At 55.4% G+C, this 69,255-nt stretch overlaps 3 protein-coding genes across 4 annotated transcripts; 1 reads left to right on the top strand and 2 right to left on the bottom strand.

Moving 5' to 3' along the window:
• Window positions 1-27,590: 27,590 nt before the first annotated feature.
• Window positions 27,591-39,896, top strand: CCND1 (cyclin D1). 2 transcript variants are annotated; one of them, XR_005059400.2, is made up of 6 exons: window positions 27,591-27,981; window positions 29,500-29,715; window positions 30,193-30,352; window positions 33,952-34,100; window positions 36,770-37,726; window positions 38,949-39,896. XR_005059400.2 is itself a non-coding variant. In XM_037011400.2 (5 exons), exons 1-5 carry the CDS (start codon window positions 27,784-27,786, stop codon window positions 36,926-36,928), a joined length of 882 nt encoding a protein of 293 aa, XP_036867295.1. In that variant the 5' UTR covers window positions 27,591-27,783; the 3' UTR covers window positions 36,929-39,896. The 2 variants fall into 2 exon arrangements, 1 of the variants encoding a protein (XP_036867295.1); XM_037011400.2 differs by having other exon boundaries at window positions 36,770-39,896.
• Window positions 39,897-47,710: 7,814 nt separating this feature from the next.
• On the bottom strand, window positions 47,711-53,929 carry LTO1 (LTO1 maturation factor of ABCE1). Its single transcript, XM_037011402.2, has 5 exons — window positions 53,747-53,929; window positions 52,332-52,437; window positions 51,209-51,279; window positions 48,163-48,280; window positions 47,711-47,866 (listed from the first exon to the last, which is right to left on the bottom strand). The coding sequence occupies exons 1-5, from the start codon at window positions 53,794-53,796 to the stop codon at window positions 47,798-47,800; spliced, it is 414 nt and encodes a 137-aa protein (XP_036867297.1). The 5' UTR covers window positions 53,797-53,929; the 3' UTR covers window positions 47,711-47,797.
• A 9,032-nt stretch (window positions 53,930-62,961) lies between these two features.
• FGF19 (fibroblast growth factor 19) lies at window positions 62,962-68,011 on the bottom strand. The gene is made up of 3 exons (XM_037011401.2): window positions 67,605-68,011; window positions 67,087-67,190; window positions 62,962-64,470 (listed from the first exon to the last, which is right to left on the bottom strand). The coding sequence occupies exons 1-3, from the start codon at window positions 67,843-67,845 to the stop codon at window positions 64,156-64,158; spliced, it is 660 nt and encodes a 219-aa protein (XP_036867296.2). The 5' UTR covers window positions 67,846-68,011; the 3' UTR covers window positions 62,962-64,155.
• Window positions 68,012-69,255: the final 1,244 nt, after the last annotated feature.

The raw sequence follows: 69,255 nt of genomic DNA on the forward strand, positions 1-69,255 counted from the left end.
TCTAGGCGAAGGGATGTCTGTCCCCTGTTAAGGGCACAGAGACAGCTTTTCTGACCTGGAGGGTCTGGGGAACCTGGGGTGCAGCGTTTGCAGGCCGCCCTACCTAAGCATCCCCCTCCCACACGTCACTTCCAGGACACTGACCTGGACGAACCACACCTGTCACGCCGTGCATCCCACCTTCTCTGCAGCCCTGCCGCTCCTACAGCCAGATCCTGCCCTACCAGCCGACCTCCAGGAGGCAGGCATCTCTAGATGCTGCCAGACGCCTCTGGCTTCCACAGTGTGACTTGGGTTGACAGGTGACCACTCCATACTGAGTGTTTCCTTCCTTGGGGCTCCAGGGCCTGTACCAAGAGGCAGCCCACCCCCCACCCCAACCCTGTTTACTCAAGTGCCACAGCCTGCATGGCCCGATGCCTCCCTCGTCGCGCATCTGTCCCAGGTAACCACTGTGAGCACTGTTCTGGGAGCATCGGCAGGGGGCCCACCTCCGGGGAATGGGGGCTCACCACTGTCTGGCTGGTGAGTGGTCTGGCACCAGAATCCCACCCTGTGGCTCTGCCCTTGGAGCTGAGCCACTCTCTGCAAAGCCTGAAACGAGGGCCCACCGGCAGTCCTTTCCTGGGAAGCGAGGACCAGTGACAAGGGCGAGGGAGGCGGGAGGAGGAGGCAAAGCCCACCAAAGCCCTTTCAAGCTGATAGACTCCTCCTGGCCGGATGGACCACCAGGGGTGGTGGCCACACCTTCATCGTGAAGCAGTGGACTAAGGCAATTGCCTGGGTTTTAAATTCAGGGACCTGCGTTTAGGTAGGTTAATGATGAAGAGAGTGGGGTCAGAGCCATTCTCACTCCTGCCTCGATTTCCTGGCTTTGGGGGGGAGAAGTGGGAGCCATGTGTGAGAGGGACCTGACTGCAGACGCGATTCCATACCCGGCCAGCCCTGCGGAACACTGAGCACTTGGCTTTCTGTGCAAGGAAGGCTGGGAAATGAACGCGCTCAGGTACACGCTACCCATATTATAAATAAAAACACTGAGATCTAAAGACATACTGGCATCCTGTGGAAGTTCTGAAATTCACACTGGAGTCTACCTAATTCCAAACCTCTCTCTCCGCTTACTAGACCATGCCCCAGTGTTTGGTTCTGAGGATCTGGGACCGTAGCCCAAATAGACCTCAATCACCTAAAGAATAATTCAGAATAACAGTAAGTGCGGTTTGCCGTGGTGTGAGGGGAACTGCCCACTGAGTCGGTGGGTTCCTGTGCCTGAAATCACATGTGTGCATCAGGCTGCCCTTAGCCTCCATGGCTAGGAAAGTTGCTTTTTCCAAGTGGTTATTTTCTAGAATGTAAACACAGCTTTTCTTCTTCCTCTTCTGCATTCTGTGGGATTTTCCTCTTTGCACAATTTGCTGAAAATGAACATTTTGATAAGAGAAATATTTGGACATCCGGGCCAGGAAGGAAGCTGAGAACGCTCTGCCTGCTGTCCTAGGACGGAGCAGGGAGAGGGCGGGGCCGGCTGCATCTTTCCTGCACCAGGAGCAGAGCGGCTCCGCTGGGCTGTGGACCTTCCCAACCATGCCAGGGTCCTCAGTCTTTGCCTGGAGGAGGCTGCTGGTGTCCACGGGCCACCAGCCTGGCTGGAGAGCCCTCACGGCAGACGGGCAGAGAACTGGGCGTCCTGAGGCCCACCCTTGAGGCTCCCAGCCTGCACAGTCACCGGCTTTAGGCCACTTCCTTGGTGAAGCAGTGAAGCTCAGAGAGGTGGCGTGGCCCAGCTCAGAAGGGCCAAGGGTTGAGCACAGAGCCAGTTCTTTGGACCCCAGATCGCTTGTGCCATTTCTGCTGTGCACTGGCCCAGAAGGAAGGCGGGCCTCAGGTGGCATGGCTGAGGCAGAGAAAAAGACTCCTTTGGTCACAGACACCCTTGACTGTGGGGTTCATGGGTGGAGTGGAGCCCTCGGCCAGGTGGCCCCTAACAACCTGCCCAGGCACGGGGTCTGGGGGACCATGAGGGGCTGGGGAATGACAGCGGGTTCAGGGGGCTTATTCCCTGGATTTGGTTCACAGTGGGATGTCCCATGCTTGCCCCAAACCACACGCACTTTGCACTCAGACAGAAACAGCAGCATGACCAGCTGGGGAGGGTGAGCAAGGCCCAGGCACATGGTGGCAGTGCAAGCCGAGAGCATCCCTCTCTAATGTCTGCAGAGCGGTTACCTGCCCCCTGGGCCCTCAGGGTCCCCAGACTCTCCAGAGTTAGAAACAAATGGCTGCAGCGCAGGACGCTTCCGGGCTCTGCACCCTGATGACCAACAGTCATTTTCCGAATGAATCCCCGAGGTGCACCTGCATCCTGCCAGCAGGGGTGGGCACTGGGACCCCCGGGCAGAGCCCCTTCCTCCAGGGTTCCCTGGAGCCTGTGGGGGAATCTGCCACTTCGGGATGGCCATGTGGCTTCAAAAGAACTGGTAACAGAGTCCAGGCAGCCTGTTTAGGAGATCGGGGCTGTGGCATTGCTCACCACGGGAATATGGGCCTGGCAGGCAGGGTGGCTGCCGTGGCCTCCTGGACGAGGTGAGGCCTGGTAGGGCTTTGAGACATACGAAACTTGTGGATGGGCAGGAGAGGGTGAGTTAGTGCCATGGGCAAGGCACGGGGCTGAGGAGGCCCAGGGGAGCCTGCCCGGTCAGCCATGAACAGATAGCGTGGGGCATGTTCCTGGACGCATGAGCTGCCCACAATTTCTCTTGATTTTTAAAGTTTGTGTTCATTCCAGTGACTGTGTCCTCCACACATCACACCCACACAGAATCATCTGGAATGCTTGTGATTTCAGGGTGCAGGTTTGCATATCTCGTTCCTCGGGAGGGAACACATAAGCAGGGCGGAGGCCCGGAGGCTTTTCTGCAATGTGGACTTCTGGCGGACTGTCAGATTCTGTGGAAACCTCACAACAATATGGGTAAATGCAAAACATAAACGTGTATAAGATTACAAAGGAAACAAATTGCCCAAAATCAGTTAACTGAATATATTTTTAAATTAACTTGTGACACAGAAGCAGCTCTGCTTAACTGACACATTAAAAAGAAAAAAACCCATCAGCAGGTCTAGCAACTTCCATGATATTGGAGGGTAGATAAGCAAAACAACATTTCAATATATTTGCAAAAGCCGTGATGTAATTTGAAAACATGGGTGATTTCTAGTGGTGACAAAGCCACTCGCCCTGCCGCTGACACGCTGAGTCGCTGTCTGTCTTACGAGCTTACTTGCAGTCGGAGGTCAGTGAGAATAAAGATGGGACTTTTTCCCTCCAAGTTCGTGGACCGCAGGTAGTTGTCCCTGACCGAGAGGGGCTGTGCGGCTCTCCACTGTCAGGAAACAGAGGTCTGGCTGCCGTCATGTTAGCGGGCGGCGGTGCCAAAATGCCAGCACGGGCCGCAGGGTGAACTCCGTGCCCCAGAGGGGTCCCCAGGCGCGGCAGGAGGAGCAAGCTGGAAGACACCCTGCAGCGGGAAGCTGCGTCATGAGAACGGCCCGGCGCGTTGGGGTGTGGGGTCCCCTAGGAGGACAGCAGCTGACAGAGGACGTCTGCCCCGAGAAAAGGACACAAATGAACGGGACACCTGCCTCCTTACAAAGGTTCTCGCTTTACTGTTTAAGGGGCACCATCCTCCCAGGGCCTGGAGAGGCGGTGCCCCAGCGGGAAGCCTGGCCTTTCCGTTGCTGTCAGAATGCCCCCCCGCCCCCACGGGCGCTACTGCCTTCAGCCCCGGCGCACCCCCAGCGTGAGCAGGTTGCCCCACGCGGGAGCCTTGTGCATCCCTAACATCAACCCCAAGTCCAGGGCCTGGAGCCCCGCCTCCTCGACTATGGCCCCGCCCACTCCCCCGCCGCGCCACCCTCCCACCTTCCCCTCACCCCCAGAATTCTCACCCCGCTTTGGGTTCCACTGCGCTCTCAGGGATGTCCCCACGCCCCAAGCCCCTTCTGCCCTTCCCTCTGTGCCCTGTCTGTCTCTTGATCGCTTCCCGCTATTTCGTGATGGTTCGTAGAGTCTGGTCCCCACCTGGTTGGAAGCCCTCAACAGGAGCAGGGGGTGGTGCCCACTCCTCACAGGACGCAGGGTGCAGGGGGTGCTCAGCAGCTCCAGGGGAGCACCTGAACCAGGCTGCTGGGAACTGTGGCAGAGGGCACAGGGGAGGCAGGTGGCCCCAGGGGAATCCCCAAGCGAGGCGGGAAGAGCAGCAGATGCGTCCGTGTATCCCTGAGGTCTCAGGCCCAGGAGCAGGGGGCCCCCAGGGGGGACCTGAAACTCCCGGCAAGCCCTCCCCACCTTGAAACCTTCCAAGCTGTAAAGGCCATCAGATGCGGCAGAGAGCAGCTTGGTGGGTTGGTGCCCCATTCTCCTGCCACACACGCCCTTAGCCAATTTTTAAAAAGCCGTATTTGAATTTTGACTGAACATCTTCCAGAGAGCAGGGTGCGGGCCTGCAGCGGGCAGAGCGAATGCCGCGGTCCGCTGAGCAAAGCAAGCCCGTCTGCACGCGGGCAGGTGGAATTCGCTCCCGGCAGATAAAAGGCTTGATTTGGGAACGTTTGAAAAAGTTGTTTAGATGTTGTTATTGGGTGCGAAAACAGGAGAAGGGAGAGAAATTGATAACATTTTACTGAATCAAGTCATAAAGAATGCTCATATTTAATTTTTTTTTTGGATTTTTAAAAAATGTTTTATTAAGGTATGATTGATATATATTCTTATGAAGGTTTCACATGAAAAAACAATGTGGTTACTACATTTACCCATATTATCACCCACACCCCAGTGCAGGCCGTGCCCGTCAGTGCAGCAAGATAACAATGCTCCTATTTTAAAGCAAGGACATCCATTAAGGTTTTTAAAACAGACTTTTATGAGTTTTTTTTCTTCTTGTGTTAAACCTTGCTCGGTGAAAAGCCTTCTAAATTACTGTTAACCACATTGTTTCCAGTTCCTGAACCAGGATTTCTCCCTGCGCCTGGGGGGCTCCATCCCCCAATTTAAAGATGGGCAGTGGAGTTTCCCAAAGCGTGGCTTCTGCAACTGGCCTCTAAAATTCCGTAAGGCACACCTGTCTGCAGAAGACATTAGCGGTGACCCAATTCCCTGGGGATGTGCGGGGCTCTTACTTTGTAACTACTCAGTGGCTCACCTCCACACCTCTCTCCCACCCTTAAGCCAAAAATGAGAGGGAACAAGGAAAAACCTCATGGGCAGCAGTCAGCCTCACGAGACTGCGAGGGCGCGTCCCTCGGGATCCTCGTCGGAGACACCAGAGCCCTTCCTACCGCGCGAGAACACAGCCAGGAAGAGGGTCCTCGCCAGAACCCGACCTGCCGACACCTCCATCTTGGACTCGCAGCCCCTAGATTTGGAAACACAGCCCTTGGTTTTCTGCTCTGGCCGCTGAGTCGACTGAGCCGCCGCTGTGGGTCCCGCCCCGCGAGTGCCCGCTCACACTCCCAGCGCCAGCAGGACAGTGGACGAGCCGCAAAGGGGTTACGAATAGCAGGGAAGGCTGTCAGCCCTGGGGGTGTCCTCAGACCTCAGGCTGACACCTGCTGTCCCCCTTGGTTTTACCAGGCAACAAGCCAAGGGCACTGGAAAGGTGACGCTTTGCACCAAAGTCCCCCTCAGGCTGTCCTCCCAGGGGCGGCCCCACGAGAGGCAGAGCCTTCACCACAGCTCCTGCCCCTGGCGAGGGCCAGTGCTAACAGAAGCCCGTGGGTGCGGGAGGGTCCTGGGACTGTGGGCCGCCTCATTCCTCCTCCTCTCAGCCACCACAGGACACAGACGAGCAGAGAGGCTGGTGTCCTCGCTCCCACAGAACTGACACTGATGGGGTCTGTTCCCTCCCGGAGCCTTTGGCACAGACCACAACCTCTCCCAGGCCTAAAATACCTCTCGAAGTGCAGCCGCTGGCCGTGCCTTCCTGCTCCCATTGAGCCGCCCTCCAACCTGCCCCCCGCTGTTGGTCCTTCTAGCAAAGCCACCCCGCTGCTCACTCCAGAACCTTAAGATCTCGGTCTGTCGTGATGACCACGATCTTTTCAAGGCCCAGACACAGCGCTGACCCCAGTTCCCCAGCAGCCTGGCCAACCACACCCGCCAGGACTCCAGCCACTCCTGGCAATCGCACCCAGGCCACACACTCTTTCCAGGTAGAGTTAACACCAGCGTAGAACCCATAGAGATAAGAAATTCAGTCTCAGGAATAATATTTGAGGCAGAGGCTCCTCTTGAAAATACATGTAAAATGCAACACTTGATACACCTGATGCATTGTGAGTGCTCCGTACATTCGCCCACTTGACAGCAGGCGGAGGGCGCTGCCGGGGCTGAGCCGGGTGCTGTCGGGGGTGCAGAGGCAGACAAGGTGGGCCCCGCTTGTGGCGCTCACAGCTGAGTGGAGGATCTCGATGATAAATACCATACACGCATGGACTGCTGACATGTCAGACAGCAACATGTACTGTGGAGAAGAGAAAATCCCAGGGGCGCATGCTAGACAGAAGGGGGTGCGTGGCAGCATCACACTGGGTGGGTGGGAAGGTTGCACTGAGTGCATCGTATTTGAAGGGTTAGAGACCATGAGAGAGCCAGCTGTGCTGACAGCTGGCGGGGCAGCCGGTGCAAAGGTCCTGATGTGTCAGATGATGGCCAGTAAGTCCAGTGGGGCCACAGGACGTTGTCAGGGAGGAGGGCAGAGAGAGCAGGGGGGCCGAGCGGTGCTGGGCCTGGGGCACTGGGAGGACACGGGCCCCCTCCAAGTGAAATGGGAGACCACCTGAAGGGGCCGGAGGGGTCCGACCCAGCCGCAGGTGCTCCAGCTCTGTCTCCTTCCAGCCCGCGATGGGATCGCACCGTCCCCCCACTGCAGGCCAGTGAAAGGTCAGCAAACATACCGCCCTCCTGCTTGGCCGCTTGCGGAGACCAGCACGGCCCTGCTGCGGGGCGAGCCCCTTGCTGATTCACGGCGGGGCCAGGCGGACGGGGAAGAAGCCTTCCTCCTTTCCAACGCTGAGGCTGGTGCTCCTGTTTGCACGGACGAGCCAACCTGGCTCAGCGATGGGAGGGCCGGCAAGGCGGGCCTCGGCATGACCAGGAGAGAGGGTGGCGGCCAAGGTGAGGGCGTCAGAGGGGAGGTGCTGAGGCCGCCGGGGCCTAGACGTTTGCAAGGCCCAGTGGGAAGGATGTGCCGATGGGTGAATGTCAGGTGTGGGGAATCATAGGCCGAGGTGAGGTTTTCGGCTTTAACGGAATAGAACCTCGGCCCCTCCCACCCCACCAGACTGGGGGGTTGGGGGCTGCAGGTGAGGAGGTGGGGACATGTTTGAGATGTTTCTGGAATGTTAAGTCTGGAACTCATATTAAGTGACCAGGGCAGACATCAATAGCAGCCCCATAAATGAACGTGGGGTCCCAGGATGTGGCCTGGCAGGGCAACCCACCTGGGGCGGCCAGCATCGAGATAGAAGCCCTGAGCCTGGGTGAATCACCAAGGGGAAGGGCATCTCCCGAAGAAAGAAGATCCGAGGCCAATCCTGGGAAATGTGCGTTAGCAAAGCATGTGAGGTTTACACACCTCCCGGGAGGGCGAGGTGCCACTAGTCTTTGGACCATCCGGGTCATTAGTGAGCTGCCCTCATTAGCCACTTGAAGAGAGAGGCCATTCTGCCAGCCAGGTGTGGGCCCAGGGACCCCCAACACCCCCCTCTACCATCCCCACCCTGGCATTCAGGTGTCACCCTTCGGAGGTCCTGCTCCTTTGCTGAGTGCTGTGGGGGAGTAAGGCAGGGGTCTTTCTGACTCTCAGAATGCCCCCCTTTCAATAAAGCCCCCACCTTGCCTACCAGGTCCAACCACCTGCAGCCCTGGCCACCGCTTCCAGGCCCAGATGCAAATCCTGAGCCTTCCCTGGCCCTTGAACCATTTCGATCCATTCCCCAGAGGGAATACCCCTCCCCGAGAGCCGGAGAAGCCCCCCTCTCCCCATCTCAAGGGTGTGCTGGCTCTCTGGAAGGGGAGGTAGAAAAGGGAAAGACAGCTCTCGCCCCTTTGGATTGTTCTAGAGCAGAAAGAACGGACAATTATCACGTGTTAGCCTTCAGCAGGTATTTTCCCAGCTGTCTGAGTCACAGAAGATTCTTATCCTTCAAGGAATAGCTGATCTTCCATTCAACAAACTATGATAAAAATATATCTATATAAAGGTGGTGTGTCCTACGGAAGTACCACTTAAAGTTCTGAATCCAGCCGAAAAGAACGTGGCGATGTGGAGGCGAGCCCCAGTCACACGCAGTCAGGGATCCAAACACACAGGAAGACGGGCAGAGGCCGCCGGGGCCCGGGGCTCAGTCAGCAGTGAAGGGTGGACGTGCTCACCGGCTCTGACCAGAGGGCCATGGCTGGGCAAGATGTCCAGCAGCGGGGACTGAGTGGGGAGTACACGGGAGCTCTCTGGTACGATTTTGAAAATTATTCCTAAATGAAAAAATATTTTTTCAGTTGAAGTTTAGTTGATATAAAATATTAGTTTTGGATGTACAACATAGAAATTCAACGTTTATATACATTACAAAATGCTCACCAGGTAAGTCTAGTTACCCTCTGTCACCATATAGAGTCATTCCGGTCTTACTGTTTCCCTCTGTTATACACTTCATCCCCATGACTTGTTTGTTTCATGACTGAAAGTTCATGCGTCTTTATCCCCTTCAACTATCTTGCCCATCCTCCCCACCTCAGAAAGTTTATTTTAAAATGTCTTTTAAAATAAAGCAGAGATCTTATCCCAAGAAGAAGTTGGTGGCAATAAAGTAATAAAATGATTTATCTTATTATTGTGAAAAATAGTAAAAGGTCAATTAATTATCTCAATAGATATCAAGGAGCCATTAGAAAAAGGCAGTATTACTTCAGTAGTAAGTCGTAACCAATAACAATCAGAATCATCCCATCCAGCGACCAACCCTATTTTAATATAAAACTAGAAATGCTGGTGAAAGCTATCTAATAAGAAAAAGAAATAACACGTCTATTGTAGCAATAGAAGACGTAAGGAATACCTGTTTTGTTGTAGTCCTGAGTATAAAACTAGCAAAGCAATTAAAAGTGCCTGTAAATTAATTCTGGAAGCTACAAGACACATAAGAATAAAAGTGTTTCCACTGTGTCTTACGTGACTACCACACAACTAGATGATGCCTATAAAATAAGAGTTATAAGAGCAACTAAAAAGATCAAATAATTGAATATCCATTTACTCGGGGACACAAAACTCTCATTCAAAAGCCATCATAAGACGCTAATAGGACAAAAACCAGAGCTTTGCCCTCCTCCTGCCAGGAAGAGGGAACGTCCCTGCCAGCAGCCCAGAGCTGCCGCTGAATACTCGGAAAATGCACAAGCTACTCATTAAATCGCGGGAGGGCCTGAACTCAGCCACAGTGGGAGTACTGGCACCGTCGAAATCATCAAAAGCCACAAAAAGTGCTGGTTCTCCTGAACACCATCAAATTTAGTAAAGGCCAAAAGCTTTTTTGTAGGTACCTTTAGAAATATGATAAATTAATGGTAAAATTCCAAAATCCTCTTGAAGAAGTGAGAAGGAAGCATGATAGGAAATGACAGCCTCTCCAACAGCTGGTGTTGGCAAACCTGACAGCTACGCGCAGGAGAATGCAACTGGATCACTGTCTAACCCCGTACACAAAAGTAAACTCGAAATGGACCAAAGACCTGAATGTAAGTCATGAAACCATAAAACTCTTAGAAAAAAACATAGGCAAAAATCTCTTGGACATAAACATGAGTGACTTCTTCATGAACATATCTCCCTGGGCAAGGGAAACGAAGGCAAAAATGAACAAGTGGGACTAAATCAAGCTGAAAAGCTTCTGTACAGGAAAGGACATCATCAGTAGAACAAAAAGGCATCCTACAGTATGGGAGAATATATCCATAAATGACAGATCCGATAAAGGGTTGACATCCAAAATATATAAAGAGCTCACACACCTCAACAAACAAAAAGCAAATAATCCAATTAAAAAATGGGCAGAGGATCTGAATAGACAGTGCTCCAAAGAAGAAATTCAGATGGCCAACAGACACATGAAAAGATGCTCCACATCAATAATCAGAGAAATGCTAATTAAAACCACAATGAGGTATCACCTCACACCAGTTAGGATGGCCACCATCCAAAAGACAAACAACAACAAATGCTGGCGGGGATGTGGGGAAAGGGGAACCCTCCTACACTGCGGGTGGGAATGTAAATTAGCTCAACCATTGTGGAAAGTAGTATGGAGATTCCTCAAAATGCTCAGAATAGAGGTACCATTTGACCCAGGAATCCCACTTCTAGGAATTTACCCTAAGAATGCAGCAGCCCAGTTTGAAAAAGACAGATGCACCCCTATGTTTATTGCAGCACTATTTACAATAGCCAAGAATTGGAAGCAACCTAAGTGTCCATCAGTAGATGAATGGATAAAGAAGATGTGGTGCATATACACAATGGAATATTATTCAGCCATAAGAAGAAAACAAATCCTACCATTTACAGCAACATGGATGGAGCTAGAGGGTATTATGCTCAGTGAAATAAGCCAGGCGGAGAAAGACAAGTACCAAATGATTTCCCTCATCTGTGGAGTATAACAACTAAGAAGGGACGAGACAGCAGCAGACTCACAGAACCCACAAATGGACTAACAGTTACCAAAGGGAAAGGGACCTGGGAGGATGGGTGGGAAAGGAGGGATAAGGGGGAAAAAGGGGCATTATGATTAGCAGACATAATGTAGGGGGAGGGGGCATGGGGAGGGCAGTACAACAGAGAGAAGACAAGTAGTGATTCTGTAGTATCTTACTGCGCTGATGGACAGTGACTGTAATGGGGTGTGTGGTGGGGACTTGATGATGGGGGGAGTCTAGTAACTATAATGTTGCTCATGTAATTGTTTATTAATGATACCAAAATAAAAAATAAAAAATAAAAGAAGAAGGAAGTACCATAGAAGGAGAAAGGTGTGTGTGCATGCCCAGTGCACATGCATGCATGTATGTACATGGGTGTGCATGGGTATGCACACTTTTACAAAATTAAAGTCTAAAAACATTTTAAACTTGTATAGAACCACTGAGAAAAGTTCAAAAAGATCTTTTACTTTGAAAAATATTGCTAATCTATCTGGATGGTGAAACTGAAAATGCTTTTTTCTTATCTTATTCTTGCTTATTTTTATTTTCCATAATAAACATGTATTACTTGTATTATGGGAAAACACAGTTTATTTTTTTCAGATTTATTTTAACAAGCTAGAAGAAAATAGAACAGCATTTTTCCCATCCATGTAAAGGAGACAAATACTGAGTACAGAAAGAGAAACATCTCAGTGGATACAAGATGGGTTTGAATATGTAAACAAAAAAAAAAGTTACCCTATTACATGATCCTATGAGTGATTATGCAAAAAGAGCACCAGCATTTGGAATATGTGTAATACACATGAATAAAAAGTTAACTACCCATGTGTATGAAGGACGTATCACTATAAAACATACAAGATCAGTATCAAATCACTATGTTGGACATCTGGAACTAATATAATATTTATATCAATTGTACTTCAATCGAAAAAAAGAAAAGGAATCCTAGAAATAAAGTAAAATATACAAGATCAATATCCAGTTTCAACTTGATAAGTGATCAGAGAAGAAGAAAATACAATTTCTACACCAGAAAGTTCAGATAACAAATAGTCCCATGGAAAAATGCAAAACTTCTTCACTAGCAATTAAGAAAATCAAATTCTAAACCAAATGAAAGTATCATCGCACCCCCGTTAACCCAACTGAAAGACAAAATGCGGAGACCCTGCGTGGGGGCAGCTGAGGGAAGACCGTGCCTGCCTCCCCGCGGTGCGGGAGGTGTCTGCCATCATCTGGCTCTGGCTGGCAAGTCTTGTGACCCTTTTGGTCTTACTGAGAACAAAAGACAAGCTGTCTATGCTTTTTTATAATATTTTGGTAAGTGCGTTCTGAGGTGTGTTTCAAGTAAAATGTTTGGAACTTGGCCAAAGGATGTTGATAGATGTGACGTGAAAACGTTCTGGTCACAAACAAGCAGGTCTCTATAATGCATGACTTGTCAGTGCCTTTACATGCAAATATGCACTGTGCACCTCCAAAAGCATACGGCCTTTACCAAATTTCACCTCAGAGTCTCTTTTTATGGTAACTTTATTAACATCCCACAGAGTATGAGGCTGCTGGGCATCAGATTGAGACTAAGAGAAGTATTTTGTATAAAGACATTATTTTAGGAAGTGAAAAATTGAATTTATAAACCCGAATTTATCCCAGCACAGGAAAGTTTATACCCAGTTCAGCTGGATTTAGTAAGAATCCTTCGAGGGAAAGTTCCCTCCTGTTGGCCCAGTAGACAGAAGGCGACTTTTTGACCTCCCATCCAAGCCATTGTGCAGAGCCAAACAGGAATGGAGTCCTGCGGCTCGCCATCGGAGTCCTGTCTCCTCAGTCGCCATTGCTCAGGGCCCCTGTTTATTTGGGAAAATCAACCAGACTCCATTATCATCTAGTCCAGAGATGTTATCACCAGTCACACGCCCTGTTGGGGTCAAACCCGAAAGTATACTTAGTTCTAGATGTTTGCATATCTCTGCTAACCTTTAGAAAGGGGAAGAACCCGGGCCTGGTTCCCTGCCGGTGGTGCCAGCTCAGCTAACTGAGCCCGATCAGATCTGGCCAAGAGTGAGGATCAGAACTGCGCCTGGATACCCTTGTTCGCGGCTGACTCAGCCTCCGCTGCGGGTCCGCCTGCAGGCTCCTGCGAAGCAATCACATCTGAAAATTTCCAGTCTTCTCCCAGCCACACAAAGGGAAAGAGGGAATTCACCCAACTCTGGTCATATTGAAGGGTGGGGGCGGGGGTGCAGTTGAATCAAAGAAATTTAAATATGAAACCAGAGTATCAAAGACTAGATAGATGCCAATGTGTAATATATGTTCAATGGGGCGATGGTGGTGAATGCAGACCAGGGGACCCCGCAGGGACGGAGAGGCTGCAGGCAGTGATTCCTCCGCACCTGCCCCGCCCCTCATCCAGCTCCCCACCCACCCACCCCTCCTTCACCCCACTGACCACTTCCACCTCGTCCACCCAGCTTCCCACAACATATAACACACACACACACACACACACACACACTTGGAGTTTGTTTTCTCAGGAGCCTGATCGTGGTGATTTAGGAAGCAAGAGAAATATACTAAAGTGGCCACGAGCCAAAAAGAACCCGTGTGTTCCCGGCAATACTCCAAAGACCTGGCCATTAGGAAGATCCCTTAGGGCAAGCACCTGACCACGATGGCCTGTGTTCCACCACTTTTCAAGCCAAAACCACATCTTTTGACCCTTCATTCTTTCATTCCTTGGTCCGACATAACCGTGCAAAGCCACTACAGTGTGTAAGACCCCAACACAGGATGAGTTCCCCTTGCCTCAAAAAACGCACAGTCTAGGACGTGGACGATCTCAAACGCCAGTGTCTAACAGAAACAAGACTTGATAGCAATGTGCATTTAGAAGTAGATGGTCAACAAGACCAGTGACATGTATTTCCAAATTTTCAAAACCAACACATCTCAACAGCCCTTAGAGGCTCAGCCTTCCTGGCCTGTGCCCAGCCTCAGGAGTCTAGCATTTGCAATGCCAGCTCTGATGGCCACATGTAGGGGCCATATTCCACGTCTGATCACAAGCAGAGGTTTGTGAGTTTATCGCATTAACTGTGCCTGATCCCCCAAGTCCAAATTATAGGATGAAGCCACAAAATTGTCTCCCAGTCAGAGGCCTCTTGCTGAATACCCCCACAAACACCAGTTCCCCTTAATCAGGGGCCAGGGGATGGGCCAATGCATTCAGTTACAGGGAACACACTTATTTTTCCAATTTTAAGAAGTTCCTCGGCAGTCTCCCTCTAATTTTCCTGTTCATTTTCTTTTGAGGAGGTTTTGTGCATTGCAAGTCAGAGCTCTTCGGCACACAGAATGGCACCAGCAGAACACACAGGCCCCCGGCACCCGAGGCCCGGCCGGCCGAGCTCCCACCTCACCACATGTGCCTGTGAACGTGGTTTCCGAGAGTCCCTCATGCCCCAGCCCAGGGCAGCGCATCATGAGGAGCCTGAAAGCTGGGTCCTCTGTGTTTTCACTATTTCCAAAGAGCTACATTTACAGACAGAGCCCCCTCCCCGTACCTCCCTGCATCCCACCTCGGCATCAACACACAGAGCTTGTTCTCTACACTCCAAAGACATCCAAAGAGAAGTCTTCCCTGGGAGGCCAGCCACTTGGGATCCCTAGGTCTTCCATGAGCTCCTGGGATGGCTGGGACGGTGGTGTGGGATGGACAGAGCGGTCACTCTATAGGAAACAACTCTAGGCAAAGCAATGTGTGGGGCACCCAGAGCAGAAGGTGCTGTGCGCATCTGACCGCAGAGTGGGCTTTGTGAAGGGCTGGACCATAGTTGGGTCTTGTATTGAAGGCCAAGGTGTTATGCAGTTGGGGGCAGCGGACACCATTGCAAAGGGTGACTGAATTGGCATTCAGTGTGTGAAGTATGAGCAGGAGTTTTATAGGAAGGAGGGGAAGGTAAGGGAGAAATTGACTTGGGTAAAGATGGTCTTGGAATGCCAGGCTTGTGATTCTAGGACATCTTTAGGGAGCCTTGGGGGGGCCACTGAGGATCCTGAGCGTGGAGCGGCATCATGAGATAGCGTCCTCAGGTATGGCAGGCAAGATGGGGGGAAAGGGGTGCAGTTTCACACAGAGCGGTGTGACAATCCCAACTTCAAGAGGGCAATGGTTATAATAACAGCTAACATCTGATTTACAATAGCAGCTCTACAGTGCAGCTTTATAGGAAATCTTGAAGTCGGGTGATGTCAAGCCCTCCAGCTGCGTTGTTCTCCCTCACTACTGTGTTGGCTATTGTGGGTCTTTCGCTTCTCCGTGTAAACTTTAGACTCAGTTTGCCAATATCCACAAAATAACTTGCCAGGATTTTGGTCAGGATGGTATTGAATCTACAGATCAAGTTAGAAAGAACTGACATCTCGATAATACTGTCTTCCTATCCATGAACATGGACTATCTCTCCATTTATTTAGTTATTTGATTTCATTTTGTAGTTTTCCTCGTATAGATCTTGGACATACATATTTTGTTTGATTTATGCCTAAGTGTTTCATTTTGGAGGATGCTAATAGAAATGGTCATGTGTTTTAGATTTCAAATTACACTTTTTCAATCCTGGCAATACAGGAAAGTGACTAACTTTTGCCTATTAACCATGTATGCTGCAATGTGTCTATATGCCCCTGCCTTGGAATACCGCAACCTACAAGTTTCACTCATAGTCCATCGTCTAGGACTTAGTCACTGGCCACTCTCAGCCCCAAGGGAGGCTGGGAAATATAGTCTTTAGCACTTAATAGTAAGTGCTTAGTTAAAAATTCTATTTCTGTGTAAGAAGGGAAATGGATGTCAGAGGATACTGAGTGATACCTGCCACACAAACTTCCTCCCCATTTCTCTCTCCCCATTTGTTTCTGTCTACATAATGTCCCTCCTGGGAGTCCAGGGGTAGGAGACTCTCCAGGACTATCCTCCTTCTTCAAAGGTCTTCTTATTTGTCCTGGGAGACAGCAGTGACCACAGACCAAGCATGCACACGTGTCTCCCAAAGACTGTGTGAATTCCCAAAGATAATGTCAAAGTCTGTCTTAATGAAAAGACAGTTGTGCCGACTGCTCCTTACTCAGCACCAGCCCAGCTGGCCGCACGGGGGAGAGCATTTTACATTTTAGGCTGTATCTGTTGATTCCTTTTTGCATTTCCTCCTGCTTGCAGGTCAAGCTCTGGGTCTTAGGAGGCAGAATCTGGGCCTTTTCTGCTCCTAAGTGTCACCACCCAGTGATATGAAAGCCTGGCTTTGCGTTTACAAGCAGTGTCCACTCTGGGACCAATTAAAGTCTCCCTAAAATATCAGCCTCCTACCCCTTTATCTGCTGGAAGGGAGGGAGGTTGTGTGGGAATTAGGACCCTCCTGAGCTGGCAACTGGGGCTGGGGCCAGGCTGCTCCTCCACACCAGGGAGAACCCCATGTGGCTACTGCCCGACAAAACACAAAGGGTCTGGTCCAGGTGCTCCAAGGCCGGCCAGGGGAGCTGGGGGTCTGGGAGATACCCAGGTATCTTTAGAGTTGTTTCTGGTTGGATACTTTTTTCTGGTCATAATATTTGTCTGGAAGAGAATACAGTATGTGGAAGGCAGCACAGAATACAGAAGGGACAAAAGTGTCATTGCTGTCACCCCAGAGGTCTTGGCCCTGTGTACGTCCTTCGGAGCACCTACAGTTGAGCTGATAGCGTACATGTGCATCTGTGTATTGCTTTCCTCACTCAATGTTCTTCTGCCCTCTGAACGTGCCATAATCTATGGTTTTCAACTTACAGGATCTGAGACTGTTTCTAGTCTCAAGTGTAATAGCTGGGAGTGACGCAAGTTGCGACCATGCTCAGTCCTGGTGCCCTCCTCGTCCTGATTAAAGTCGCAAGCCATGAAGACCAACACTGGCGGATTTGTGCAGGAAAGGCGATCCAGATGGAGAGAAGGAGCAGCAGAAACAAGGCAGGGAAGGCAGCACAAGGCACAGCCCAGTCGCGCTCCGGGTCCCGCCTTCCCGGGAGACCAAACGCTCCGCCACCAGACCCTGCAGCAGGACTGCCTTGGTCTGGACCCTGTCACCAGACCCGTGACCTCAGCCACTGCTGGCCCTCAGCCTGGACACCCTGCCAGTCCTACACCACACAGGATTTTCTACCTTCTCAGATTCTGTCCACCCCTGGCTCCCAATTCAAACTCACAGGTTAAAAAAACAGAGGCAGTGTATACATGATACTATTTATAATGGCATCAAAAAGTCAAATAGGAAGAAATCGAATGAAAGATGCATAAGACTCACACACACAAATTAAAGAAGACCTAAGTAAGTGGTGGTATACATCCTGCTCATGGATGGGAAGCTTGAATGATCGATTTGTAGTCACGAAGGTGCCAGGTGTCCCCAGGTCGATCTATAGATTCAGAGCGATGCCAATGAACAGGCCTGCGCCTGCGTGCCCACCTGAGCTGGGACTGAGCGACCGCCATCACGTGCAGAGGACGGACACTGTTCCGTGAGTGGTGCCGGTCCTACCGGATATCCACGTGGGGAGCAACAGGCTTTGAGTCTTCACCCCAGACCAGACACATCTCAACTCCAGGTAGACTCTGAACCTACGAGGAGATGAGGCAACGGGCCCTGCCCTTGGCTCTCACCCGCACCACCACGCGCACCCCGCTGTGCCCACCTTCCTCGGCCCAGAAGCCCCACTGGTTCCGTGAGCCCCGGGGACGGCCCCCAGCGGCCATGGCCTCTCACGTTCGCTGATGGCGCCCCCACTGGTCTAGGACTGGTCTGTGCGGACAGGAGCATGTGACAGGGTGGGGCTATAGGGACTGCAGCCTGCCTGGGCGCTCTGTCTCCCTCTCTGAGAGCCAGCTGTCATGTGTGTGAGCACCAGAGCCTGAGACCGAGTCTCCAGCCTGCAGACAACTGCCCAAAGCTTCGTGGGACACCTGGAGCCAGGCGGCTGGACCAGGCTTCTCCCAGATTCCTGACCCTCAGAAACTGCATGAGATAAATGCTGGCCGTTCTATGTTGCCAAGTGTCCCAGTGATTCGTTACACAGCAGTAGGTAACTAATACACCCAAAACACCCTTGGCTAAGCTCCCAGAAGGTTTCCTGGTCCTGTGGGACGACATCCGAGGTGTCTTCCTTCCTGTTCCTCAGCCATCAGCCGTGGCCCCGTGACAGGCCTTTGTCAGTGGGCATGTCCACTCATCCTGCTAGAGGCTCCGGAGAGCAGGGAGCGCGCCGCTCCACACAGAAGCCCAGAAGCTCGGACACAGAGGCAGATGGCAGGTTTATACCCCTAGTGACCCTGTGAGGGGCAGTCTGCTCTGACTGCCTCCCTTGACAAAAGGGGAGACTGAGGTCCCCAGCTGGGTGAGGGACGCTGGAAGAGACAAAGGACACTGAGCTCCTAAACCAACCGAGGTGAGAATCTCTGTAGCTTTCTGGGCTGTGGTTCCAGCTCAGTATTGCCTGCTTGGGGCAGCTCATGGCTCGGATGCAAAGGACAAATCAGGCCAACTGCCACCCCACCCCGACACACAAACACACATATGGCAAGGGGTACGCTGCAATAAGCCCTCTGTTCCAGGGAGATTAGACCACCCTGGGGGCTCTGCAGGCCTGGATGGGGAGACTTGGGAGAGGGGAAACGGAGAAGTCAGTAAGCATGTCTAAGATTATTTTCTTTGCAGGCTGAAGCCCCTGGGCTGCTTCTGGGATGCTAAAGGTGGAGGTTGATTTGGCAAAAGTCAGAGCACATGCCCCAGATGCCTGTTTGGAGTTTGCTAGCAATGCCCTCCTCCCCTCCATGATTACAGGGTGTGGCCCTATGCGTGGCTAATGAGGACAACGTGTTGATCCTACGGGGGTTCTCAATGTCACAGCAAAAGCCATTTCTTAAGCATAATTGCTTAGGGTTCCAGCCTTTGTGACCTCCCTGAGGAAGGAACAGGAGAATAGACGAAACAGAAAGAGGACAGGGGAGGGGAAGGAAGGCGAGCTGGGAGGCGGGGAGCGGCGAGAAATCCTCTCTGAAAGCATCTGGCTCTGCCTTAGGTCTCCTGGGTCCCGGAGAGCTGCGCCCCAGGGTCTGCCCCCGGCTGCACTCCGCAGAGGAGCTCTGCTACACAAGGGAGACGGGCACAGGTCCGCACATGACCTTGCACGCCCCGCTCACGCCACCGCTGTCCTAACAGCCCAAACCCAGAAACAATGCAGAGGTCCTTCCCCGACAAAGGTTAAGTAATGCCGGCCCAGCCTTATGGGGGAACACTATTCAGCCAGCAACACGGAGCACTGGTAGGTGGTGCAGACCCAGACATGCCTCGGAACAGTCTGCTAAATGAAAGCAGCCAGACATAAAAGATCCCACAGTGCAGGACTTAAATGAAATGTCCCAAACAGGTAAATGCACAGAGACAGAGGGCAGATGACCGGTTTCCTGGGGTGGGAGGGTGGAGGGAGGGGAGTGACGGCCGAGGGGAACGGGCTCTCTTTGAGACAGATGAAAATGCTCCAAGATCAGATGTTTGCACAGCCATGAATGTCCTGACTTGTACCCTTCAAATGGGTGAACTGTGTTATGTAAATTATATCTCAATAAAGCTGCGCATTTCTTTAAAGTGAGCCCTGTGACTTTGAGCTGCTTTGTAATTCGCCCTTTTCCCCTGGGTTTTAGAGTCAGACAGAGCCAGACGCATTCCAGCTCTGCAACAGCCAATGACCCTGTGGGCCTCACTCTCCTCATCTATAAAATGGGGAGAAAGCAGCTGTCCTCCGAGGCGGCTGTAAAGATGAATCGGTGCAGGCGGAGTGCTCAGGAGGCGACCACCATGCCACGGCTGCTGTCATTGCTGTGCTCTTCATGACTGGGGAGCAGCCTGGGTAGAGGAGAGCGGTGGCTTCCCAGGGTACCCCCACATTTCCTCCCCCCGCCTCCGTGCCTGTCCACCCTCCTGGCTGCCCTAGTTCCTGCTTTTCTCCTGCCCCCTCCTCCGGCCACATGGTGATCATACCTTCCTGGCTACCATGTTTATCTTGCATCGCTTCTCTCCAAACAGCCTCTGTCTGTTACCTTGAGCAGTGCCTGGGAATTGGCCGGTGGGTGGATTCTGAGCTTGGCCTCCTCAGCTAGGAACCAAAGGGCAGGCGGGAGGGGTGGGTGAGGCCCGGCAAGGGTGCAGGGAGGCCACCCCAAGCTCCTGGGGAAAAGCCCAGGTTCACCGTGCCCAGAGCTGCCCCAGTCGCATCCCCCCGCCCCCACCCTGCTCCCTGCCCTCCGTGACCCTCCTGGCTTCACTCTGGCAGTTGTTGATTCGGACCAGGGAAGCTACAAAGGGAATTCCGAGACCTGTTGTTTTTCAACAACCCAAAAAGCACAGAGCAAACAGCACATTCACCCAGGACAAGGCAAGGGAGGAAAACCTGGGCCCCATTCCCCTTCGGCTGGAGGCACGTCATCTCAGCACGGCAACCCTGTTCATCCCATGTTGACCTTGCCGGCAGTTGTATAAGCCTCTGATTTTAAGAAAATGGGGAGATGAGTTGGCTGGGACTTAATGAGGAAGCCCTGTGTAATGCCCACACTTTTCAGAGTGTGGGACTTTTTGTGGGTCTTTGCTAATCATGGTGGGACCAGCCGTGTGCCCAGCTCTACTTACGCTAACTCGTTTAATCTGCGTAAAGTCCCATTTTGCAGATGAGGACACTGATCCCAGGGAGGTGAAGCCCCCACAAACAGGAGGTGGGCAGAGCTGGGCCTGGAACCTGCTGTTTCTGCAGTGCACACTCCCCGCCATTCTGCTTCAAGGCTGGAAAAAGTTCAGAGACTGCTTTTTAGGGAAGCGCACATGTCGGACTTCCTTCTTCCAGGGACTTCCTGTGCTGTTCAGACATCTAGAACATTCTCTCCTCCCTCTCGGCCTGTCAGTTTCTACCCTTCCTGGCTCTTTAGCCCTCCTCAGGATTCTAATGGCCATCGTACTGCTCACAGCTTCCACCTGTCTGCCTCCTGAGAGGGGCGACGAGCTGGGGGCAGGGCTTCCTGCTGCAGGCACCTGTCAGTTTGCCCACGAGCTCTCATTCAAAAACGTGCTCCACGCCTGAGTTGCCAGGCCTCCAGTGGAGAGACCATAACGCAGCCATGCGGGGCCTACCTCCCTGCCTCCCTACCTCCTTGACTCAAGCCAAGTCCTTGGCCAATATGAGGATTTCATGGACTGTTTTAAGCTGCTCCAAAGCATGTTTCATCTTTCTCCCTCTCCCTCCATCTAGTGGGCTGAATGGTGTCCCCCCCAAAAGATACGTCTACCTCCTTAATCATCAGAGCCTGTGAATTTGACCTTATTTGAAAATAGTCTTTGCAGATATCATCAAGTTAAGGGTCTCAAGATAACCTCAACCTAGATTATCCAGGTGGGCCCTAAAGTCAGTAAGTGTCCTAATGAGACACAGAGGAGAAGACACACAGAGAGGGGACAGCCACGTGAGCACGGGGCAGCGGCGGGGGGCACGCAGCCACAAGCCCAGGGCACTGGAGCCCCAGACGCTGGAGGAGGCAGGGAGGCCCTCCTGGAGTCTCCAGGGAGAGCGGGGCCCCACCACACCTTGATTACGGGCTCCGGCTTGCTTGCAGACTGTGAGAGAATGAATATCTGTTATTTTAAGTTCCCCACATTGTGGTCCTTGGTCACCGTGGCCTCAGGAGAGTCGAATTTGCCAAGGCCAAAGACAGGCTGGGGCCCCTGCTGGCACTCCTGCTCTCAGTGAATGTGCTTCCTTTGTTAATCAACATTTTTACTCCCTTTTTGGGGTGAGAAGGAAGAAGGGAAAATTCACGTGGTCACACTTTTTTTTTCAATTTCAAAGTACATTCTGAGACCTAAATCTCATGTCCACAGCTCAGGAGAACTCAGCAAATGAAAGTGAGTTTATAAACTATAAAGCCATTTTTAAAATCATCTTTCTGAATGTAAACTGAAATGTTTAATGAACTCCACACACAGCGCACATCACATGGCCTTCATTCTGCACAAGAGCAAATACACGAATGAATTTAATAGGCCTGATGTATGCCAGACCCTATGCTAATTGCTCCACAGTTACCTTAATTACTCTTGTCCACGCGTTCGGAGGGGTACAATCCTACCCATTTTACAGATTGGACAGGGATTTGCCCAGGGTGAAACAGCTACTGGCACATGTGGGTCTGTGTGTGCCATGCTTGTGCACACTCAAATAGGGCTGCAAACTTCCTAGCATCTTGAAAGAGTGGCTTGATTTTGCATGCATTCTTGAAAAAGTAGATTGTTGCCCTTATCAGCTTCCAAGGACCCTGGAACTGTTCCCACAGTACCCATGACCACAGGGAGGTGCAGCCCAGTGGTTCAGAGTGTGGGTTCTGATGTCAGGCCAGCACAGCTGCTAACAGTGTGACCCTGCACTAGGCGGCTGGGCCTCAGTTTCCTCGCCCATGAAATGTGTTGGTTGGGGGAGGGGGTTGCTTTGAAGATTAAGTGATGGCGGTGACAAACTTCCTGGGGGCAGGAGGATGCCTTGCAGAAGTGAGGACATGAGGGTCGGCACGTGAGTGAAGACTTCTCCAAATCCTACAGTGGACGGGGCTCAGAGCCAAGGGCAGACGTCCCTTAGCCTGGGAACACTGGCCCTGATGGACCACAGGCTGTTTCCAGCAGCCTTTTCTCCGGGACCCCCATCTCGGACTCCACCCACCCACTGATGGAGCGCCCTCTGCCCCAGGGGGCATCAGAGCCCCGACAGGGTCAGGACGGCTTTCGGAATTCCCCCATCCACCCAGGCCTGCGGGACCCCTGCCTGGCCAGGGCCCCACTGGGCCCCAAGAGGCAGAGGCCCGCATCGCATAGGTTACGCCTGCTGCTCAGGATCCAGAGCTGCACTTGATTCTTTGTCTGGAACTAACTGATCCTCAGACACCCTTCAGGACTTCCCGGTGTTTCTATGTGCTAAACACCTCCTGGGTCCTGCTCTCCAATCATGCAGTACATTGGACTGGGCCAGCGACCGATTTAATAAGGAAAAGGAGAACAAAACTCCAGACGGCTGCTGCCCTTCTGCGCGGTCCCGGCTAGGAAGGGATAATGGTCACCGGTTCCTCGGATGGACAGTCACCCTCCTACAGATGCGAGGGGGCCCTGAGCCCTCCTCCTGCTTGTCTTTACAAAAGAATATGCGAAACTCCCATAGTACAACGCTGCTTACTGCACAGACAGCAACCTCGTCTACGGGCGGGGACCCCGCCTGTCCAGCGCGGGAGCTGGACTGCGCGTCCGCGCACCGCACGCTGGGAGGTCCGCGCTCGCTGCGGAGCCTGGTGCGCGCCTCCTCCAAGCCTTACGGTAAGCGCGGCGCGCGGAGCAACCACGTGGCGGCGGAACCGAGGCCGGGTGGGAATGCGCGGAATGCGCGGCGCAGCCCCGCGCTGGGAGCCAGGGCCCAGGTCCGCGGCGCGCTCCCTTGCCCCCCTCCCTCCCCTGCCAGGCCGCACCCCGGACCCCGCCCAGCGCCCAGGACGCGCAGGGGCAGGTCGAGCCCCGCGCAAGCACTCCGGGGGGGAGGGGGTGGCGGCCCAGAACTCTCCAGTAGGTCCCAGTCCGTGACCCGCCACCAGCACCGACGGCGCGAGGCCAAAGAGCCCCAGGGCAGGGGTACAGAGCGTTAGGCACGCAAAGCTCTGCCCGCACCTGGGATCATTTTCCCTTCTCCCTCCACTCCTGACAAGTGTTCCGGAACCCCAGGACTTGGGGGCTCCCATAATAAAGACCCAGCATTCCCTCTGCCCACTCCAGGACCAAGGATAAGACGCCCTCGGGCATTTCAAAGACACAAAGAAGCTGGAAGGCACGAGGAGGCGGGAGTCCTCCCCACAGACAGTGTGCGGGGGCTGGGTGGGGAGGGAGCGCCCAGTCCTGAGGGCGAGGGCAGGGGCGCCGACCCCTCCCCGGGCGGGGCAGGGGCGCCACAAGGGCCGACTAGGGTCTTGGCGCAGCGCCTCCTCCCAGAAGGTCCGGGTTCCGCGGGACGCCGCCCAGGTTCCGAAGCCCCGCGAGGCTCCGCCGCGGCACCCCTAGCCCTCGTCCGGAGGGGGGGGGTCTGCTCGGCCTCGGGCAGGCCGCGGCCCTGCGCACCTACGGAGACGGGGGACGGACTCGGCACCCTCCGTCGCTGCCCCCACCTCCCGCCGACCTCTCTGCCGGGGTTGGAGGTGGTTATCTTCTTTCGACCTGAGCGCCCACTTCGCGACCCTTTGGTCGGAGATGGGTGGCCGGGGGGCAGAGGCGAGAGGCCGGGGAATTCCTAGTGGACGTGCGTTTCGTATTGTTCAGAGCTTCGGGCGATGCGTTTCGAGGGGCGGAGGTCAAGGACTAAGAATCTTCTTTCACCCTTAAAAGTGCACCGTATCCTTTGGGATCCCAAAGGCATTGTGGGAACCAGTCCCCCCCCCCCACCTGTTGGGGTTTGCCCTCTTAACTCCTTCGCACACCTCTCCCGCGGCCTTCAGTGCGGGGTGGGTTGGGGGCATACGGTCCCCGCAGCCCGCCCGACGGAGGACTGGAGCGCCGGGCAGAATAAGTCGGCCACAGGCAGGCGCGGGAGGCGGGAGGCGGGAGGGGCGGCCGTCCCGAGTGGGCGCCAGGGCCAGAGCTCGCCCGGGCGCGCCCCGCACTTTGAAGCGCCTGGGAATGGCACCGCGTAGCCCAGGCGGAGCTACCGCGGCACGCGGACCGCCCTGCGCGCCCCCACAGCGAGCAGTGGGGGAAGGGGACCCCGAGCGCTCCCCGGAACCCTGCGGCTCACATTCGGAAGCATTTTCCAGAGCGACTTAAGGGCTTAACAATGGAAAACTCCCGGAGCGGCAGCCAAGTCCTTTCAAGTCCCCGCCAGGTGTGCGGCTGCAGGTGACCCCACCTGGGCGCGCCCGCCCGCGCCCGGGTCTTCTAGGGGGAGGGCGAGCGCCGGACGCCGAGGCCCGTGGAAGGCCTCCAGTGGGCCCTGCACCGCTCCCCAAACCCCCGCAGGGCGGCGCACAGCCGCGGTGCGTCCCCGGTCGGCGCCGCGGCGCGCCTGTTCCTCAATGAACGTGCTCCCTTCCCCCGCAGTGAATGAAGGTTCCCACAGCCAGGGACGGTGGCAAACGCGCCTGCCGCGGATTCTGCCGTCTCGGGGCCGACGGTCGCCCTGGCCGCGGTCACCTCTGTGGGGGGGGGGGGGGGGCCAGGGGGCGCGGAAAACAGGAAGGTGATTTAAGTTACTTTTGGATTTTCTTTCCAACCAACGTGGTTCCCTCCCGATGGGCCACTGGTCCTTTGTCTCCAAATGGTCGCCAAGAAATAAGTACAGTGCGATTTAAATGAGTCCAGAATTGGCAATTCCTGCTTCATGGTGGGTTTTTAAGGCAGTGCAAATTAAAACGGCAACATAAAAAAATTTTTAAGTTGCTTTTCTCTTTGGGGGAAAAAATTAAAATAAAAACGTGTCCTCTGCTCTGCTAGAAGCAGCCGCCCTTATGGGCCTGGGAGCTGTTGGCTCCCTCTGGGGCTCCAGGGACCGCAGATCTGGGCTCCCCGGGGTGGGGGCTGGTCGGCTGGCGCTCCCTGCCCGGCCCCAAATTCCAGCGCTTCCCCCGCTGGTTCCTGGACGGCTCTTCACGCTCGCCGGCCGGGCTTGCACTTTTGAGCCTGTCCCTGAGCGGAGAAATCAACGAAGTTCCTAGTCGCGATCTGCCCGGTCCGCCTAGTAACAGCGCCGCGCCCCCATTGGCTCATGCTAATTCCAGTTTCCTCTGTTTTTCTCGCGGGTTGGGGGTAGCTCTCTCCTGGACTCGGAGCCGGTTTGCTGGAGTGGGCGAGCCTTCTTATGACCCGCCGCCCCTCGCTGTTGCCGACCCAGCTCCGGCCAGGCCGGGGCGCACGCGGAGCTCGGGTCCCCTCGCCCCCCGGGACCGAAGCCGCCGGTGGTAGCGCGCAGCCCCATAAATCACCCGGGCGGCCGCCCGGTCGGGATTTTATGAATGAAAAGGCAGCCCGGCCGCCCTCGTGCGCGGGCTGATACTCTGAGGCTCTGGCGCGTCCGGGGCCCGGGCGAGCGTGGGTGCCCGGGGCGGGAGGCGCGGCGGTGGGGGCTCCCTGTTCGGGCCACCCACCGCTTCCGAGGCGTGAGCCGGGGGTGATTACCCCTTTGGACCCGGAATATTAGTTACCCTAATCCCGGCTGGGGAGGGGACACTGGAGTAATCAGCCCTGAAGGGGAGGGGAGGGGGCTTGTCCTGCGGTGTGCGCCCTTGAGAAGGGGAGGGGGTCTTTTTTATCCGTTTTCTTTGAGACTGTTCTGTTAGGGGAGATCCGGTGATTTGATGCCGCTAAACTATATCCAAGGGAAATAAACAGTTTTCTTAATTTGGGGCAGATAGTGTAAAAACTGGAAATGTTAAGACTGGGTAAAACGTTCTTTTATTTTAAAGAAAAAGCACCAAAGAAACTGAATCTTTAAAAAAAAAATGCACACCTTATGTATTATTTTATATGTCTCATAAATTTGCGATAATCTTGGGGACCCTCTCAAAACCGTGAGCATGTATAGATTTTGTTTAAAATAATCAGATCAATATAGCCATTTCCTTAACTCAAAATTGTTCTAATTTTGGCCAACCCCTCCCAGCCCCCTAAGGCTCACGAATGCAGCCCCAGGACAAATTCTAAAGGCGAAGAGATGTCCACACCCCCGACAAAACCAATTAGGAAGCTTCCGGTGGTCTTGTCCCAGGCAGAGAGAGATGACTAATATTTCTAGCGATTTAATTTATTATATTAAAAAGTTAGATAGGATAGAGACCATGCTTTGCAGCCTTCATTCGGGGTGTTTCTCTAAACTGTTAAATTACGTGTACAGGGGCGTGGGGGGGATTAGGGACCCCCACAAGGATGGGCTGGCCAAGGTAAGAAGACAGCCGGCAGATCCCCCATGCGAGGACAACAGGACGAAGGAAACGCTGGCCACCATCTTGGGCTGCTGCTGGAATTTGGGGGCATTTATTTTATTTTACTTTTTGAGTGAGCGCGTGCTAAGCTGAAATCCCTTTTAAGTTTAAGGATGCCCCCTCGGTCATTCGCAACATCACCCCTGTGCACCGGAATGAAGCCTCTAGCAGGGTCGCGAGCTCTGCCCTGCGTGCTTGGAGGTTAAATGGTTCCTGAAATTTACACGTGTTGATGAAAATGAAAGAAGATGTAGACGCAGAAGATTCCTTGGCCGCCTCTCCGCCCGTGGGTGCCCTCGTGGCGTTCTCGGAAATGCGCCCATTCTCCCGGCTGGAATACAGGGTGTCGCCGAGCCGCAAAGTGCCCACCCCCCGCCCCCACTCCATGCGGTCTCTCCTGGCTGCGTGTGGCCTGGCCCGCCCTCCTAGTGGACCCCCGGCAGAGCCCTTCCACCCCACCCCCTAAGTCCCGGGGGGACCCAATCGGGGAGGAAGGCCCCCCTGCACCCCTCTTCCCCAGCGGGGAGAAAGGCAACCTCGGGGCGATTTGCATTTCTATGAAAACCTGGACTCGGGGGCAACTCCGCCGTGGGGCAGGCGCGGCGCCTCCGGGATGGCTTTTGGGCTCTGCCCCTCGCCGCTCCCCGGCGCTCGGCGCCCGCGCCCCCTCCCCCTGCGCCCGCAACCCCCCCTTCCCGCTCCCATTCTCTGCCCGGCTTTGATCTCTGCTTAACAACAGTAACGTCACACGGACTACAGGGGAGTTTTGTTGGAAGTTGCAAAGTCCTGGAGCCTCCAGAGGGCTGTCGGCGCAGTAGCAGCAGCAGCAGCAGCAGCAGCAGCAGCAGCGGCGCGCGCTCCGGCCAGGGCAGAGGAGCCAGAGCCGAGCGCGGAGCGAACCCGACCCGCCGCCCTCCCCAGGCCGCCCGGCAGAGCCCCAGCCATGGCACACCAGCTCTTATGCTGCGAGGTGGAGACCATCCGCCGGGCGTACCCCGATGCCAACCTACTCAACGACCGGGTGCTGCGAGCCATGCTCAAGGCGGAGGAGACCTGCGCACCCTCCGTGTCCTACTTCAAGTGCGTGCAGAAGGAGATCCTGCCGTCCATGCGGAAGATCGTGGCCACCTGGATGCTGGAGGTGCGGAGCTTTGGGCGGCTTTCTTAGTACTTTCTGGCAACTTCTTAACCCAAACCCACATTTCTTTGCCACTCATCTCCCTTCTTTCTTTCCCACCCCAACTTTGAAGTTTGCTGGGGTCTTGCTAGGAATCGTATTTTCCAAATATTGTGGGTATTTTCTGAACTAGGAGGGGTTGGAGGTGGGGTCTTTAGAAATTCCTTTTCTTGGAGGGGGTAGCGATCCGGGAGGGGGTTTCCTTCGGGGAAAACCCGTGCCAGGGCACCCCAGTTGGTTGGAGGGTGCGGGCCGGCATGCTTGGCGCCCTTTGTGGCCCCCACCCGGATCGCCACAGCGCAGCCCCTGCCTGCGCGCGAGCCCCGCGGTGCGTCTTCTCCCAGCCGCTCTGCGAGCCGCCAGCTCCAGGGGGAGGGGGGGGGCATAGGTTTGATTTTTAAATTAATATCCATGGACACGTATGCAAGGGCCGCTCGTGCCAGTATTATGCGCCATCTTTGTTCTTTTATTGCAAGGCAAAAGTGTTTATTAATAATTGGGGGCGGGGGGAGCAATGGGAGAGGTGCTGGGGCCGCCGCGAGGAGCCGAGCGGTAGCCGGGAACAGGAGGGAGGTGCGCGGGGACGGAACCCGGACACTTTTGGGGAGACCCCCGCTCGGGAAGGGGGCCCCCTTTGTTCAAGCAGCGAGTCCCGGGGCGCCCCGCACGGCCAGCCTGGGCCGGAGAGCACGCTGGGCTGCAAGGTCGCGTGGCCCTCAAGACGCTGCGGATTGACCCTCGTCTGCAGGGGTCTCAGCTTGGGGGACCTTTCTAGAGAAAGCCAGGAATCCAGGGCACATTTTCAGCCCTTCATTGGGCGCCTAGGGGGCCCGCGAGTATTTTTAAATAATTTTTGAAAGTGCGGCGTGGTGCCCTTGCGAGAGGGAAACGGCGCCCGCGCCCAGAGGGAAGGGGGGGCCTCTGAGTTTGAATTCCTGGGGCTCTCCCCAGAACGTGCAACGAGCTCCCAGCGCCCGACCTGGGTAAAGGACCGCCCGAGGGTCATTTTCAGCGTTTTTTTATATACCTAATTATTTTTTTAATATTTTTAAATATTTTTTGAAAAGATGACGTCTGGGGAAATGCGGCGCGGCGGCCTGGGACGCCACCTTTGTGTCTCGCAGGCACGGCGAGCGCGGCGCCCAGCCTCGCGGCCCGCCCCGCGGCCCTGCACCCCAATTGGTGCGACCCCCAACCAGAAGGGCCCCAGGGCACCCACGCGGGCCGGGGTCCCCAGCACCCGCAGCCTGCGCGGCGCACGCCGCCCGGCCGTGCCCGCTCCTGCCCCCACCGTACCATTCCCGCGGGGACTTTCCCTTTCAGTTTCGGGGTGGGTGGGTACTGAGGACACGCGGGGGAAGGGGTCTTCGGCGGAAGCTTCTGCCGCCCGCTGGCCGACCCCCTGTGTGCTCGGAGTCTCGCAGCCCGGGATCCCCGTGGAGGGCCCCGGCGGCGGCGGTCACGGACCCCCGTGCCCCGCAGGTCTGTGAGGAGCAGAAGTGCGAGGAGGAGGTCTTCCCGCTGGCCATGAACTACCTGGACCGCTTCCTGTCGCTGGAGCCCGTGAAGAAGAGCCGCCTGCAGCTGCTGGGGGCCACCTGCATGTTCGTGGCCTCGAAGATGAAGGAGACCATCCCGCTGACGGCCGAGAAGTTGTGCATCTACACTGACAACTCCATCCGGCCCGACGAGCTGCTGGTAACCCGGGACCCCCATCATCCCGGGGCTCCGCTCGCCACAGCACCCCAGGGGGGATGGGCGCGGGACAGGGGTCCGGCGGCCGCCGACTAGCCTTGTGCCCTGCGGGCGGGCCACCACCCGGCTGGGGCGGCTCTCGAGCGCGTGGGACCCCCGCCACCCCCACCTCGCACTCGCTTCTACTCCCACGGCTCCTGCACCCGCATTTCCGCAGAAAAGTGGGCGGCGCGCGCCCTCTAGCGGCAGAGGCCGGGCCAGTCTCCAGGCCCTGCCTCCCCGGCGTGCAAGGCCCTTGAGCTCTTGCGAAGGTCTCAAGGAGCGGGGCCTTTTCAAATAGCACCTTCTCTTTTTGAATCTGGGGTGGCGCATTGTCCCCCGCTTCCTGGACCCCCGAGCCCGCCCGTCCTTCTCCCCAGGCCCTCTGTCCCACCTGTCCCAGGAGCCAGTCACCCTGTGCTTGTTTTCCCCGTGTCCCAGCAAATGGAGCTGCTCCTGGTGAACAAGCTCAAGTGGAACCTGGCTGCCATGACCCCGCACGACTTCATCGAACACTTCCTTTCCAAAATGCCCGTAGCTGAGGAGAACAGACAGATCATCCGCAAACACGCGCAGACCTTCGTTGCCCTCTGCGCCACAGGTAGGGCCTTGGCCTCCCGGGTGCCGCCCCAGCGGGGCTCCCTACCCTGGCTTCAGTTTCTGCATCGGAGCAGCTGGTCTCCAGGCCCTCCTGCCCTGGGAAGCACTCTTACCCTGCCCTGTAGAGTAGAGGGCCTGGGCTTATGGGGAGGTGATGGGGGTGCTGCCCTCCTGGGGTCAGGCAGCTGAGACCAGGCACTGCCACCGTGCAGTGCCTTGAGGATGGGGGTAGGTGGCTGGCCCGGGCCAGGCTGTGGCCACTCCATGCTAGAAGGAGTTTCCCTTGGCCGCCAGGCCTGCCCTCCCCCCATCCCTGCCTCCCCAGTCCTTCCCTGTGTCCTCAAGGAGCCTGAGCTGCGGGGCCCCTCCTGGCCTCTGCTGGGCTGGGCCACCTGCCAGGAGCGCCTACAAGGGTGGGGAGTGCCTGCCGGCAGTGCCTGCACCACGTGCTCTGGGCAGCCAGCGGCGGCCCTCATGCGGGGGTGGCCAGCAGAGGAGCTGGGCCTCCTGAGGCCCTGCCAGGGGCGCCGCTGGCCAGCTCAGCTGAGCTGAGCCCCGGGAGGGGCTTTGGGGCAGCCTGGGCTTGGTGTGCCGTGGTTGGCGGTAGGGGGCCAGCCTCCCTTCCCTTGGTAGGGCTCTGGACGTTCCCCGGAGGCCCCTCCACAGCACTGCCCTGGCCCCAGCCCCAGGCAGCCAGACTTTGCAAGCCCAGGACAGAGATGCACGTGCATAAACACACATACACATACAGACATACATGGTATTGCCTCATGCTTCTGCCTGGCCCCCTATGACCTCTTCCTTTCTCCCTTCTGATGGCATGAACTGCGCCCATGGGACCTGGAGAGCCTGACTAGGGTACCCAGGCCCCCATCAGGCCCAGCTCTGCAGGGAGCTAGCTCTGCCCCTAGTCAGGCCTCAACTGCCACATCTTCTGGGAACTCACTCTGAGCCTGATGGGCCACAGGGCATCAAAGGGGAAAGCTAGCTGACATGTCCCACCCACCAGCACCCCCAGCAGAAGGCCAGAGCCCGTCGGCCTAGCATTTCATTACAGTCTTCTGATATCCAGGCACTGTGACAGCTGGTAGTTCTAGGTTTGCTGAGAGCTGGGATGATCCTCCTGGCCTCCTGCTCAAGGCATGAACCCCTCCTCTAGGTCTATCCAAGGGAGGCAGGGCGGGGGTGGAGGGGCGGGCAGATGGCGATGCCAAGGACACTGTTGGTCTGGATGGACTTGAGCAGTGGGGCACCCCCTCCCCAGGAGCTCTGGCCCGTGGACGGACGGGGCTCGGAGCCTCCTAGCAGCTGTCCCTCAGCCTCCGGGGGCCAACGGAGCAGGGAGGCATTCTCTGGCTGGGGCGCCTCTGAGGAGAGAGGCCTCCAGAGACTTCCAGGCAGCCTTTTATGGAGCTGAAAGTGGTTCAGAGAAACAGTGAAGTTTCCTGGAGATAATTGGAGCAACAGTTCTCGTACACCCTCCCCCGAGGGTGGCTAGGGCAGCCTGGAGCTCCCCCTCTCCCAGGACCCCTGGGAAGCGGTGTGTCGGGGTACGGGATGCTGGCACTATTGGAAGCACGCCTGGTAGAGAGGCTGCAGACAGACTTCGGTGCTGGCTTTGAAGCTGCTGCAGGTCTAAGGCTGGGCGCAGCAAGCACCCACTGTCCGCGGGCTGTAGCCTGGGCGCAGATACCTGGGTAAACGTGGAGAAACGGCTGGGGCTGGGGTGATCCAGTTTTTCATGTGCATTAACTCCACAGTGGGGCCCTGCAGGGGACAGGCAGCTTAGTGGAGGGGAGCGGCACCCACCCCCCAGGCCCCTTAGAAGATGCGCCACGGTCTGATGTGTGCCTGCACGATCTGAACATAATTGAGACTCGACTGTGTCCTTGGCCACAAGGGGACCTGTCTCCAGATGACAGCAGCGTAACTGCAGCTCAAAAACAGGCCGCATCAGGCAGAGGCATGATGAGCAAAGGTCCCGGAAGGTATCTCTGCCCTCCACACGGGCAGGGGTCCCACCGAACGGTGCCTCGAGAGGGCTGTGCTCCCTGCTCCGCAGCTTGCAGATAGGGGTCCCTGAACGCCTGCACATACGTGTACGCGGGTCACCTGGGGGACTGGCTTGCCTGCTCTTAGCATATGTATACATAGTTGCACAAAAGAACTCTTCCTCCGGCTGCGTGGGTTAGGGGAAGAAATTACAGGGCCATTTGAAGCTGGCACAGAATTGAGCTTAACAAACAGGTCTTAGGGACGGTCAGCAATGCCACACAGCCCCAAGGACCGCTCTCCCTGCAGCCACCAGGTTCCTGACCCACAGAACAGGAACCACTGCTGGAGCTTTAGGGTTGAAATCAGGATTCCTTTATCTAAACATACAAGCCCCCGACCACACTACACGTCGGTGGGGAAGCGGGCCTCAGAAGCAAGCCTACCCGGCTTGCACAGGGTCTCGGGACTGCAGGTGGGAACCTGTGGCTGCCGGGCTCCCGCTCAGTCCTGGATCGCCTCGATGGGAAGCTGCTTCCTCACAGCAGCTCAGCCAGGGGAACTGCTCCCATTTAAAGGGGGAAAGTGGGGGCTCACCTCGTTAGGGATTCCTATTTTGAGTCATCACAAGCCCAGAGGCCAATTTTGTACCACTTCAGGGTAGCAGCCTGATTCTCCGCCCCTCGGCACCTGCTCCCTTTAACAAGACGGGCTGTTGATTCTCCAAGATGAAGTCTTGGGCTGCAAGGCGTGCCCTGTCCCGAGGGGGACCCTTGCCCTTTGTTCACAGCCCCCTCCCACTCAGCTCACTGAGGCCCAGCTCCAGGGCACTCGGAGTGCGACAGGGAGGCCTTCCAGGCACCTGGTTCCAGGCTAGATCCTGATAAAAGCTGCTGAAATCAGTGGCCTCCCTCACCAGTGACTCCTCGGTGGACGCAACAGGAAGGCAGCCCTGGGGTGCCCCTTGAATGTCACGGTCTTTTCCCTTCCCTAAGGAGGGGGAGGGATGGCACATTGACACGCTGAGCTTATTTGAGGTGCCAGGCCTGTGCCACCCTCCCCCCCCCTGTGGGGAGCTTCCTGCACGAGTGGAGAGCGTGCCAGCAGGCAGCTGAAGTGACACAGTGACCACCCCCCCACACACACAGCTGGAGGAACAGGAGGTGGGGATCAGCAGCTGACTCCAGGGGCAGGCGGCGCCCCTGGAGGGTTCTGGGGAGTAGCTTTTCCCTATGGCTGGCAGTGCAGGTGCCCTGGGCGAGCAGGCACACAGGGCAGCACCTTAAGTTCAGCTTGTTGATCGGCTGCGTGGCCCCAAGGCCCGTGGCAACAGCAGGATGGAGGTGCAGCATGTCCCGCCCCAGAGCCGTTTCCTCAGCTTGCTCTCCCCTCATCCTGAAGGCAGCACCCCAAGCTCATGTTGGGGGAGTCCCCAGCCAGCGGTGCCCAGTGGTGACCTGGGGTCAGGGCACAGGGGGCCCCAAATACCTGCGAGGCACTTCGAGCTCAACTTTGCTGGGACAGGCCCTGATGTGTGGCTGGCCTGGGTCATGGGGACGCTGCAGGGTGGCCCTGCTCACCGCCCCTTGCCTCTCTCCCTCTCCACAGATGTGAAGTTCATTTCCAATCCACCCTCCATGGTGGCCGCAGGGAGTGTGGTGGCCGCAGTGCAAGGCTTGCACCTGGGGAGCTCCAGCGGCCTCCTGTCCTACCACCGGCTCACACGGTTCCTCTCCAAAGTGATCAAGTGTGACCCGGTGAGTGACCCCTGCACCTCTGCTGTTTGGCCAGACCTGGCCAGCATCTGGCCCTAGAAGTCCAGTATTCAGGGTGTGAAGCTGTTTGCTGATGGGAAGTGCTGAGGCTCCTGAAGTGGAGAGGGCTGGGGCCCTGGGGACAAGGCAGGTGCTGCGCTCAGGCACAGGACCTGGCCAAAGGCTCACGGGGTGCCAGCTTCACCCCCCACTCCTGAGGGCTCCTTTCGAAAGAGATCCTCCCAGGCTTCTGGCATCCCCTGGGGTCCCCAGGAGCAGGCAGGAGCCATAACCCCTCCCAGCTGAGCTGTCGGGAAGAGGGGCCACAGAGCTAAGCCCCAGTCGGTGACCCGTGCCCTAGCAGTGTGCGGAGTGGGGGCCCAGTCTTGTTTAGTCTGGGCAACAGCGTGGATGGGCAATAAACAGATGCTTCAGAAAGGCTCGGATGTGGCCCTGAGCCCGGGAGAGGCTGCCCTGTGTCCGCAGCCCCCCCTGATGCAGCTGCTGTCAGAGCCAGAGTCTGCTGTATCTTTCTTCGTACAAGTCCATTGGTTTATTCCTGATTCTTTTTTCTCTTCTTAAAGAATCAACTATAAGCACTCGTGGCATTTACCAAATTCAACCTGTGAGGTTGGGGCTGGAAGGTCACCCCTCAGCCAGGCTGCTGTGCCGCGAGGGGCGAGTGACTGCCTTGACCCGGGTCCAGGTTTGGCTTCAGGTGGCTGCCTTCTGGAGGCCCAGCCACGTGCCACCACCAGTATAGTTCAGGGCAGGAAAGCTGGGCTCTGGGACAGACAACTGCCCGCCCCCGACCTACCCATGCTCGCCTCAGGCTGGCGGCACTGCCTGTCACCCAGAGGGCAAGCAGCTTTGGCGGCTGGCCTCCCCGCCCCTCTCAGTCTGGGTGGTGCTTGCGTCACGCTTGGAGTGATGGAGCGTCCTCCCTGGGTGTGGGGGGCACATCGCCGCGCTGCTGCCCCTCAGCTAGAAGGGTGGCAGATTGCCATCCACAGACGACTTTAGAAATGGCTGTGTGGTCCCTTACTTGAATGTAGATTGTTTCAATTAGATCGAAACACTTCACAGCTGATAGATGGGAAGACCGTGAGGCTGAAACTGGGTAGTCTGGTCATCCAGTGACAAATGTAGCTGAGCTCACATAGAAAACCCTTGGCAGCGGACACCCCTTGGGTGCCTTTCTGCCGTGAGCAGTGTCTGCCCTTCTCCAGAACTGGCCTGGCCTGACTTGCCAGTCATTTCTTCCCGGGAAGGGACTATAAGGTGCAAGTGGGCTGCTGGGAAAAGGAAGCAAGGGCGGGGGCTAGAGAACGGGTGGCTGTGGCCCCTAGGGGAGCTCCTTCCCGCACCCCACTCTCCACTGCACCAGCCTTCCCCGGTTACCAGGGAGGGGCAAGGAGACCATGGCCACTGAGAGCCACCCATCAAGAGCCGGCACAGGCTCGGGGGTGGGACTGAGGCTGGACTGGGTGTCTGGGTTCAAGCCTCCAGTGGCCATCAGGAGTCCTGGGCTCCACACCAAACCTTGTAGGCCTCTTGTCTCCTCATCTCCCCTGCCTTCACTTGCCACGGTGAATATTGAAAAGGTGGGGTAGCAAGGCCATCCATGCTGAGGCCTGGTCCCCAGGCCTTCTCAGAGGCCCTTCTGGCCTGAGTATCCTGCTTTTTTGGGGCAAAAAGGCACCTGTTTGCAGCCACATCTAATTAGCAGTTCCACAGCCCTTCCCAGGGTTGGCCCTCGGCTGCACCCCATTCCTCTAAGACGGGCACAGGTCTGTTTTCCAGGCTGAACTGGAGCCTCCACCTGGTCCTAGAAGCCCCAGTGTAGTTTGCCAGGAGCAGGGACAGATGCCCAATACCTGGACCCAGCCTCTCTCCTTGACCCCGGGAGCCATGAGGCTGCCCTGCTGCAAGAGGCACCTTCAAGATAACAGGGAGATTTGCGCCCGGTGTGCTGGGAGGGGCCCCTGAGCACCAGGCTTCCTCCTCCGCACTGATAACTTGGGTCAGTCACTTCAGGAGGAAACCTGTAGCAGTGGGCACTGGTACAGGCCAGTGTGTCTCCCAGGACGTAGGCCAAGCCGAAGGGTCGGGGATAAAGGGTCCAGGTCTCCTGGGCCACCCAGCACTCCTTCTCAGTCATGCATGACCTAACGCTTTTGACGGCCACTGATCATGGAAAGCTGGTACACCGTGAGGGCTGACACGGCAGGGGTCAAGTCCAAAATGCAAGGCTCAGAGGGCCCGTCCTGGGTCAGATGACACTGAGCTTGCCGAAGGCAGCAGCGGGGCTGGTGGGAGCAGCGGGCCAGAGATCAGCCTGGATGAGGAATTCCCGCCAGGGGCCAGGGCCCTGCTGGGGGATTTGGGGGACAGGGCAGGCGAGCAGGGGTGTCTACATGCATGGAAGATGGCCGGGACCTTCAGAGTCGGGTCAGCACTGCCTGGCTAACGTGGGGGCTCCTCGGACCGGGGGCCCGTGGGGGCTAGTCCTGGAGTCTAGGCAGCAGCTCCCACGTCTTCCCCCGGTTTGGGGGAAGCAAAGGCAGCCTTCTAAGCCAGCCTCGCTCTTACCCGGGTGGCCCGGGTCACAGCGTCTGGGGGAGGGCCCGGCGCGGGCCTCCTCCTGAGGACCCTGTCCCCACCCCGCCCAGGACTGCCTGCGGGCCTGCCAGGAGCAGATCGAAGCCCTGCTGGAGTCCAGCCTGCGCCAGGCCCAGCAGCAGCACTTGGACCCCAAGGCCGCGGACGAGGAGGACGAGGAGGCCGGCCTGGCCTGCACGCCCACCGACGTGCGGGACGTGAACGTTTGAGGGCGCCACGGCTGGGGAGGCGCCGCCCCCGGGGCTCCCCCGGGAGAACGGCTCCTCCCGGGATCCGTCGCCACCGGGAGGGGAAAGCTTCCCTCTTACTGTCGGTTTTTTTCCCTTTGCTCTTTCTCCCATCTCTTGACTTAAGCAAAAGAAAAAAGGACCTGAAAAACTGTCTTAAAAAAAAAGGAGAGAAAAAATAGTTACTTGCATAACCCTGAGCTTGGGGGGAGAATCGTGCTACCAAAATAGAGGACCGTGTACCCCATAATCAGCTAGCTTTTGTATGACCGTGTTTGTGTCCCTGTGTTGTGAGGATAGGTGTTAACACAAGGCCCCAGTCTGCAGAGGACGTTTAGATTTGATTCTGTAAGTGTTTAAAGCAAAAAAAAGCATAAAAACATTTTTTTTAAACTAGAGAAAAGCCAACAAACCTTTTTAAAGTAGAAGAGAGGTTTAGATAGAAAACCACATTCTTGGGCTCTTTGTAAGGAGCGCGGCTTTGAGGCGGTTCTAGGCATCCAGTACCCTGCTTGCTCATGCATGTAGTCACTTTATAAGTCATTCGTGTGTGTTTATTTTATTTCATAGGTAGGCGTGTAACCTCTTCGCCTTGTCACTGGCTGATGTCACCTCTCGGGTAGAGTAGCACAGTTTCGGCGCCACCAAGTGCTAACCCTCTTTCTGCCTGTGGACCGACCCCCCCACAGTGTGGCAGGCGCCAGCCAGCGGAACAGTCACAGAAAGCCAGCCCTCCGACGCTTAGTACGCGCTACTATAAAGAGAAACCGCCGTAGCAATGTAATATATTCTATTTTTATAATCTTCCTATTTTTGTAGTTACCTGTTTGTAAGATGCTGGTTTTCCCCCAGCAGACCTGCAGCCTGCTTGCACCCAGGTGACCACCACAAACCCTCACTTCCCTTCTCAATATTCTAAGACCATTCCATTTCAAAGCACTTTCAGTCCAGTGGTCCTAGGGAGTATCTCTGTTCACGTTGTGTGTGGAGGGCAGGGGGGGGGCAATCTCTTAATGGAATGGTTTGGGAATATTCCCGTACTTGTGTGCGGACAGGATTGCAAGGCCAGCGCATGTCACTATGATGTTAGCGAAAAGGGGGTGTTTTTGAAGGCTAGGTTCCAGTCAAGAAGAAAATGTGCGTTCTCACATTGCCTTTTTCTGCAGAGAAGCTGAAGTTTAGGACTCCTTTGGTGCCAACCGGTGTTTGAAAGTAGGGGCCTTAAAGGTTTACCTAGAGAATGCATAGTGTAAGGGTTAGGAAGGTTTTTAAACACTAAAATATATAATTTATAGTTAAGGCTAAAAGAATATTTATTGCAGAGGATGTTCGTAAGGCCAGTATGATTTATAAAGTAATGCAATCTCCCCTTGATTTAAACACACACACACACACACACCCTTTCTGCCTTTGATGTTGCAGGCTTAATACAGTTAATAAAAGTTAGACCCTTTTATAGGAGAGAAAATTAATTCTCGAGGGAAAAAACATGAAGACATTGATTCAGGCCTGTTAGGGGTTTCCCAGAGGGACCCTATCTGAGAGGCGTCAGTCACAAGGAAGACAACAGCGTCCGCCACCAGTAGACAATTTGCACATCTTGATTATATGTACCTTCTTAAAACGATCACATAGGGACCGCGGAAGGTGGCGAGAGGGCCGAGGCTGACGGCCGAAGAGCGGGTGAGGGGGAAGGCGTGGAGGGGTGGGTGGGGACCCTCGAGGACAGGCTGCGGCTGTGCTGGTCCCGTGGATTCGCTGCTACCCATGACTCCCCGGCAGGTTTGGAACACATTCACACCGCTTCTCTGTCATCTCTCACGTTGTTTTGCTGCTATTGGACGATCAGTTGTTTTGTTTGTTTGTTTTACAATGTCATATACTGCCATGTTCTAGTTTTAATTTTCTCATACAAAAATGTATTACGGATGCCTTTTTTTTGTAATTTTTTTTTATGTGATCAATTTTGACTTAATGTGATTTACTGCTCTATTCCAAAAAGGTTCCTGTTTCACGATACCTCACGCCTCACTTAGCCATGTGCAGGCCAGGCGGTCGGGCTCCGTCTGACCCCCAGCCTCCTGCTCCGGCAGACGCGCGGTCCGGATCCCAACACGGGCCTGGCGCCACGGGCTCCGGGCCGCATCCCCACGGACAGCCCGCGGCTCTGAGGACCAGGCTGGGTCTGTCTCCCTTTTCTGCGCCTGTGTGCTGGACTCTCCATCCCACCTGGGATTTACCATCATAGCAGTTTTACAGCTGTGTGGCTCTTTGCATGTAGCTTTGAAAGCTGCATTATTATTACTGTAACAAGTATGTCTTGATGTGCCTCTGTGGTGCCGTGTGGTAGGACTCAGGCGTTGGGGATGATCGGAAGAGCTGGAATTCACTGATGTTCCGGTGTGCTGAGCCCGTCTGCGTACTAGCGTTCGTTGTTCTGTTCATTATAGCATGATGTGACTTAAAAAGACTCCACATCTCGATGAAGCCAGCTAACTGCTGTGTGCCCAAGAGTCACCCACCGCACTGCTGAACCAAAAGGACCTGCAGAATTTTCGCCCCCACCGGCAGGGTCAGCCTGAGTGCTCTGGGGCCAACGGCAGGCCCAGGACCCTGCCACCCGCCCCAGCAGAGACACTGCTGCTCACGGCGGCCATGCTGGCTGTGGCATTCCTCTGTCCGAACCAAACGGGGCCCTTGCAGGACCATCTGTCCTAGCAGGGGTGAACACTGCTGAAAGGCCAAAGGCCAGTGGCGGGTCTGCGAAGCACTGTGGAGTCTGTCCTGTGACCAGCAAGTCTGTGAGGGTCCCTGGTGGGGGGGGCACTTTGGGTCTGTGTTTTCAGTTGCACACCGTGGCGTTTCCCAGCACAGACATGTAACCAGCATGTTTTCAGCAGAAAACAAGACAAAACATGGAAAGTCTAGAAATAAAATTGGTAAAAGTCCAGTGTGGTGCCTACCTGTTCGTTTTCTAGGGCAGGTGACAGCTTCTGGCCCCAGTGAAGTGGTGGCGCCTGTTGATCAGAACTGTCTCCAGCCCACATTCTGCCAGCTCACCCTACCAGGTTATTAGCAGAAAAGAAAAGAAAGCCAGCATTCATTAACCCTCTTCTGGTGCAAATTTGCCATATGCTCTTGGTGAATCACAGTCCTGAGGCACCCCAAGTTAGGGGACAGCAAAGCACACGTTCAGGTTGCATTCTGGTGGCCTTTCCCATGGACCCAGTGGCCCGGGAGGCATAGTGGACACCCATGCTGACGCCCACCTCAGTTTCAGAGGCACACGCCAGCCTCGTTCCCAGCTCCAGCTCCAGATGGGGAGCAAGGGGCCCACAGGGAAGGCTGTCAGTGGCCTTGGTCCCGGCTCCACAGGGCCTGGGCCTCCTCCCAGAGCTGGGGGGTCTCCTGTGTCCACACCCCAGGCTGTCGGAGGACGCAGTGAGTGCGTGGGAGCCACTCGGAAGCCTGAGTCACAGGCGAGGATGTCTGTACTTGGCAGGTCACTTGCCACGGCCTTTAGGAAGTGTCTGCTGTGCACTGGGCCTCTGGGGCTCCCAGTGGGAACCCATGAGCTTGGCTGGGTTGGGTCTCCACAGACACCAGGGCCAGAGCTGGGACGAGGTCAGGTGTGAGAGGGCCAGACGTGCTGCCTTCCCAGAGGTGGCCCCAGGTCGTGTGGGGGGAGGGCATGAGGCAAGGCTCCCAAGGGGCCTGCAGGGCATCTGGAAAGGGGTCCCATGCAGCAGGGACAGCTGGGGCCAGAGGAATTCTGAAAGCCAGGTCCAGGTATGCACCGTCACAGGGGCTCAGCCCTAGTGCCAAGCCAGGTGTGCAAGCACGGGGTACTCAGGGACACAAGCGGTCCCTGTCTCCAGACCACACACATGTAGTAGGCAGCCATGGTGGCTCTGACCCTACAGGGGCTTCGGACTGTCTGGAGAAGCAGCTTCAGGGGAGCAGGAGTAACAATCTGACGGCATCAGATTCAGGCAAGAAGCTGGGGAGATGAGGCAGGCAGCCAGACGCAGGGAGGTGAGCCCCTGGGGGCTAAGTCTGCAGAGCTGTTGGACGGTTTTCAATGTTTCCGAGACAGGGTCCGTCTGGGCGGCAGCAGGTGGACAAGAGTGGAGCAGGAGGCAGTGCCCCATGCAGTGCAGGGGCCGGGAGGCGGCCTGAATGGGCGAGCTGCGCATGCAGAGCGCACGGGGGATGCAGGCCGAGGGAGGGGGTCCGTGAGGCCTTGTGAGCACGAGGCAGGCTCTGTGGGGCGCCTTGCCGAGGGCCCTGAGCTCACGAACCGCTGCCCTGGCTGGGGGCCCTGGCTGCCCTGTGCATGTGGCAAAAATAAAAACCGGACACCGAGGGGTTTCTGAGACAAAGCCTTCCGACACTTCCCCGCTGGCCCTCAGCTAGGGCCTGCCCTTCCTCCCAGCCCCACAACCCTCTGCCCAAACCCTCCATGGGCTTCTAGCTCCTTCCAGCCCCATCCAATCTTGCAACGACCCTTCCAGTCTCGTCCTGGGATCTGCCCCATCTGCCCCCGCCCCAGAACCCCCCAGCCACAGAGTGTCTTCCCACAGGGCTGCTCCACCGACCAGACTCCTTCCTGCCTCCAGTTCTGTGCCTGAAGGGCCCTCTCCTCCATTCTCCCTCAAGGCTCCGGGGACCCTCTAGGGGCACGCCCCACCCAGGCCCAGGCAGGTGGCTCTGGAAGGTCCATCACTGAACTGGTGTTTCCCAGCACTGGCGCTTCTCTGCCCCACTATTCCCAGCCGGGCAAACGGTGCTGAGAATGGGGGCTGGACAGAGGGGCAAGCCAGTTCACATAGGTCAGCCCCAGCCTACAACATGAGCTGCAGAGAGATGGCCAGGCCTGACCCAGCAGAGGGCAAACCTCGTGTTATAAGGAGTCCAGGGCAGGGGGGCCGGAGCAGGGGGAGGTGGTCCCAAGGGCCTGGGCAGCACCCATGGGAAGGCAAGTCAGTTCCATGCCGGACCACAGCAGGAGAGGAGGCCCAGGGCAGGGTGCTGTGGCTGCATGGGCAGCATTAGGCACTGCTGGGCTGCCAGGCGGAGCCTGTCCCGCCTGGGGCCCCCTGGAAGCCTTGCTCGCTGCCTGCACATCTCCGCTCTACATTGGTGGGGGCCGATGCCATACTGCGAGGCCAGTCCCGGCCGCTGGCGCCACATTGTGGCCCGCGAGGGCACCGAGTCCACACACGGGCAGCCTCTGCAGCACACAGGGCTCTGTCATCCCAGGAATGTCTTTGATCAGGAGTTTATGCAGAGGGGGAAGCAAGCCCAGGGACTCTAATCCGTTCCCACAGTCCCCCTGCCCGCTGGCCCCAGCCTGAGCCACACTGCAGGCCAAGCAGACAATAGCCAGCGGACAGTGGGCGGGCAGCGCCGGGGCTGCGGGCCCGGAGGCCCATATCCGGGGGCACTGCTACCGGCACTCACTGGGGCACACGAAGAGGATGGGGAGAGAGATACACAGCCCTCTGCTGAAGGGGCTTCCACGAGCCCTGAGCCTATCAAAGAAAGCAGCACCCATTAATCCTCCCATTCATAGCGAACGGCCCTCTCCTCAAGGGCTGGTGGTCTACGCAGGAGGACCACCCCCCGTCTGGACCCTAAGCCCTCCAAGCATGTCAGGGCCACTGTCCTTCCCCTCCTTCAATCACAGGGTAACAGCTCAAGGTCACCAAGCGCATACCAGGTGCCAGGCGTTGTGCTAAGTGCCAGCTGTAGTTTCACCCTAAATCTTGCAACGACCTCATGGGGTTGGTAACAAGCAAGGGGCACTCTGGTGAGCAGGCACCCCAGAGCTGACGTCCTCAGACGTGATCACCCCCAAGAGAGCCAGTAGACTCTTCCATGGAGGTCCAAAGGGAGGGTCCGAGGCTTTGCTGGCCACGCGGGCTCCACCCAACTCCAGAACTGCACTGCCCAACAGCAGCAGCCACGTCTGCGTGTCCCACTTGCCCAGTGGGCAGTAGACGGGACGTGGGCTAAGTGTGGTGGTTCCCCAGCCCCTGTGGCAGATGAGGAACCCAGGGCCCAAAGAGGTGAAATGCCTGGGCCAAGACTACACAGCCGGGAACTATCAAGCCAGGCCTGGGGGTGGCCCCGTGTCTCTCAGCCTGCCCTCCTGTCGGCTTGGCTGCTGGCAAGGAAAGGCGTGGTCTTGAGAAATAGGCGTGCAAAAAATACACAAAGCCTCCATCCGGTGACTTCCACCCAAGACAGGCCAGTGTCTGCACTTGGGGCCCTGCCTTGCCAGGACGCCCAGGGTGAGGTCAGGCCACCCACATCCAAGGCTTTAAGGCAGCCATCCCTATAGTCAGGGCAGCAACTTGGCTGGCTGGCCTGGAGAAGGGCAGCCAGGCACACAGGCAGTGGACGTCTGCGGTGATCACGATCTTTGTTCAAAAGGAAAGCACACATGCGCACACACAGCATATGTTTTGCAATAAAAGACCCAGGGGCTGGATCTCAGCTCTGTAGCTTGCAGACGTGTGGCTTCACTACACGAGCCCCAATCTTCTCTGTAAAACACGGACAGTCGTGTCCAGGAGAACAGAACCGGGAGGAACAGGGTGTCTCCCCACCCATTACCCTTAGTACTGTGGCACTGCCCAGAACAGAACTGGGTGTGTATGAGGTACACAGAGTTCTTGGAAAGTATCATCACCTACCCCAGTCAGGATAACCACCCTCACCAACCCATGCACCGCCAGGTGAGGACAGAGGCCCCCCAGTGCCAGCGGCGGTCCTCCGGGTGGGGGCCATGGCCGTACCTCCTTCCTCCTTGGTCTTCACACCGGCACCAGTGCTCCCTCCCAGTGCTGACGGCCCCCCGAGACCACCCCTCTCAGGTCTGGCTTGTGTGGAATGACCCCACCCCAGCTCCAGGACAGGCACTAATGGGCTCAGACCAACAGCACTCCCAGCCCCACCTGGGGGTGGAGGGTCAAAGACAGCAGGGTCAAGGGTGAATGAGGAATCTAACAGTGCCAATGAAACACACACAGACACCCTCCCGCGCCTCTGGAATGGGCTGCTCCCCTGCTCTTCAGGACTCGCAGGGACACGGGGCAGGGGCTGAGCACAGGGCCAGGCCCACGGGAGGGCAGGCAGAAGCTGCAGCTCTCCGGACGAGTTGTGGATCAAGCCTCTCCTGAAGTGAGGGTCCCTTCTGTCCTAGAGCCACTCACTTCCCTTTACTGTTGAAGTCAGTTTGGTATGGGCTTCCTGTCATTTGGTTTTCAAAGATTCTTGACTGTAACAGTGTCTGAGTGTTTTCTGTCTTTCCTAGGTTTCATGTGCATCTCCAATGTAAACAGTGGGGGCTGAGCCCTGCAGGGTGGGCCTTGCTGGCAAACCCTCTCAGCCCCTGTACAGAGCCAGGGCAGCAGCCTTCTGGGGCCGGAGACCAGCGGGGTCCTGCGCCGTGACACCAGCATCCTTCTGGGCTGTCGGTCCCACCCCACGGGATTAGCGGGCAATTCAAGGTCATGGGGAAGGTAAAGGTGGCCACCAGAAGCCCTGCAGTAAATAAGACTTTTCATCCTTTCTTCCCAATCTTTGGTGGAGAAAACCAGTGGGGTGCATGTGAAATAAATAGAAAGGAAGGTGAGGCCTTCTTTTGGGACAGCGGCCGGGCCTGCAGTCAGGCACTTCCCTTTGGCCTCCCTGGCGCCTCTGGGTGTAGATCCAAAATGGCGAGCTTAGATGGAGGACTGATCAATCCGCTTGTTCCCAATCACCGACATTCCAGAATAAAAGGAAGCAACTGCAGCCTTCATGTGGAGTGGCTTTCTACTCCCCCAAGTGCTGAGTGAGGTCTTTCCCAGCAGCCATCACATGGGCTGCTATGGGCTGAACTGTGTCAAAATTCATATACTGAGGCCCTGAACCCCAGGACCTCAGAATGTGACTACATTTGGTGATGGGGTCTTTAAAGAGGTAATTAAGGTAAAATGACTGGCATCCTTATCAGAGAGGTCAGGACAGAGACATGCACAGAGGGACAGCCACGTGAGGCCAAAGGTAGATGGCCACCTACTGCCAAGGAGACAGGCCACAAGTGGGGACAGCCCCCCACACAGCTGGATCTCAGGCCTCCAGCCCCCAGGACTGGGAGAGAGTGAATGCACGGTCTGAGGCACCCCATCTGTGGCACCTGTCACACGGCACAAGTTCATCAGTGAAGTGCCATGAAACATGGGGAGCTTCCAACAGGAAGAAGGGAGCAGGCCGAAGCCCTGGGAGAACGATGAACCCACTGGGAAGGGACAGACTCCGACCCAGAGAGCTCCGGACCGGAGGCCAGCCTGCACAGAGGTTCACATCCCGGTGAACTAGGTGGACGGAATGGGACCGGACAGGATGGGATTGTAAGGGGTAGGGGACAGCAAGCAGTCAACAATGGCCCTGAGCAGCCAGGGCATCCGTCAGCTGAAAGAAGTGAAACCCGTGAGCAAAGCCACTCTGGGGTTGGTCAGTTCAGCCGCCGGAGGGGGTCACCAGGGCCAGGATCCTGCTCAGCTCTGCCTGCCCAGGCGGGGATTCATCCACAGCCAGGTTGCAAGTTGCCTGTAGTAATTCCAAGCATCCCCATGAAACAACTTCTAGAAGAGGCGTCATCTCCTGTTTCAGGAGTGATGTACCCTTTCCCAGAAGCCCCCAGAACATGTCTACTACCATTTAATCAGCCGGAAAAGGAACTATGCTCATCCCTGGACCAATCGCTGCCAGTGGCATCTCTGGGGACAGGGAGGGGTGACTGTTAGGTGGGCTGTCTGTGCTGTAACCAAGGAGGTCTGTCTGGGGCAACGAAGGGTTCCTGGAAACCGGGTCTGGTCCTCCAAGAAGGAGCGAGGCAGGTACAGGCCAAGTCCACTGGGGCGGCCCGGCCCTGCCTGACGGGGGGCTGCGGCTGCCTGCTGCTCACGCTGACACCTGGTGCGTTATGGGTGAGGAGGCGCCAGCGAGCAAGTCACTCTGGAGCAGGGGAAACACAAGGGCAGCTGCTGACAGGCAGTCTCCCGAACATCACGGCACCCCTCCCTCACAGTGACCATTTCTACACGTGTTAATGGAACACGTGGGTGGAGTCACATCCCGTGCTGCGCCATGCCGACAGGACGCAGCCTGCCTCCGCTCCTAGATCCCAAATACCCTGGAGAAAGGAACGAATTGGTTGGCTGTGGCATTATAAACAGTCCCAGAAAGACCTGCTTTAAAACATGCTGTTTATTTTTTTGTCCAGTTGTTAAGATAATACATTATCAAAACAGGTAACTTAGAAAACACAAAATCCCCCAAGAAAAACAACAGAAGTCCCTGCCCGCCACCCAGGATAATGCTACTGGCCTCTGTGGCTCTAGGGAGCAGCTGGAACAAGGGCACTGTGAGAGGCGGCGCACCCAGAACTCAGGTGGGGCGGCAGGTGCAGAACACACACAGCAACCCTGTGAGCAGTGCCCAGGCCCCAGCCAGAGTCCTGTCCTCCAACAAACAAAAACCATTCCTCCCTCCCTCGGCATTTCTGAAAGGCACCAAATGAGGGGGACACGCGCCCACCCCTTCCCCGGCCAACCGCCCGAAGGCTTGCAAACCGCCAGCCCGGGCACTGCAGCACTACTTGGAATGATTTTAAAAATGCACTCATGGAGCGGATTCCTGGCCACCCCTTTGCTGCTCTCACTGTGGGCTGTTCCCTCCGCCAGGCGCAGCTGGGGACAGTCAGTGTGCCAAGGGGGACATGAGCACCCCGAGGACGCGTTCCTGAGGGTGTAGACACATGCAGTCACGTATACATGGCAGAGAAGCGCCAACAGCCACGGACGGAACAATTGCCCCTCTGAGCTGTGCCTCGCCGGGGAGATGTGGTGCCTTCAAAATGCAGCGGGAGACAAATCACGTGAGAGGGGAGAAAGCAGGTTCCTCACGGTCAAGCTCCAAAAGGTTCCACATATACAATGTAGCCTATCATTCTGTCTTTAGCTAAAAGTGTTTCCCCTGGGCCACTGCTCCCCGCAGATGCTGCGATGCCCCACCCCCAGATGGAGTTAGTGCCAAGCGCACGTCCAGGCTCTCTCAGCGCACGGCAGCCTCTCACTCTCAGCCAGATGCCTGCATCACTGGCCACAGCACACTGTCCCGGGCCCCACAGGTGGGGCTGGGCCCTCTGCACCGGAAGGCAGGAACCCCAGGTCTGCGGTGTGAGCACATGTCCCAGAGCAGGCAGCACCTGACAGTGACAAGATGCACGGGGGCCAGAGTCCTGTGTGTGGCCGGGTGCCCTGACCTGGGCAGCCCCCAAGGTGCCTCATCGGTACAGTGAGACCTTACAGGCTGATATAAGACACAGGAAGCATGCCACACACCCCGGCATATCTGAAGGGCCGATAAATGCTACGGTACCTGCACTCCGCCTGGTAAATGAGCTCATTAATCCGGTTGCTTCATTTTTCAAAATGCTGTGCCTCTGCGGGCTGTGTCCAGGCTCAGGGTAACCTGTCCAAAGCCAACCCCGGTCTGGAACCGGCCAGGCCTGCCCAGCTGGAGGGGACCAGAGCAAGTGGCCTTGCGCGGGCTCTGCCAGGGCCCCAGGCTGCAGAGCAGACAGGCCGACAAAGGACAGGCCTGTGGGGGCCCCGTGGGAGCACTCGGGCGACGAGGGCAGACCCCAGGGGAAGGAAGCCCTTTCACCAGCCGCACAGGAGCCGTCCCCACACAACAATGAATACCCCATCACTGTTTTGCCTTTAATCACGCTTTTAAACACTTAACATATGGACATCTGTTCCTTGATGTCTCGTCTTTGTTCATCTGTCATCCTCAAAATGAAAGTCCAGAACCTTCCGCACTAATTCTAAAGTCCGGCTGAACATTTAGTAATGAACAAAGCTGAAAACACAAAAGAAAAAAGACGGTTTTAAAAAATCTCGTGTACTTTCACTCACAAATCAGAACAGGACTCCATCTCCAGCCACAGCTTTCTCGGCACCGCCGACCCTCAAAGTCCTGACATCTGCTCTCTAGGCTCTCCTCAGCTCAGGCACCAAGACACAGAACCTGATTCGCCTCTCCTGCCCGCTCACAAGGCACTTGCAGCCCCAGGCCATTGTGCCGTGAGCCCCCAGGGCCTGCACCCCGGCTCCGGTGGAGAAAGCAGGCCTGCCAAAAAGCAGCAGAGGACAAACCTGTTTGAATTTTCCTCTGATCTTGTCTAAGTCTTCATGAAGTTTATCATAAGTAGGGTCATCATAAGGGAATTTCTGAATCATCCCAATCAACGATTCTAAGACCTTCATCTTTTTGCTGTAAAGCACAGAAATAAAGACTTTTAGTCCTATGTACACAACAGGCTCAGCTTATGAAACAACCGTGCCGATCACTTACTTAATAGCAACGGGCATGCTAAGCATGTCTGCGTTCAGAAGCTGGATGACTCACTTTCTCGTTACACTAAATAATATTTATTTACCTAGCAACGTGCTCATGCCCACACCCAACGCCTCGCCATCAGGTGTACGGAGCTTCAATTTGCCCGGGTCCCAGCTGGACCGCAGGGGGTGAGGCAGCCCGTTACAAGAACACCGAGCACCACTTCTCTTGGTCAGACACGGGGACAGATGCAACTAGACACAAGAGATGGTGCTGGGCACAAGCGAGCCCGTGCTGGACCGGGGGGGTCTCCAAGGGCCTAGGAACTCACGCTCACAGCCTGTGGGGGGTTCAGTGGCAGGTAAACCAGCAAGCCCCCTCCCTCCAGAGGGCAGAAATAAGCATATGGTCTTTGAGCTCAGTCCTCTTTCCCAGGAAGACAGAGCGCTGCTGGCAGGATGGCCCTGGGAAAGGCGGCCTTGGGTACGGCCACTCTCAGGTACTTGGCACTTGGCTCCTCTGAGCCGCGGGCTCTCTCTGTGACCTGGGGAGAGCACAGCGACCTCACAAGCTTCTAGGAGGATTGATAATCTACATAAAGCCCAGGATCTAGTACAGAGTAGGTACTCGATAAATGTTCGTCTCCTCACTTCCCCTGGACCCTGGAGGCCAGGGCTTTCCTGGGGAGGGGGACAAGTCATACATGTGCACATCTGGGTAAATACAAAGATCCCGACAAGTGCCCTCCCCTAGACCACATACACTACACATTTAATTAGTGGGAATTTTAAAGAACTTATCCTTAGGATGAAGGATCAACAGCCATGCACAGTGGCCAAGACCTACCTGTTAATATTTGTTGTTTTTAGGAACACATGTGAGTGAAGTGTGCCAACGGCAAGTCAGTTTACAAGAACTATGACGGCTACCCCTCTGAGAAAATACAAAACTGTCAAAGGTCACAGCAACTTAATTAAAGCAACAAAGGACTCGGTTTCCAGGGAGATGGAAGGCAGATACCAACATGTGGGAAATAGCTGGATTCTAACGTAAGAATACCACCTATTTTCAACTCTGCAAGTAACAACTCATTCTTCTCTGGTCAGTGAAGCTACTCCAAGCACACCCAGCCCAGCACACTGTCAAAGCCAGTGCCTGTGAGGAGGGTGTGAACGGTTCAGAGCTGATGTTAACACAAGTGCCGACGCCGGAGCCCCGGAGCTCGGGCCTGGTCAAGTGATGGCTGGCATAAAGCTTCAGCAAGCTGCCAAGTGGGGAACACCAGCACGGCAGCGCTCCTCAAAAAGCTACCGTCCCCTGCCACAAGGCCCCCGCTTCAGGCGGGGTGGGGGGGGTGCTCTCTGCCATGTCTCTGGTATGAAAAGCCCTTATTTACAAACTGCCTTTGCAAGTGGTAGGTGCTGCTTTCTTTACACCTCATTTGGGACACAAAGAAGCAGGGAACCCTCATCAGCCTTCTATCTTCTTTTAAAAACTGTGCTGACATAAAATCCCAAACCTGTAAGCCACTACTGTAAGATACAGAACTTTGGGCTGTGTTCCACAGAGACCCTCAGGCGCTGCCAGAGGGGTGGGGGTGGCAGCCAGCCCCAGGCCAACCAGCTGCTCCTCCTCCGAGACACACAGGTCACACGCTTTAAGAAGCTAAGAAAGTCCTGCCTGGGGCCCAGGCTGGCAGCCCGGGGTGCAGGCAGCCCAGCCCAAGCTCAGCGCTCCTCCACGAGGGGCTGGGGAGAAGGGGGCTGACTACACTCCAGGAGCAGCCTCCCTCATCCTTCGACTGGAGCAGAGCCAAGCTCGGCTTCGACTGCCACCCAGTGGCCCTAGAAGCTGCCAAACACTATTCCAACCAGATCCCCAGTCACCCTGCCACCCCCACAGTCCTCAGGAGTCCCTCCACGGTGCCCCTTGGCTAGCGTGTGAATCTGGTCAGCTCCCAGTGACTCATGTAAACAGAGTAGCCCAGTGACACAGACAAGTCAGACGATGCAGTCAGAATCACCCATACACGGCTGCAAGCACCCTTCTTCTATTAAAATATGGAGGCTCAAATTCTAGAAATTCAAAATGTATCAAACAGACAATGACTCACACAGACTGGGGGTCTGTCTGTGTGACATCTGTCACCCACTGTCTTTGCAGCTCTTCCAGGCTAGGCAAAGCCACCAAGCAACAAAATGACACAGAGCCACCAGCCAAAGCTGAGTTCAGGCTCCCAGAGGCAGCAGGACAGCAAACCAGGTGTGCCTTTCTCTTAAGGGCTCGTTTCCAGCTTGGGAATGAAGACAGAGGTGACAGGGCAGGGGCTTCGGTAGGCAGCACACAGTAAGAGCAGGTTTGAAAAGCTACAAATGCAAATAACAGCTAACGTCTACTTTAGTGCTTCCGAATACCAGACATAAATTGACTAAATTAAATACGTTTCCTCATTAACACACCTAGTTAGCTACATTAAAAAACTGGTAACAACTGCAGTCACCATTTCTGAGCCATTCCAAGACTACCGTACACTGTTCATGAGCAGCTCAGGAGAAAGATGAACATGAACAGGTATGTGGCAGGGCATCCAAAGGCCACTTAGGGTGCTGAGGCCTCTAGAGGACAGGCAGGGGACCGGGGAGCTCTCGAGGAGTGATGACCAGTGCCCAGCAACACCGAACCCGAGCAGGCACTGTTAACTGTGTCCTGTGCATCGCATAACGACACTCAAGTGTGGCCTGGGCACTTTCTCAATTTCACCTACAAAAACATTGAGACCTTAATGGCACAAGGTCCACAGGCAGCTACGGAATCAGCACTCCTGGTCCAGACACAGAGAAAGAAAAAAGCCTCAGACGTTACCTGTCTTTCTCCGTGGCACAGCTGTGCAGGAGACATCGCCACGCAAAAGCAAAGCCTCGGTAGCACCCGATCTGTGAATTTACCGAACAAATTAAGAGTGAGATTAATAAGCAACTAGTCATACTTGATCTAATTCTCAAACTCTCAAGACAAAAAAAGGTGGGGGCAGCAGGACCGCTCACGCTGCTGCTCTGGGGGTGCCTGGTGGGCACCAGCCAGCAGGGGTCAGCTCAGGTCAAGAGTGGGAAGCCAGACACCGACATGTGGGATACCAAGGTGGTCTGGCTGACACCTCCCTAGTGCCCATGCCCTTGTGCAGTCGGCTCCGACTTTATCAGGGCGGCCTGGGTAGCAGCAGAACGCTGAGGAAGAGACAGCTCATGACATCTGAACTTAGGCACAACAGACGGCATCACTTCTGCCCTGCTGTCTTGAGTCACTTGCTCACAGCCCCAAGAAGGTCCACAGGGCAAGAGCAACACTGGGTGGGCACACCATCTTAGACAAGGCTCATCCAGCCCTGGCCAAGCCTCAAATGACCGCGGCCCCGGCTGACACCTTGACTCCGACGTCACGAGGCCCAGAGCAACAGCCACACAGCTCGACTGCCTCTAGACTCCTGACCTCAGAACCTGCGCGATTCAAGCCCATAGGTTTGTTTTAGGGCGATTTGTTTTACAGCAACACATTATCTAAGAGCATCATGACTGCCTCAAACTCTGCCATTCAGGGCCAGTCATTCTTGAGGGCCACTCTAGGACAAAGGGCACAACAGAATGAAAATTACGGATTTTATGGAATTTTAATGCAAATGTAAAGGGAGTATTTTCCCATGATACAAGGCACCCATTCTTCTTAAGACAGGAGGAGCATGGTGGCGCCCTGATGTAACCTGAGGCGACCAAGGACTCATTTTCTCATTCCAGCCTACACAGTGCCACCATCTCTACGGCAACATGCTCTGCCCGATCTCGACTAAGAATATTTCTCCACCCACCTTCTACTAGTCTATCGCCGGTTTAAGAAGCCTGAAATTATGGCTCAATCATACTGATCGTCAAAATAAATTACACACTATAAATGAAAAGGAAGGACTCATTTCTAACCAGGAGTGCCCGCTTACCTCGGATCCAATTTTAGCTCCATGGAGGGTGCCGTACTGTCTTCCTTCAATGATCCCCAAACTGCTGCCTTCTTCATAGCCTTCCTGATAGCCTTCCCCATGAAACCTGTGACAGACGAGAAGCAAGCTGGATCAAACAAACGCAACAGTATTTTTCCTGGAAAAACTCTGCTCTCCTATATTACCCAGACCCGGCAGGACAAGGCACCGTGTAAGCAGAAAAAGTACAGAATTTAAGTCGGAAAACCTAGGTTCCAATCCCAGCTCTTCCCCTTCCGACGTCTCTCCTCTGGCAAGCGGCTGTCCTCCTGAAGCCTAGTTTCCCTCTTCTACAATGAGGAGGCGGAGATCAATTAGTGATTCGCAAACGTGGTAGAATATCAGAAATACACAGGAACAATTTAAAGTTGCCAATTCAAAAGCCTTGCCCCCTGATGTCCAGCACGTCTAGAGTTCGGCCCCAGAAATGTACTTTTCAAAACCTCCTAGGTGATTCTAGTCTTTGCAAGCAAGTTAGCAAGCCCAAGTTCTGTGAGGCTGTAAGCCCTACTACTACGTCAATTACTTCAAAAACTGCAATATATGCAGGACTTCCCATCACATCTCAATGAAACAGCAGAGAGAGATGCTGTCAGATCACCACAACATGTACCATGAATGCAGTGCCTGGGGGATAATAACGGCTCTGACCTTTTTAAGGGCTCAGGGGTGGAACTGGCACCATCTTAACCCCAGGCACCAAAGAGGAAAGGAGTGAGTCTGTGGGTGCCCCCAGTGAGGCAGTGCATCACCCCTATTTACGGGTTGTGGGACCCTGGGGAGTAACCCTGCCCCCTCATCTGCAAAACAGGGTGAGTGACAGGACCTACTTCACAAGTAGGGCTGAAGCAGATATTGGGGCTACAACACAGCTCAGCCCTGGATTCACAGTAAGCTCTAAATAAACGTCAGCGAGTGATTGTTAAATGTTCACTTTCTCAAATGACATCCGTTGGGTCTCAAGCGGGCCGGGCCCTGGAAGACAGCCACAGAGCAAATCACAGCGGCCGCACTGTCCCGGCGCGACGCGCTCCCAGGGGCTCGGGAGGGGGAGGGACGGCGCCGCACACGTTTATCGGCAGGCCTGTGAATGCCGCCGTCTGTCCCACCGCCAAGGAACACGACCAGATGGCAAAGGTCTGTCCTGGCCGCGGACGGGGCTCCCGGGAGGCCGGCGGCCACCAGGCCGAGCATCTGCTCGGGGCGGCCCGGGCGGGGCGGCGGGCCTGAGGGCGGCGGGCACGGGGCGCCCGCCCGGGGTGCAGATCTCCGCCCCACACGTGCCGCTGCCTTCGGGGCCACCAGCCGCCCTCCGACGCACTCGCCCGGGGCGACGCCAGACCCGAGCTGCCCCCGGGGCCCGCCCCGCCACCCACCTCTCATCCGCCATCAGGATGGCGTCGAACATGTCCTGCCCGCCGGCCATGGCTGCAGCCGGCCCGCACCTGCCCTCGGGGCTGGGACGCCGCCAGCCCGCGCGGCAGGTGCACCGCGGCGCCGCTTCCGAGGAGACCGGGTCCGCTTCCGGAGGAGCCGCGCGGGGCAGGCCGGGTAAGGACGGCGCGCGGGAAGGCCCAGCAGGCGCCGCGCGGGGCTGGTGCGCGTGCGTGGCGGTGGCGGCGGGCGCCTCCTCTCCGCTGGCTCCGGGTCGGTGCCCCGGGACCGTGCCCTGGCCGCGGAGCGCGGGTGCAGCCCGCACAGAACCAGGCAGCTGGAGCCCAAGCGCCACAGCCAGCTCGGGAAGAACCGGGGGAGAAACTGGAGCCTCCGCGGCCCCGGGACAGCAGCCTGTGCCCGCGGCCTTCGGGCGGAAGGCCGAGAGGGGCGATCCCGGGTGCAGGCAAGACCCCGAGAAGGGGGCCTCTGCCCGCGGCCCCCAGGACGCCGGTCCCTTTCAGAGCCGGTTTCAGACGCCCCCAGGCCCCCCGAGCCGTGACCGAGCGGGGCAGCTGGCGGGGAAGCAGCCCCGGGGTGCGGAGGGTCGCTGGGAAGGCGGTGACAGGGGTGGGCGTCCGCTCTTGACATTTACGAGTTACTTGAAAACAACTAAAAATAAATGTCTCCGTGTATGTTTTTTTGCTGCTTTTGCACACGCAGAGACTGCAGAATCAGATAACTACAGAAGAGTTTGTAATTCAGAGCAACCTGCGTCCCCACGCCCCCAGCCTTTTTATTAAATAGCTCCTGTTTTGGTCCTCCCACGTGTCATTTTCATGAGGGACACTTTATCAACACGATCTTTAAATGTACTGAAAACATTCAGTGACAACAGAACATTAAGATGAAGTATTTCAGAAGCATTCCCATTAAAAATTAAGAGGAAAACAAGAATGCCTTTCTCACGTGCCCGTTGAACATTCTTCGTGAGGGCCTAGCCAAGTCCCTAAACCGGAGGAGCAGGGGAGTCACCGAAAAGACACGCCATCATTTGTCATTGTGATGACTCATCTACAAACCCCAGAATATGCATTTAAGACACTCAGAATTTCTAATAGAGTTCAGCAAATAGCCAAATATGTGGCGAATAGAAAAAATAAAAACGTTCGCTTTCTGTTACACTAACAATTCACAGTAGCCTGAATAGGGATAATTGGAGAAATCCACTTTAGGACAGTCACAATAAATTCCTTAGGAATAACAAGATTTGAGCAAGACCTACATGAAAACAGTTATACCACCAGCCTGGATGAAAACAAATGCAGTATCAGAATTCATGTGATGGGGGTAAATGTGCCAAATATCTGAAGGTCATCTGGATCCCTAAGTTGAATGACTCAGACGTTTTTGAAAAAGAGAGTGACATGGGGAACTTGCTATACCAGATCTGAAAAGATAAAAGTCTCCAATAAAATATTGTAGCATGTTGGTTCAAGAATAGACAAATGAATGAATGAAATAGAGTAAATTGGCCCAGAAGGGGACTCTAGTAAACCTTTTCACATGATAAAAAGAAGTACCACAAATAAATGGGAAAGAGAATATTAGCCATTATAATGGAAAAATATCAGAAAAGGTCTTAGAAAAGTCAAGTTCCATTTACATCTCACACCATTATCAATATAGTCACAGATGAACTAAAGGCAAGTTTAAAAAAAAAAACATTTAAAAATCTAGATGGAACATTCAGGTAAGCAGGGAGATACATTTCCAGCACATGAAAAGCCACGGAGGAAATCACAAAGGGAAAACCAATATATTTTACTATGTGAAAATGCAAACTTGTGCATGCCAAAAGCAATAAACAAAAGTCAAAGAACAATCTGGGGATGTATTATATATACAAGGAGATGCATTTTTTTACCTTTCAAAATAGTAAAAAAAAAAATTTCTACTTAGAATGAAAAGATACTATCATCACCTATGAATACATAAATTACCACTACCTTTTGGTCAGGCAGTTTAGAAAGACAGAAAGAGTGTTTTAAGTGTTTTTACCATTTGACCTAGTAATTTCACTTCTAGAACTTCAATCCCAAGGAAATAGTCAGAGAAAGGTGGCAGTGTTTTGTAGAATGATGTTCACTTAGAATGACAAAATGATGGCGTGATGGCACCCATCTCATGCCCTAGTCACACTAAAGACTCTCAGAGAACGATCAGAAATAATATTTGAAACAAAAGTAATATGGAAAGTGCTCGTGATGTTTCAGGAAAAAGAAAAAAAAAACTATACTCCAATTCCAATTACATTAAACGAGTAACACTTCTCAAAAGAATTAAAATAAGTACACCAAAATGTTACTGGTAATTATATCTAGATTTTAGAATTATAGTAGTTTTTACATTTCCTCTTTAATATTTTTTCTGAGTATTCCATTTTCAGAATCTACATGAGTTACTTTCATAAGCATAAAAAAGCCAATAAAAATATTTTTGAAAGATGAAATTAAATAGGCTTGGTAATGTTCTTTGAATATATTTTCATCTTTAAGGTTTTTTTTCTTCATGAGCAAATGAAATCACAAGACATTTGGAATGTAGATAAAGGGGCAAAACGAACAACAAACCAATACCCACTTTCCCACCACCCTGGCCACTGATTAATTTTTTCTAATTTTGTTATATTTTTTCCTTTGAATTTTCACATGAAAATAATCTTCATATATATACAATTTCATATCTTTTTCTACCCACTTCACATTATATTACAAGCATGCCCCACCCAATAAGGGAATGGTTCTCTTATTATGTATAAGCATATACCTTATCAGCTGAAAGAAAATAAAGTAAGCTATATCTTTTGGCATAGGAAATCAGATCTGTAGGGAGAAAAGAAAGAGACCAGTTACATGATAAAACCTGACGATATGATCAATCTGCAAGAATCCACCATATTAATAAATAAAACACACTTTAAGAAAGAGAAATATTTCCCATATGCTTGTTCAAGTTCAAAGGAAACCAAGTTGCTGTATCTGAAGTGAAAACAAAATTCATCAAAGTTTATTGAAAAGTGTTCACTTATCAGAATTTGGTCTTTAAAAATGTTCATATGTCTGCAGCAAAACCCTTGGCAGCCTCCAAAATGAAGCAAGCTATTTCCACGGGGAAACCGAACCTGATAGACCCAAAGTTGTTAACCTGGAAATACATCCATTTTATTAGGACAAAACGGGTAAGTTAAGAGCAAAATGTGCCATTCGTTCCTATCGTGGTTAAAGAAGAAAACCATAAGCATATTAACTGGCTGTGTTAGATGTTTAAAAACTATCTGGAGGATAGGGGTCCTGTCCTGCTGCAGATCGACTCTATGCACGTCCTGCAGAGTCACTGTGCTGTCTCGGGTGATGGACTGGTGAGACCGTGAGTGATGTATCGGTATTTTGTCCTTGATGTGTATTTGTGTTTGATTTTTATTTTTTAAATCATGAAGCAAAGATGCCTTAATAATCACAAAAGGGAAAAAAAAGGAAGCGATTTTAAAAAGGAAGTTATTAAATAACAATTCACAGGAAATAAGCCTTCCTCTCGTTTTATAGTCGTCCTAAATAGGTGAAAACACCATTGGGAAAGGAGGTTATTTTTCGGGCTTCAAATCCCGTTGACCCGTTGGGGCAGCTGGGTGGACAATCCAAGGGTTCAGCCTCCTGCAGGCTTTCTGGCTGATTGCCCTCTGCTCCTTCCTCAAAGGAGGTGCCCCGGGAGCCTGCGTGGAAGGGTTCCTTTCTACCTTCCGCCTCTGAGTCTGCGAATCCCCAGCAGCCACAAGGCAGGAGTCCTAGGCTGGGGTGGGGTCCAGTGCTGTGACTGGTGACCAAGAGCCGAGCTCCTCTGGGCGCCTACGCCTTACAGAAAGGCCCTGGCGAGCAGGGCTCAGCCTCCGTCCTGCAGCAGGACCCCTGGCCGAATGGCATAGGCCTGGCACCTGGGGCAAGCCACAGAACCCCAGCTCCTCAGCTCCGAACCGAGTCTTCTTTCTGCTCCGCCCTGGGACCCGCAGGCAGGAGAACGGGTGCCGATTTCCTTTGCAAGGACAGTCCGGGCAGTAGGTCCCCACCAGCATTCCTTACACCCTGGCTAATCTCAGGGCAGCCACATGCTATAGAGAAGCAGAAGATCTGAGGAAAAGGGCACAAAGAGCGGCTGGACGCCCGCGAGGAGACTTACTCTCTGCCCTGGACCTTTCAGCTCTCCGGCCAGCCAGGCGAGGCGGTAATGTGGTGACCGGCCCACCCTGGCTGGCTGTTCGGGGGCTTGACCCAGCAAGGGTCCTTTCCCACGGACACAGAGTCCAGTACAAGCCCAGCAGTTGTTTCTCCGAACTGAGATCCTCACAGTAAATAAAGGTTTAAAAGAAAATATGAGCTTTTGCGTATCACCAGATGCCGAGATCACAGAGCTTTCTTTGCAGAATCAGTACAGAGAAGATGCTCAGTTAAGTGGCTGTTGAGTGAATAAGTGAAAGAGCACAGGCAGCCAGGGGCTGAAGAGGCCTCACCTGGGCCTTGGGAGGGAGGGCCAAGGCCACAATGACTGCACTGGCCATCATCTTTGACCACAGCCTGGGAGGTCATCTCACAGTGAGGATGAGCAGGAAAGGGTTTCATTCCAGAGCTCAGAGCGCTTTTACCAAAACTGGACCCAGCCCCTCAGAGCCGGGTGTACTTCCGTGTGCGCTGCTGGGGACGCAGAGGTCCAGAACAAGCAGGCTGACCCAGGCCTGGCGTGGCTTCCCACTGTGGCGTGCGCAGAGCGGGCAGTCCTGCCCGGGCGGCACAGTGGGTGAGGGCAGAGCCCAGCTCTGCTCTCTCCCCACCTACTGTCCCTCGGGGTGGGTGGGTAGGACTCACGGACACCCACTACAGAGGCTCTAGACGGCCCTCCACGTGGTCGACACCCCTTCCTTCCTTTGGAGGCGCCGCCGCTCTGGGCTTCAGTGTCTGCCCTCCCTGGGCTATGGCCGCCTCTGGCCCTCCGATCCCTCCCAGGCTCTTCTCTGCCTGCATCCCTCCCCCATTGCTTCCCAGCCTGGGGGAGCTCCCCGCCGGGTGGAGGAGAAATTCCTGCTTTACATTTCCTCCTCCTGCCTGATCCCCCCTGCCCAGCTGGAGGCCGACACCCAAAAGCAAGGCCCCCTGACCCCTGGACCGGAGGGTGGGCACGCCTTCACAGCGTTCATTCCCTTCCGTTCTGGCGCACCAGCTCTTTCCGCACCTGAAAGTGGGCTCTGCAACTGGGTACTGGTGGGAATGGCCTCCTGGGGCTTTTGTGTGCTTATCTGTCTGTAAAATGGGAGGAATACTGGAACCCACCTGGCAGAGCCGATGAGAGGATGAGTACCTGGCACACGGGACACATAATAGATATACTAATAAATGTTACAAATTAAGAAACTCCCAATCAAGTCTTCATGTCAGATCGTAGAAAGGATGGAGCTTCCTTTTGCTTTGCACCTTCCCGGGGTCCAGCACCAGAGGCTTCCGTTTGCTTCGTTGAGAGCACGGGGCCGGGGCCGGGAGAGCGCGCGGCCTTGGGAACGCGGTGGAGGGGCCGCTCGGGAGCCGGACCCACGCGGGGGCCTTTCGCGCACCCGCCACGCGGGGGCGCCATTGCGCTTCGGGCCACGCCGCAGCCTGGCTCCGGCACCCCCTTCCCGCTCTCCTTTCAGGGTGCCAGAACATTCTTTTCCCTTCTCCATTTCCCCACCCGGGCCATAATAATGGTGATAAGAACGCACTGTGAGTCAGACCCTTTCCTCGGGTTATCATGTTAATTCTTAACACGAGTTGGAGATGGATATTTTCAGTATTACAAGGTGGGTGGAGGGTGGCCGCCGAGGCTGGGGAGGCGCGTGGCCTCTAAGGGACAGGTGTTAGAGCTGGTCCCAAGGGGGCCACCCCGGGCTGCAGACCTAGACCTCCTGGTGACACCTGCCCGGAGGGCCCTGGCCCACCGCCCCTGCTGGCTTAGAGCCCTCAGAGGTAGAGGTCAGGGCCGCAGCCCCAAGCCCAGGGAGCCCGGAGCCCCCAGAAGCTGGCAGTGGCAGGAAGGAGGGAGCAGGGCCCTGCCTACCTGGATTTTGGACTTCTGGCCTCCAGACCTGGGAGAGAATGAATGCCTGTGTGAGGCCTCCAGGTTGCTGATCATGTGTCAGGGTGGCCCTAGGAAACGAACCCAGCAGCCTGGAAAATGCCTGCTGATGTGCACAAAGCCGTGTCCAAGGAGTGTGCAGAGCCGGCGGGGTGGCACCTCAAGCCTCTGACAGGCCGGGCTGCTGAGCACTTGCCCACCTGCCCCGGCGGGGTCCTGTGCAGGGTGAGAGGCGCAGCCGGCGCACCCAGGGCGGGCTGGGTTGAGGTAAGGGAGCAGGACCGGTGCAGGCGAGGACCGAAGAGCCTGCAGGGGGTGTGGTCAGGATGGAGTAGCCCTGAGGAGGCCAGAGAGGGATGGAGGGTGGTGGGGAGAGGGGCAGGCGGAGGCGTGCCGGGGTCTGTGACGAGACACACGCGTCCGGACGGGGCAGGGGAGATGGGCTGCACCGCTGGCCACAGAATTCGCCTTGACAAAGGGAACGGCTCATGCACTGGTGGTGTGGGGTGAGTAACACCTTTGAAAGGGTGTGACCTAGACACCAAGGATGCCCCACTTTACAGGTGGGAAGGTGGAAGCTCTGAAAGGGCCAGGGGCTGCTGTGTCAGAGCTGCCCCAGGAAGGGCCCCTCAGCTGTCCATGAGCCCCAACGCCGTGGAGACTGCACCCTAGCCACTCGGCCTGGCGGGCTCATGCGTCTTGGCGCTGGGCGCTGGAAGCCCAGGGTGGGCTTTCTCCTGAGGCCCCTCTCCTGGGCTGGCAGCTGGGTCTCCTCTGCACTCCTCAGTGGCCTTTTCTTCATGTGCCCATCCCTGCTGTCTTTCCCTCTTCTGTAAGGACACGGTCAGGCTGGACTAGGGCCCACCCCAATTACCTCATTCGCCCTACTGGCCTCTGTAAACAGACCCCATCTCCAAATAACAGTTACATTCTGAGCTGCTGGGTGTCAGGGCTTCAACATATGAACTTGAGGGACACAATTCAGCCGGCAGCCCACTCTACACCAGGCATGGAGCACACATGATTCCACGCCCTTCTCCTAATAGTCCTGCAGTACAGACGTTAATCTCACCCTCTGTGAGGATGCAGGCTCAGAGAGGTGAAGCGACTTACTCGAGGGGAGACAGCAGATTAACAGGGCAGTTCATTCCCTGATCAGCCTGACCCCACAGCCCTTCCATCACAGTTTCTGGGCTGTGTAACTTCGGATGAGTACCTTCCCCTCTCTGGTCCTGCACTCACTCCCTCATCTGTAAAATGAGGAGCAGAGGATGCTGTGTCAGAGTGCGTCATTCAAACTGCCCACGCAGGTCTCAAATTAACATCGTCACAATGTGGGGGCATTGAAGAATGACGTGGCACCTTGATGGGTAAATGGTAGGGGGACCAACTCTGGGGGCCTTGGGCGTGTCATCCGTCAGAGGATGTTTTGGAGTGGGGGACCCCTTGCTGTGGGTTTGGGAGGCACCTCCAGAAAGGCCTTGGTAGATGTTAACCATGATCTTAGGGCCGACACAGCGTCAGGGGACTCCTGTTGAATGCGTGAACTGGACACTTGTCCGTGTGGGCCGGGCATTGTATGGCGTTCCGCCCTTTGCCTCTCCCCACCCGCACCCATTTTATAGGTGAGGACATCGAGGCTCAGATAAGTTGATGATTTGCTCCAGAATGAACAGCTAGTAGTGGGGATCTGGTGAGCTCCATGCAATCTTTACACTCGCCCTGCCACATCTGTGGCTTGGATGGCTTGAAGACCAAACATGTGGTTTTTTTATGTGGTTAGAGAACAGCTGAGTTGCAAAGACAGGGAAGAGGTCCTGTGTCTCCTCTGCCCAGCTTCCCTGATGGTTACATCTTTAGTAACTAGTGCCACATCAAAACAGGGAATTGATGTCCTATGTGTGTGCAGTTGTCAGTTTCACATGTATAGATTTTACCTAACTGCCAGGGCAGCCAAGAACTGACCCACTGAGGAGGACCTCCCTGCTACCCCTTACCCCCTCCTCCCCAACCCCTGGCAGCCACTAATTAGCATCATGCCTTTTAATACACAATCTTTTGGCTGACTTCACATGCCCACTGCGCTTGAGATGTAGGTCCACACTCCTGGCCATCCACTGGCATCCTTCTTTCCCGCCTCTTCCTTGCTAACAGAGCCCCCATTTGGTCAGGGTGCCAATGTACGCCACTCAGCACTCGCTTTCTCAGCCTGCCTTGAGCTGGGGTGGCCCGGAGACCAATTCGGGCTCATAGGAAGCAACCAGAATCTGTTGGAAAGCTCTGCAGCTTTCTTTCTCTGGAAAGGCCAGTGTGGCAATGATTCCTTCTCCCTGGCTTGAGCACACACAGTGGAAGGTACAGCAGCCACACTGATGAGGCCACGTGTCTGGAGACACCATGAGAACAGAGAACACCGTCCCAGCACAAACTTGCCATCTCTGGGGTCGTTACTGGATGAAAAGAAATCCTGCATGTCTGGGCCAGTGGTTCTCAATCAGGTGGCAATTTCACCTCCCAAGGACATACTGGAGACGTTTTCATTGCCACAAGGAGGGGGGCACGACCAGCATCTCGTGGGTAGAGGCCAGGGCAGCTGCCATTACCCTAGAATGCCCGGACCACCTGCCCCCAATAATTACGTGGCCCCAAATGTCAATATGCTGAGCGTGTGTGAGACACACCGGGAGTCAGGCCACGGCCAGTTGGGTGTTTTCTGCAACTGGGAACACTCCCAACAGTGGCCGCCCCAACCACTCACACTCCTAGCAGAGGTGGGGTGAAGATGCTGGGCAGGAAGCACAGCCAAGCCAGTGTCCACCTCCAGTGGTTGCCCTAAATCTATCACTAAATCTATTATTTTAAGCCACTTGGAGGGTCTCAGCTTGGAGGGTGGGGACCACGGTCCTGGAGCTGCTGGTGGGAAGCAGGGAATGCTGAGTACCAAGGGTCTCCTCCCACCAACCCTCCCTCGTCCTCAAACATGGGGGTTGGACAGTGGAATGCAACTTGCTTTAATGTAGAATACAAAACTCATGTACATACATAAATACAATTTGGGGTATAAATAAAGTTAAGAAAATAAAAAGATACATATCAAACAAAATAAATTACTCATAAATATCACGTTGGAAGCTAAGTGCTGGGAAAAGACCCCATCTCCCCGGCTGTTTTCACAAGTTACCCGCAAACTGGGGGCTTTCAAATCTCCCCTTTTCTGGCTTTGAAGGACATGTGTGCTTCCCTGCGGAGGAGGTCCCAACGCACAGGGGGACTTTGTGACAGGGGAGATGGAAGCAGATGCGGAAGACGGCATCTGCTCTTTTGCGGTCAATATCCACAGCGCTTAATGGGGGGAAGCCAGGCCCCCAACGTGAGGTGGGAGAACTAGGAGTGGGGCAGGCCTCTGGGGTTCCACCTCCAAGGGCCCTTGTGAAATCCACACCACCCGAGCAGATCGGAAACCCAAGTCCCCACAGTGCGGAAGGGCTGCTAGGATTGGAGCTGTTCACGTCCGGTCCCTCTAGCAGGTGGCCGTGGGGGCCGTTCTGAGCCCAGCAAGGGCTAGAGCCAGTGAGCTGCCCAATCTGCCCAGGGCATACTGCCAAGTAATCCGGCCACCAGGAGCAGAATCAGGCCCAGCAGGGCGTTCTCAATCCCTCCCCAGGCTGCAGGGGCCGGCTGGGCTGGGCTGCGCCCGGTCAGTGCTGCCCTGGAGGTGACTGGGGAGTATGGATGGGGCCCCCTGGAGTTGTGACTGTGGATTAAACCTCACATGCAGTGGAGTTGAATCTATGTGAGGTTTCGCAAAGCCGATCACCTGTACATGAGTTTTAAATGCCTGCTTTTCTTCTGGCTGCTCCTGCTGGAGGCGGGAGAGGAAACCGCAGAGAATTTTGGCTTGGCACAAGAACTTTCCCAAAGGTAGTGTGTTCCCCACTGGTGGGGGTATTCAAGCAGAACAGGGCCACACTGCAACTTATCCAGCAGTGGCACAGGTGCGGGAGCGGGACCTGGGGTAGGTAGCCATCGGACAGGTGGATGGAGGGCTCGCAATCGTAGCATCACACAAGTCTATCTGCTAGGAACTGGCGCAGCCAATGTAAAACTTCGTGTATGTACTAAACGTTTCTTCCTAAAGCTAAAGAGAACACGAACCCAGGATTGTACTTGGAGAAGCCCAGTCAGAGCTCATTCTGCCAGCACCACAGGCCGGGAGGCCTGGCCTCCAGGGGCAGCGGGGACACCGGAGCCTCAGTTATTTCTGAAAACTGGGACTCTTCACCAGTCCCAGGTTGGTGGCAATCCCAAAAGGGTCCATGCTGTCTGTTTCCAAGGGCGAAGAGAACATGTCAGGCTCCGAGGGGTCCTGCACGTCCCCAGGCTCCTCTGGGCTCCCGGGAAGCATGGGCAGGAAGTGGGACAGGGGCAGAAAGCCCCTGGCCTTGTACAGCTGCCTCTGCTTGGCGCTGCTCAGAGAGACGGGGAGATGGTGCTTCTTGGACTGGTACACATTGTAGCCGTCAGGACGGATCTCCTCTTCAAAGGCGCAGTCCTCGGCCGAGTACTGAGGCTGGGGAGAAGAGAGGCAATGTGAGCAGCAGCCGGTGCCCCCCAGGGGATGACACCACCAGGGGCAGAGGAGGGCCTTCGTGCCACATACTGCCATTCCATCCACGCTATTACGTCCCGTCCATGCTATTACGTGTGTGTGCGTGTATAAAGGTTATAAAGGATGTTATGAAGTATGGGGGTATATGAAGTACATTTATATACATATTTATACCTAAGTGTTTGTCATATAATTGTATACATAAGATATAAAGCATGTGTACATTAATATACACAATTTCACATTACATAATCATAAGATTAAATGTGTTAAATGACATTAAATATATGCACACTGAATATATATACTTTATAAATTATACATTTAAACATGTACTTTGTATAACTATTTTACAACCTTTAACACATGCTTTAGGCATATTATTTCATATGTGCATTTGATGTATGTATGCAATACACTCATACATTTTACATAGATCCTTTCTATTTTTCATTAAACCACATCACTTTTTAATTAAGTCTCATTCTGAGCTATAATATCCACTAAATCATGGGTGTGATATGGGTATGTGCTCTTCTCACCCTTTTTGTTAAATATGTTTTAACTATTGACATGAAAAGTCCCTGTACTCTACTGGCATTTTGGGGAACACTGCTAAACTATGTTATCCATTCAGGATCAGTCTTTTAATCAAGAATTACACGTAATCCCATCTGAGGCCCAGATTAAAATTTCTATAGAGCTGAGACCCAAATAACTGTGAGCATTCCGAGGCTTTTGTCTGGTGCCCTGGTAAGAACCATCAGCCCCCTCCGGGCTTCATTCAATTGCTGAGAGCTATCCAGGCAGCCTGCCAGGGCTATCAAGATAAAGGCAGGGCCTGCCCCCAGGCCCAGGACAGAGCCTGCACCCAGCGGGTGGCCGGAAATGCAAGCATTAGGACCAAAACCATCCTTGGCTCCAGAATTTTGGAAATTGAGGTGCCAGTGAGCAACTCCACTCCCAAACTGGGGAGTACCATTACCCCAGTGACAGAGAGGACAGCCCCAGACAGGGAGCCTGGAGTGCCAGGCAGTAAACAACCCCAGGAGGCACCCGATCCTTTCGGCCCAAGCCTACAAAGGTCACTGAACTGCAGGTGGGTGAGCACTGTACTGATAAGGCCCAGATAAGGCCGAGCCTAACGAAGCAACACCCCCACCCCTTGCTCCGGAGCTGGGGGAGAGCTGCCAGACAGACAGCAGGGAGAGACGCAAATTGATAAGCAAGGAGAGTAAAACCCAGTAGTGCCACTACTTTACTGTGCTGGCTCTTTGGAAGAAATTAGCATCTCATTTTCTCCTCCATACAGGCAATGAAATGATTTTGATTTTCTAGGACAATGTGGAATTTGTTTTAAAAAGCAAGCCATGCCCACCAGATCAAGATTTGGAACAGGATTTTTGGTGAAGAGACACCCCACCCCGCTACCCCAGTGTGGATTAGAATGGGGATTAGACCCACACGCACTTGACGCCCCTCTGCCCCTCCCATTAGCGCCCCCAGCCCCATAAGTGTCACTATTGCAAAAGTTGCAACTGTGGGTTTGAAGTGGCTCTGGGTGTCAGCTTCCAGCAAGCGACCACCTCCTTTCTTGCCTCCATTCTTGTCCTTTCCGCCTGCAGACCTGAAGCAGGCACTTGCGATAAATGTAATAAATGGGTGTCGGAGCCACAAACAATCTGAGTCACTATAAAGATTCGCGCTGCGGGGCAGACCCAGCATCTGCAATTTTCTGCAGGGTGGGAGCTTCCGGTGAGGCCGGGCCTCCCCCTGCCTCCCCCCCGCCCGTCGGAGCCCCTGGCCCAGCGGGGCTGCATTGAGGCCCCGCGTCGGGCCGGGACCTCACACACACTGGTCGGGGAGCCCGGGGGCGCGGGAGGGGCGAGGGATCCCTTTGAACTCTCAGTCTTTGTTCCTGGCCACCAGAGACCCAGTATCCCCACACTTCCTGCCCTGCGACCCGTGGTTACCTGGGCCTTCCCGCCGGCCCCCAGCACCCCGCCACCCCAAAGCATTTGCCACTCAGCTGAGTCTGACGAGAGGACCGGCACGCCTCTGGAATATCACTCTAACGCGCCTGCAATCCCTATACGCTTTTTTTAGTAGATAAAAATTAGTTTTAAAAAAAACATCTCCAATTCCAAACGTGATCTTTTTCCAGAGACTTATTTGAAGACTGGCTTTTTAAAAAAAAGATCCCAGTTGTAGATACACAACTTTTTTTCTCTCTCTCTCCTTTTACTGAATACCGCAGGCAGGGAAACGGAGGCGAGGACCACACACGCGCAGGCCGAGGCTGGGAAGGCCCGAGGTAGGTTTTCCTGTTTCATATCAAAGAAAGCCGAGCCCTGGGCCTCCTCTGAGCCGGCGTTGGCTCAGTTGGAAATGCAGGGGGCGCCCCCCCAATTAGCTTCATCGGCCTTTGCCGTCTTGTCTCGGAGGTCCGCGCAGGCCCGCGCCGGGGAAGCGAGGAAACCCAGGATTAGATCCCGCGCGCCCCGCTCCCCTGCAGGCCCCCACCCCAGGACGGTAGGCCCCGCGCCCCAGCGCGCCCTGTCGGGTGCAGGCACCTACCAGCCCTTGCATCCTGCCGTCGGCGCCCATGCAGAGATACCGGACGCTGCGCACACCCTTGATGGCCACGGTCCGCAGAGCGACTGCCCTGATCTCCACTAAACCTGGGCGCGAGGGAAGCAAAAAGCTGCAGATGGGACCCGCAGAGCCCACAACACGTGGATGCGGTCGGCGCGGCGGCCCTTTCCCCATCGCCACCACCCCGCCTTCCAGCTCCCCACGCTGTCTGGGGGCCCGGGGAGGTTGTGGAACGCCCAGGTGCCAAGACCTGGGATTCTCGGGGAAAAAGGTCGGCTGGAGCCGAAGGGAGAAACGGGGAGGATATGTAACGCATGGGTGCGGTAGGTACATGCACTCGTGCCCCCCTCGCCCAGCTTCTCGCGCTGTCGGGGGGGCCCGGGGAGAGAGAACGCGGAGGTGCAAAAACCTGGGGTTCCCGAGAGTGGGGAGCCCGTGGGAGCCGAAGGAGGTAAGGCTAAGAGGCACTGGGGCGAGCGGGGGGCTCGGCAGGCACTCACTGTGCGCGCTCTGGCCCCGCGCGCAGTCCACGGCGCCGTCGGCGCGAATGCGCAGGAAGCAGCTGGAGAGGCCGTGGGGTCCGCCGGTGTACAGGTGCCGCAGGCGGATGGGCTCGCCCCAGCCGTAGTGCACGTGCGGCCCCGCGTCCGAGAAAGCTAGGGGGCGCCCGGCTGCAGCCAGCCAGAGGCCGGCCAGGACCAGGGCACGGGCCCCGGCGCACCGGCTCGGCGCGCTCCTCATGGCACCTTCCTGGGGCTCGGTGCGCGGCGTGGGAGGCTGGGCGACAGCCGGGACGCGCGGTGGAGCTTTGCGCGCCGAAGCCGGGTGACCGCGGCCTTGAAGCGAGCCGGGCGCTCTTGGAGCCCGGGCGCTCGGCGCTCCTGCTCCGACGGCGCGGCGGTTCGCGGCCGGCGACCTTATATAGCACGTCTTGGCGGCCCAGCGGGTGGGTGCCCTCGACTCCCGAGCGTTTCTTATCGGGATTGCATCAGCCCTCCGCCCCCCGCACGCACCCGCTCACACCCCGCCTCCCGCCTCCGCCCCTCCCCGGGCCCCGCCGGGTGACCCCGCCCTGGCGGCCGGCATCTGGGGGAGGAGGCGGCCCCGCTTCGCGAGAGGGTTCAGGGGAGCTCCTCCCCGCGGCGCAGTGGCGGGGCCGGCGGCCAGGGCGCTCATTGCCGGACGTGTTTGATTTTATAGAGGAGACCCCGGCCCCTGACCCCAAGGCCACCGGCTTCCTTGGGAAATGCGCTCTTCGCTGGGCGCCAGCAGGCGAGAAGGCAGGAGCCCGAGGACTAGAGAGATGGGGGCGCACTGAGCTTTGCACTCCTCACTCCCTGTCCGGAGAAGCCTCGCTTCGGCTTTGGGGTCTTCTCCCTAAAAGCCCACATCCACCCCGTCTCGCGACGGTCCCAACCCTCCCGTCTCCAGGCGCAAAGCCGTCCATTCGAGGCTCCCCCTGCGGCTCGGACCCGCTCACGTTCTCCCGGCTTTCTGCTCTCGCGAGCCCAGCCCCCGCCCCTCTTCACCCCAGTAAACTGCCCCCCGACAAGGGCCGAAGGCGGTCGCCGCGCTCGGGGAAACAATGGGGCGGTGCGCGCGGCGAGCGCTAGGTGGCGCTGGAGGCCGGCGGCTGCCCGAGGCGCCTGCGTCTGAGCCTGCGGCGAGCGCTGCCTGCGACCGGCCGCCGCCGGGCCCCAACCCAGGTGCGGCTGCAAGCGGCAGGCTGGGAAACCCCGACTGCCCGGCTCAGGTCCGGCGCGCGGCATCCTCTGTTCATGAGGCGCCTCCTGTCGTGGACCCGGTCGTTGGGTCCCCGAGCCGGGACTCCCCGGCTGCCGGGCGGAGAGGCAGAGCTTGCTGGGCCCAGGACCGTTCCAGGCGGGGAAACCGGGGCCGCTCAGTGACCTCTGCAAACCAGAGACCTTCGCTAAGGACGTTCCCCAGAAGGGAAGCACCCGGGGATGCCCTGGAGCGCAGAGGGGGGCCTCCTAGGGGCTTCGGCTCAGCATCATTTCCCATTATTCCTCAGCCCCCAAACTCCGATTTGGGGGCCCCAGGAGGCTGGTTTTGGGGAAGAGCCACACTGGCTCGGCTGGGAGGCACCCGCGGGAAGAACACCCCGCCAGGCCTGATGAATTTCAATGAGCA

The sequence above is a fragment of the Manis javanica genome, chromosome 11, assembly GCF_040802235.1.
Source record: "Manis javanica isolate MJ-LG chromosome 11, MJ_LKY, whole genome shotgun sequence".
Taxonomy (NCBI): domain Eukaryota; kingdom Metazoa; phylum Chordata; class Mammalia; order Pholidota; family Manidae; genus Manis; species Manis javanica.

Coding starts and splice junctions, on each gene's coding strand:
- CCND1 (XM_037011400.2), top strand. CDS start 27,784: ATGGCACACCAGCTCTTATGCTGCGAGGTGGAGACCATCCGCCGGGCG. Junction 30,353..33,951: donor CGTTGCCCTCTGCGCCACAG/GTAGGGCCTTGG, acceptor CCCTCTCCACAG/ATGTGAAGTTCATTTCCAAT. Junction 34,101..36,769: donor AAGTGATCAAGTGTGACCCG/GTGAGTGACCCC, acceptor CACCCCGCCCAG/GACTGCCTGCGGGCCTGCCA.
- LTO1 (XM_037011402.2), bottom strand. CDS start 53,796: ATGGCCGGCGGGCAGGACATGTTCGACGCCATCCTGATGGCGGATGAG. Junction 48,281..51,208: donor TGTGCCACGGAGAAAGACAG/GTAACGTCTGAG, acceptor TGTGCTTTACAG/CAAAAAGATGAAGGTCTTAG. Junction 47,867..48,162: donor TCAGAGGAAAATTCAAACAG/GTTTGTCCTCTG, acceptor TTGTGTTTTCAG/CTTTGTTCATTACTAAATGT.
- FGF19 (XM_037011401.2), bottom strand. CDS start 67,845: ATGAGGAGCGCGCCGAGCCGGTGCGCCGGGGCCCGTGCCCTGGTCCTG. Junction 67,191..67,604: donor GCGGGGCCAGAGCGCGCACA/GTGAGTGCCTGC, acceptor CCTCGCGCCCAG/GTTTAGTGGAGATCAGGGCA. Junction 64,471..67,086: donor ACGGCAGGATGCAAGGGCTG/GTAGGTGCCTGC, acceptor TCTTCTCCCCAG/CCTCAGTACTCGGCCGAGGA.